The following is a 72,089-nucleotide window of genomic DNA, read 5'->3' on the forward strand; positions in this document are numbered from 1 at the left end:
AAACTGGAGATTTGAAGTTGTAATTGAAAATCAGAAATACATATTACATTTCCAATTGAAGGTGGAATCTGTAAACTCAGTTCATGAATGCTTAAAATCTTAGAACTTCATTAAGTTGTGATGACTACAGTGAGACAGTCAAGGTTGAGAAAGAGAAGCTAAGCCTTCTCTCCCCAGCAAGACAGCTGCCAGATGACGCTGTGCTCTGAGCTTTTTCCCTTGGCCTCCGTCCTGCTTGTCTCCTGCATGTGGAGCAGGAAAACTTAAAAGGCTGTTAGGATTTGGGGGGCTCAGATACCCAATGGCAAAAATTTTCTCCAATCCCACAAAGAAAACAGCCTGGTTTTTTTTGGAAAATTTAAGGGAAGATTTATGGACCTTCAGGTTTATAAAACCATCTGGCACTTCATAGTTTGCAGGCTGACTGCTTTGAGAGTTCAAAGTTTGGACTGACCACACCACTACTGCTACCACTCCCTCCTCCTTCTTTAATAGTTCAATTTAGTTTCTACATTGGTACCTAAGAGGCTAGTCATTTAAACTTATTGAACAACTTGTAAAAATTAGTAGGATTAGAAGAATGTATCTGTTGCTTTTTAAAGGCATTTTAACTGTTTGTCCCTTGCTGCATTTAGGAGTCCAGTTGGTGACCTCTGAGTTTCCACTTAGCTTAGCTTCCTTATGGAAGCACTGCATAATTTGGGTTTTGTTTGAGCAGTTGGTGACTTTTGACCCCTCTCAATAACGTATTTAGACTGAGGAGGACTGAAAGAAGGTTCAAGATGGGATATTTCCAACCTCTGCCAAGCTAGAGTAGTCTTCCTCTCAGCATAGCAGACCCGTATATAGAAATGGTTTTCAGTCTCTATAGAGTGTTCTGGTGGAGCAACTCAGATCAAAGGCTTGCTATTTGAAAAATGCACATTCACATTGGAGAACAAAAAGGAAATGGTATGCAAGTCAATAATATCACTTCAAAGTATCTCAACTGTATTCTCAATTTCAAATGAAAACGGAGAACATGAGAACAGGGTGTATATGTTTTCTCTGTCTAATTCTGTTTGTAACTGAGATGAAATCTCAACTATCCCTTTACTGCTAGTGACGGGTCCCCAAGGACTCTGCGTTTAGGGCAATCTGCTTATTAATTGCCTGTACCTGTGATAATTTTGTACACTTAATTTACAAGGGTGACAAACTTTTATCTACCTCACTCTTTTTGAATGCAGATTAGTTACACTTTATTAAAAGAATAGCATTTTAGGGAAGAATTTAAAATGAGGAATAGATATAATGTGGATTAGGCCCTTAGATTCGTTTATTCCCAGGAAATCAGTTGTGTTCATAGGATTTGTTTCTGTTTTTGTTATAGCATTTGTTGAGTACCCATCTTATGGGTGTCTGCCATTCTTCTAGGTACAGTGTAATTGTATCTTTAGATTACACAACATTTTAGGCATAGTGCTCTTTATTTTTATCTTTGCATGTTCAACATGCTTTATGATCACATTAGAAAACTCTTCTGTGTGCATCTATGCATGCGAAAGTTTTAGAGTACTATATCGCTACTTACTTGATATATGTACCTTGCATACATTATCTGATTTGCCAGAAACTAAATATTAACCATATTGTGTTGAAAATGAACTCTCCTGACAACTCTTTCTTTCCCCATATTCTTTCCTGTAATGATGATGGTGAACTATAATATTGTGAAAGTCTATGTTCAGAATGTACAACTCAAAACATGAGACTAAGAGATTGAATCTTGAGGTCTTATCTGTTCCTTAGCTTTACCTTAACCCATTAGACATTATGTCAGCAGTTAGGCAAGGTGATATTTTTCCTTCCACAACAGTAGCTCTTATTTTGCTTCTCAACCTCTGATACATCTACTTATTTGCATCCTCTTTCCAACACAGTGCTAACAAGTCAAAATTCATATGTAGACTGAGATGAAAACAGAATGGTGGATCTTACATGATACTACAGAGTCATTTGTTTGGAAAACGGGGAGACTCCTGATTGAGCAGATAGGATACACAGATATTTGTCTAAACTGGTTCTGGATCTGACTGATCTGTGACTGAATCTTTATCACCAGACCTGCGTTTCATTTCTACTTAAACTCCGAAAGTGCTTCAGAGATTTTGATCAGGTTCTTTTGAATTTACTTTTAGTTACTCCCCTTAGCAGAGAAGGCAATGGCAACTCACTCCAGTACTCTTGCCTGGAAAATCCCATGGGGAGAGGACTCTGGTGGGCTGCAGTCAATGGGGTCGCAAAGAGTCGGACAGGAGTGAGCGATTTCACTTTCACTTTTCACTTTCATGCATTGGAGAAGGAAATGACAGCCCACTCCAGTGTTCTTGCCTGGAGAATCCCAGGGACGGCAGAGCCTGGTGGGCTACCATCTGTAGGGAGGCACAGAGTTGGACACGACTGAAGCGACTTAGCACCAGCAGCAGCAGCAATCCCCTTAAACTCAGTTTATAAACCAAGGGGAGGCTCCCAACACTTAGCAGAATGAAATTGCACCCCTAAAATGACTACTTCTTGTATTGCTCAGTGACTGAGTGGTGTACGAAATCAGGCTGACATGGGCTGTTTTCTCGCCTTCTCTTTTGTAGTCAGTAGAAAAATAAAGGGCGCTGGGTGCCTAACCTACGAAAGATGTCCTTTTCATTACAGGGGACTGGAATGCAAAAGTAGGAAGTCAAGAAACACCTGGAGTAACAGGCAAATTTAGCCTTGGAGTACAGAAGGAAGCAGGGCAAAAGCTAACAGAGTTCTGCCAAGGGAACCCACTGGTCATAGCAAACACCCTCTTCCAACAACACAAGAGAAGACTCTACACATGGACATCACCAGATGGTTGAGACTGAAATAAAATTGATAATATTCTTTGCAGCCAAAGATGGAGAAGCTCTGTACAGTTAGCAAAACCAAGATCAGGAGCTGACTGTGACTCAGATCATGAACTCCTTATTGACAAATTTAGACTTTAATTGAAGAAAGTAGGGAAAAGCACTAGACCATTCAGGTATGACCTAAATCAAATCCTTTATGACAATACAGTGGAAGTGAGAAACAGATTTAAGGGACTAGACCTGATAGACAGAGAGCCTCATGAACTATGGATGAAGGTACATGACATTGTACAGGAGACAGGGATAAAGACCATCACCAAGAAAAAGAAACAAAAAAGCAAAATTGCTGTCTGAGGAGGCCCGAATGTGAAGTCAAGTGAGCCTTAGGAAGCATCACTATGAACAAAGCTAGTGGAGGTGATGGAATTCCAGTTGAGCTATTTCAGATCCTGAATGATGATGCTGTGAAAGTGCTGCACTCAATATGCCAGCAAATTTGGAAAAGACAGCAGTGGCCACAGTACTATAAAAGGTCAGTTTTGATTCAGGGTCAAAGAAGGGCAATGCCAAAGAATGCTAAAACTACAACACAATTGCACTTATCTCACACTCTAGTAAAGTAATGCTTAAAATTCTCCATGTCAGGCTTCAGCAGTACGTGAAAAGTGAACTTCCAGATGTTCAAGCTGGTTTTAGGAAAGGCAGAGGAACCAGAGATCAAATTGCCAACATCTGCTGGATCATTGGAAAAGCAAGAGAGTTCCAGAAAAACATCTGTTTCTGCTTTATTAACTATGCCAAAGCCTTTGACTTGTAGATCACAATAAACTATAGAAAATTCTGAAAGAGATGGGAATACCAGACCACCTGAGCTACCTCTTGAGAAACCTGTATGCAGGTCTGGAAGCAACAGTTAGAACTGGACATGGAACAACTGACTGGTTCCAAATGGGAAAAGGACTATATTAAGGCTGTATATTGTCACCCTGCTTATTTAGCTTATATGCAGAGTATATCATGAGAAACGCTGGAAGCTGGAATCAAGCTGGAAGCAGAAGCTGGAATCAAGAATACCGAGAGAAAAATCAATAACCTCAGATATGGAGATGATACCTACCTTATGGCAGAAAGTGAAGAAGCACTAAAGAGCCTCTTGTTGAAAATGAAAGAGGAGAGTGAAAAAGTTGGCCTAAGGCTCAACATTCAGAAAACTAAGATCATGGCATCTGGTCCCATCATCTGATGGCAAATAGATGGGGAAACACTAGAAACAGTGGCTGACTATATTTTCCGGGGCTCCAAGATTGCTGCAGATGGTGATTGCAGCCATGAAATAAAAGACGCTTACTCCTTGGAAGGAAAGTTATGACCAACATAGACAGCACATTAAAAAGCAGAAACATTACTTTGCCAACAAAGGTCCATCTAGTCAAGGCTATGGTTTTTCCAGTGGTCATGTATGGATGTGAGAGTTGGACAATCAAGAAAGCTGAGTGCTGAAGTATTGATGCTTTTGAACTGCGGTGTTGGAGAGGACTCTTGAGAGTCCCTTGGACTGCAAGGACACCAACCAGTCCATCCTAAAGGAGATCAGTCCTGGGTGTTCATTAGAAGGACTGATGTTGAAGCTGAAACTCCAATACTTTGACCATCTCATTTGAGGAGGTGACTTATTTGAAAAGACCATGATGCGGGAAAGTTGAAGGCAGGAGGAGAAGGGGACAACAGAGGATGAGATGGTTGAATGGCATCTTCCCACTGTCTTGGGTCTCTCCTAGATCTGACCCTTTCCTGGGCTTCAGCTTCACTCCTGCCCTGTCCTCTCCTCTCTCCAGGCCAGCTACACCAGATCTGATCAGTTCCCTGAACATACCATGATCCTGCACCATCTTCCTTGCCTTGCTTTGCTTTGCCTAGAATGTTTTTTCCTTAGTTTGTTCAGCTTCCTCCCATGTATCTTTTAGATTTTTAGCTTCTGCACCAGTTCCTTGGACAGTGGCTCCTAACCCTTTCGACTAGGAGCTGAGCTCCCTTGCTCTCTGATCCCACAGTGTGAGTCCTTCCTGTTTCCACAGCTCTTCATGTTTGTGATTACTTGTTCAAATACCTATCTTTTCCACTAGTATATAATATTAATGAAATCAGTGACCTCACCTGTTCCATTTATCAAAGGATTTCCTTTATGTAATGTAGAATCTGGTGCTGGGGAGGCATTCAGTAAGCCGTTGTCAAATACATAAAGATTTTATAGAAAACAGAAAACTGGAGAGGTTGAATCTCCTGTTCTTAGTCATACAAGTTATACCTCTGGTCACACCTGGATTAGAACCCACGTGTGTTTATCAAGAGTCTAGCTTTCCCTCCATTTGACTGCTACCTTCGGGAAGGTTGGTGTGACTGGAAAGGTTCATTTATACTTTTGCTGTTTTCTGCCCTTGGAACAGTATTTTGGATCCAGTTTTATATAATGGACGGTTTTAAGATCTTTGTGATAGTAGAACATATATGTTAAAAGAATATTTTGAAAATTATAGATTCCTGCTTAGTGATATTTCTACATGTTTCTGAAAGTTATATAATGCAGAACGTTCATGTGAAAAATATCATTAACTACTTTTAATTTTCATCTTGAATTTTATGTTAAAATTTAAAGTATTTTTTGCTTTGTTTTCATTTATTTATTTTATCATTTTCTAAGGGCTTCCCTGGTGGCTCAGTTGTTAAAGAATCCACTTGCAATGAAGGAGAGCTGAGTTCGATCCCTGGGTTGGGAAGATATCCTGCAGGAGGGCATGCAACCCACTTCCGTTTTCTAGCCTGGAGAATTCCAGTGATGGAGGAGCCTGATGGGCTACAGGCCATGAAGTCACAAGGAGTCACACAAGACTGAGTGAATAAGACACACATACCACTACCAAATACTTATTCATTATAAGAATTGTGTAGGGTGTGGAGGTACCCTATGTTTATATATCAGGATTATGCAGATACTTTTAATGTATTGGTGTTGGTCTAACCATAAAGAAATCTTGCTATTTGTGATAGTATGAATGAATCTTGAGCTCATTCAGTTCTGTTCAGTCATTCAATCGTGTCTGACTCTTTGAGACCACATGAATCGCAGCATGCCAGGCCTCTCTGTCCATCACTAACTCCCGGAGTTTACTCAAACTCATGCCCATCGAGTTGGTGATGCCATCCAGCCATCTCATCCTCTGTCATCCCCTTCTCCTCCTGCTCCCAATCCCTCCCAGCATCAGGGTCTTTTCCAATGAATCAACACTTCACATGAGGGAGCCAAAGTATTGGAGTTTCAGCTTCAGCATCAGTCCTTCCAATGAACACCCAGGACTGAGCTCCTTTAAGATGGACTGGTTGGATCTCCTTGCAGTCCAAGGGACTCTCAGGAATCTTCAGCAACACCACAGTTCAAAATCATCTATTTTTCGGTGCTCAGCTTTCTTCACAGTCCAAATCTCACATCCTTGCATAACCACTGGAAAAACCATAGCCTTGGCTACACGAACTTTTGTTAGTAAAGTAATATCTCTGCTTTTTAATATGCTATCTAGTTTGGTCATAACTTTCCTTCCAAGGAGTAAGGGTCTTTTAATTTCATGGCTGCAATCACCATCTGCAGTGATTTAGGAGCCCCCAAAAATATAGTCTGACACTGCTTCCAATGTTTCCCCATCTATTTCCCATGAAGTGATGGGACCACATGCCATGATGTTAGTTTTCTGAATGTTGAACTTTAAGTCAAGTGTTTCACTCTCTTCTTGCACTTTTATCAAGAGGCTGTTTAGTTTCTCTTCACTTTCTCCCATAAGGGAGGTATCATCTGCATATCTCAGGTTATTGATATTTCCTGAGCTCAATATGCTGTATGAAATAAGTCCAAGAAAGGCAAATGCTGTATGATCACACTTAAATGTGGAATCAAACAGCAACCACAAGGAACAAAACATAAATACCGAGAACAGTTTTGGTGGTTTGGGTGGGCAACCAACATGGGTGAAGTGGGTTAAAAGGTATAAATTTACAGTTACATATAAATCCTGGGGGTATAAAACAGAGCATGATGACTCTAGTTAATAATAGTGTATCGCACACTTGAAAGTTGCAAAGAGAGTAGATCTTAAAAGTTTTCACCACTAGAAAGGAATCGTAACGATGTGTGATGGTGGATATTAATTAGATTTACTATGGTGATTATTTTCTATCTGAACCACCAGGGAAACCACTATTTGCAGTATATACAAATAGCAAATCATTCTGCTGTACATATAAAACTTATATGGAAATACAAAAAACCTCGAATAGCCAAAATAATCTTGAGAAAGAAGAATGGAACTGGAGGAATCAACCTGCCTGACTTCAGACTCTACTACAAAGCCACAGTCATCAAGACAGTACGGTACTGGCACAAAGACAGAAATATAGATCAATGGAACAGAATAGAAAGCCCAAAGATAAATCCACAAACCTATGGACACCTTATCTTTGACAAAGGAGGCAAGGATATACAATGGAAAAAAGACAATCTCTTTAACAAGTGGTGCTGGGAAAACTGGTCAACCACTTGTAAAAGAATGAAACTGGAACACTTTCTAACACCATACACAAAAATAAACTCAAAATGGATGAAAGATCTAAATGTAAGACCAGAAACTATAAAACTCCTAGAGGAGAACATAGGCAAAACACTCTCCCTCATAAATCACAGCAAGATCTTCTATGACCCACCTCCCAGAATATTGGAAATAAAAGCAAAAATAAACAAATGGGACCTAATGAAAATTAAAAGCTTTTGCACAACAAAGGAAACTATAAGTAAGGTGAAAAGACAGCCCTCAGATTGGGAGAAAATAATAGCAAATGGGGAAACAGACAAAGGATTAATCTCAAAAATATACAAGCAACGCCTGAAGCTCAATTCCAGAAAAATAAATGACCCAATCAAAAAATGGGCCAAAGAACTAAACAGACATTTCTCCAAAGAAGACATACAGATGGCTAACAAACACATGAAAAGATGCTCAACATCACTCATTATCAGAGAAATGCAAATCAAAACCACAATGAGGTACCATTACACGCCAGTCAGGATGGCTGCTATCCAAAAGTCTACAAGCAATAAATGCTGGAGAGGGTGTGGAGAAAAGGGAACCCTCTTACACTGTTGGTGGGAATGCAAACTAGTACAGCCACTATGGAAAACAGTGTGGAGATTTCTTAAAAAACTGGAGATAGAACTACCATATGATCCAGCAATACCACTTCTGGGCATACACACTGAGGAATCCAGATCTGAAAGAGACACGTGCACCCCAATGTTCATCGCAGCACTGTTTATAATAGCCAGGACATGGAAGCAGCCTAGATGCCCATCAGCAGATGAATGGATAAGGAAGCTGTGGTACATATACACCATGGAATATTACTCAGCCGTTAAAAACAATTCATTTGAATCAGTTCTAATGAGATGGATGAAACTGGAGCCCATTATACAGAGTGAAGTAAGCCAGAAAGATAAAGAACATTACAGTATACTAACACATATATATATGGAATTTAGAAAGATGGTAACGATGGCCCTATATGCAGGGCAGAAGAAGAGACGCAGAAGTACAGAACAGACTTTTGAACTCTGTGGGAGAAGGTGAGGGTGGGATGTTTCGAAAGAACAGCATGTATATTATCTGTGGTGAAACAGACCACCAGCCCAGGTGGGATGCATGAGTCAAGTGTTCGGGTCTGGTGCACTGGGAAGACCCAGAGGAATCGGGTGGAGAGGGAGGTGGGATGGGGGACCGGGATGGGGAATAGGTGTAACTCTATGACTCATTCATATCAATGTATGACAAAACCCACTGAAAAATAAAAAAATTTTAAAAATTAAAAAAAAAAAAAACTTATATGATGCCCTATGTCAATTATATTAATATCTCCATCTAAAAAATACACCATGAAAAAACAGGAGAGAGAGATTTTGATCATATGCATTTCTATGTTCCTTATGGTCTTATTTCACCTATAATAATTGACCTGGAAACTATGCCCATGTAGCCCTGAATAACATGATGACTTGAGACATTTTACTGACAAGAGGAGAGAAAAGAAAACATAAGTTTTAATATTCATGCAATAAGCATTTGACCTTAGAACACAGAAAATAAGACTTCCCAGATTTTACTGATAAATCCTCTGCCCTTTGTCCCAGTGGTGAAAACTGAAAGTGAAAACTGCTCAGTCATCTCTGACTCTTTTTAACTCCATGGGGTGTATTCTCCAGGCCAGAATACTGGAGTGGGAAGCTGTTCCCTTCTCCAGGGAATCTTCCCCACCCAGGGATCTAACCCAGGATCCCACATTGCTGGCGGATACTTTACCAGCTGAGCCACAAGGGAATATGCCAAGCAATGAGGAAATGCTTAGTTTTCCACTCTTATTTAGTCAGGGTAAAGCAATCTTGGAATATGCTTGTGTAGTCTGTGATGTGTTTCCTTATTTATATTATTTATTAATTTTTTGCATTTTAATATATGTGGTATAATAAAAGAGATATGGTTACCTTATAGATGTGTACAAATCCATGTAGTAATATGGTAATATGTTGCATTTTTACCAAAGAAGATAATTATTTTGGAATTCTGCCTTTCATACAAAGTAAAATTCCTATGTCTCACTGTAAGAAATAATATCTGAACGATATTGAAGACATATATATCTATATAGTTGGTTGTGAGTGAAGTTAAAAATGGAGTTTGTAAATATCCATTATCTCATCTATGTTGTATTTGACTATCATTCTTAATTGGACAGTATTATTATACATTATTAGTGAAATGAAATGAAACATATGAAATGAATGAGCTATATTTAAAGATGCAACTACTTTACAAGTGATGCATTTGTAGCCCTATTTATTATGTGTTTTCTGATATGAGCAAAATATAAATAGAGATGTAGTGTTCTGAGGTGATTTAAATTTACGAGGGATAAAGGAAATAGAATTTTTGATTGATAGGAATACATTAAATATATTGATTTTACTTCTGAATTTTCCTTATGTATAGACTTCATAATAGGGCTTCAACTACATAAAAGGGAACCATTAAATAAGTTAGAGTTAGAAATCATTTCAAAATTGAATGATTTAATTATGGTTTATTAGGGTCTCATCCTTTTTTTTGTTCCCAAGTTGGGTAGCATCTTGGATAGATTTACATTGCATTTTTATAAACAGTGATATATATTCATTTCTTAAAATAATTTTTTTCACATCATCTGAAATGGCCAAGGAAAGAAATAGTAAGCAATTGTGAAGCATTAAAATCCACAAAATTTAGACACTGCATTGGTTTTCTTTAATTTAAAATCTGATATATTATACAGTTTCTCTAATAAAAATTCTATTTGCTTTATGCCAGTTCTATTTTTATATAATCGTAATGGTTTTTGCCATAGAATGGCAACTGTCCCGTGTTCATCGCTCAGGCCAGGTGCAAATGATACTTGCTATTGCACTGGACATTGGGACTAAGGTCCAGGGGGGCAAGTAGCAAAATGGTGTCAAGCAAACAGAAAGGGAACAATTAAAGAGGAAATTACACGAATTATACCACTATCAACTGTTTGTTCACCATGAGGGGTGAGTAGGGTGTGGAGCTAACCAACATTATCCTCAGGATTATGCAAGTACTCTTAGTGTATCAGTTATGGACTTACCATGAAGAAATCTTGCTCTCTGTGATAGCATGGATGAACCTTGAGGGCATTATGCTATGAGAAGTAAGTCAGATAAAGACAAATGCTATCTGAGCTCCCTTAAATGAGGAATCAAAAACCAATAGCCACAAAGAACAAAACATAAATCCAGAGAACAGTTTGGTGGTTTCCAGAGGCAGGGTTTGGGTGGGGGAGCCTGAATGGGTGAAGTGGATACAGATTTCCCGTTATAAACAAGTCACAGGGATATAATACAGAGTGTGGTGACTATAGTTAGTAATAGTGTATTGTATACTTGAAAGTTGCTAAGATGGTAGATCTCGAAGTAATCACCACAAGAAAAATTTGAAGCAGTGTGTGATGATGCATCACACAAGTAAATTAACACTAGAATAATTGTGGTCATAATTTTGCACTCTATACAAATATCAAACCATTGTGTTGCATATCTAAAATGTGTATGGTGTTATATGTCAATTAAAAAATAACCTACATCTTGGGGAAAAAGAAGAGATAGACTTTGACCATGTGTTTTTCTATAGCCCTTCGTATTCCTATTTCTCCTTTTTTAACTGACATAAGAGTCTAGGAGGATATAGCCCTGAATAACTTGATGACTTGTGAAATTGTCCTGACATTGGGGGGGAAAGAAAGAGAGTCTAGGTTGTAATACTTACTCAACAGGCATTTGACCCTGGATAACAGAAAATAAGATTCCCCAGACTTTCCTGATAAACGCTCTGCCTTTTGCCACACTGGGGATCAAGAGTAAAAAGTTACCTTGAATGTTAAGTATAAAAACTCAATATTGTTCAAGGATCCCTTTCTCTGAAGAATTTGTATTTATAGGTGAGTTTTTGAAATTATTCACATTTGCAAAATATTTAACTGATTTTGAGTTTACTACTTTAATCCTTTACATTTATAAAAATTTAATACTATCCTGAAACATAGCCTAATGCCTTTTGGCATGAGAAATGAAATACCAATTTATAAATAACCAATTTATAAATAAATAATGTATTTTGAGAATTAGTTCAAACTACATTTATTAAGTATTATAAAGGGTTATTTTTTGAATTTTATCTTGCTGGTCCCAAATTTTTCATGAGAAAGAGATAAAGATGTGAATAAATAATTAGTCCGTTTTATTCATTTCTTTGGTGAATGTAAATAAAGCTTAACAGAGTAACCCAAAGGAGAGAAGAGCTGATTTGTCTGGAAAAGTTATAAGAATTTTCAAAAAGGAAGTGAAATAGCATATGTAAGAGCTCCCCAGGGGTAGATGGAGATGGGACTCCAGGTTGGAGAAGAGCTCTAGAAAGAAAGACATTTAAAATCCAAAGAACACCACAAGTGTGAGGAAAGTTGATGAATTCTATCGACTCTCTCCTATCTGTGGGAGGGCCAGACAGAAACAGCAGAAGATCCCTGCCTGTGACTCACATGCCTCACTTGCTCCCTGCGTTGTATCCTTCCTATGAGTGGACTTCTGGGCAGACACATGGACACCTGAGTCTAGGAGCGAACCCTCCACCCCTGTCTGTCCTGGAGACACGCCTCCTCACATGACCTCGGGAGAGAGCACTGGGTTCTATAGGTAAGATCCCCTGCAGAAGCAAATGGCAACCTAATCCAAAACTTTTTTCTGGAAAATCCCATGGACAGAGGAGCCTGGTGGACTATAGACCAAGAGGTCCCAAAAGTTTCAGACATACTTAGCAACTAAACAGCCACAGCAATTAGAAACTGGTAGTAAGAACAAATCAAAGAATTGTGATGACATTGGGCCTTTTATTTGTGCTGTGATTAGCCTTTATTACAACTCACATTACTGAAGTTATTCTATATGTGTAATGTAAGACCGCCTATTTTTCATAAATATTAAATTTCATAACCATACGTGAGGCCTTGTTCCTCTTGTTGTCAACCCCATGGACTGCAGCACACCAGGATTTCCTGTCCTTCATTATCTCCTGGAGTTTGCTCAAACTCATGTGCATCATGTCGGTGATAGCATCCAACCATTTCATCCTCTGTCACCCCTTCTGCTCCTCCCCTCAATCTTTCCCAGCTTTAGGGACTTTTACAATGAGTCAGCTCTTCGAATGGGGTGGCCAAAATATTAGACCTTTGACATTAGTACTTTGAATATTCAAGGTTGATTTCCTTTAGAATTAACAGGTTTCATCTCCTTTAATCCAAGGACTTTCAAGAGTACTTCCAGCACCCCTGTTCAAAAACATCAGCTCTTCAGTGCTCAGACTTCCTTATGTTACAACACTCATATCCTTACATGACAACTGGAAAAATCATACCTTTGAAAATATAGTCACTGTCTGACAAAGTGATTGCTCTGCTTTTTAGTATGCTGTCTATTTTTTTCATAGATTTTCTTACAAAAAGAAAGCATCTTTTAATTCCATGGCTACAGTTATCATCTACACTGATTATGGAGTCCAAGAAAATAAAATATGTGAGGCCTATCAAATATCTAACTCAAACTTTTCATCAAGATAACTGATGTTATAGAATTACATAGCCTTAGGATAACCACATTTTGACTGTTTTTAACCAATTGCCATGTTTCTCTGTGATTGCCTTTCTTTCAGGTTGGTATAAAAAAAAAATTGAAATTTTATTCCAATCTGAAAGAAAGGCAACCCCAAAGAATGCTCAAACTACTGCACAAAAGCACTTGTCTCACACACAAGTAAAGTAATGTTCAAAATTCTTCAAGTCAGGCTTCAGCAATACGTGAACCGTGAAATTCCAGATGTTCAAACTGGTTTTAGAAAAGACAGAGGAACCACAGATCAAATTGCCAACATCTGCTGGATCATCGAAAAAGCAAGAGAGTTCCAGAATAACATCTATTTCTGCTTTATTGACTATGCCAAAGTCTTTGACTGTGTGGATCACAATAAACTGTGGAAAATTCTAAAAGAGATGGGAATACCAGACCACCTGACCTGCCTCTTGAGAAACCTATATGCAGATCAGGAAGCAACAGTTAGAACTGGACATGGAAAAACAGACTGGTTCCAAATAGGAAAAGGAGTACATTAAGGCTGTATATTGTCACCCTGCTTATTTAACTTATATGCAGAGTACATCATGAGAAACGCTGGGCTGGAAGAAGCACAAGCTGGAATCAAGATTGCCGGGAGTAGTATCAATAATCTCAGATGTGCAGATGACACCACCCTTATGGCAGAAAGTGTAGACGAACTAAAAAGCCTCTTGATGAAAGTGAAAGAGGAGAGTGAAAAAGTTGGTCAAAAGCTTAACATTCAGAAAACTGAGATCATGGCATCTGGTTCCATGACTTCATGGGAAATAGATGGGGAAACAGTAGAAACAGAGTCAGACTTTATCTCTTGGGATCCAAAATCACTGCAGATGGTGACTGCAGCCATGAAATTAAAAGACCCTTACTCCTTGGTAGGAAAGTTATGACCAAACTAGATAGCATATTAAATGCAGAGACATTACTTTGCCACCAAAGGTTCGTCTAGTCAAGGCTATGGTTTTTTCTGTGGTCATGTATGAATGTAAGAGTTGGATGGTAAAGAAAGCTGAGTGCCGAAAAATTGATGCTTTTGAACACTGGTGTTGGTGAAGACTCTTAAGAGTCCCTTGGACTGTAAGGAGATCCAGCCAGTTCATCCTAAAGGAGATCATTCCTAGCTGTTCATTGGAAGGACTGATGTTGAAGGTGAAACTCTATACTTTGGCCACCTCATGCGAAGAGTTGACTCATTGGAAAAGGCCCTGATGCTGGGAGGGACTGGGGGTAGGAGGAGAAGGGGATGACAGAGAATGAGATGGCTGGATGTCATCACCAACTTGATGGACATGAGTTTGAGTAAATGCTGGGAGGTGATGATAGACAAGGAGGCCTGGCATGCTGTGATCCATGGGGTCGCAAAGAGTCGGACATGACTGAGTGACTGAACTTAACTGAACTGAACCATGTTTCTTTAATGATTCTGATTTATATCTCAAAGTTGTATTCTTTATCACAAAGCATGACTCATATTTACACTGAGTCTGCTATGTTCACTAAGAAATCGTGTGGCTAGTGACACAGTAGGAGAAAAAAATAGAAACAAAATTAGGTGTTTAAAGTTGAAATTGGAGAAAAAGAAGAGAACCAAAAATAAATGTAAAAAGGTGCACTGAATAAAGTTCTGGGTGGTAGGAAAGAGTGGCCATCTGGGTCTTTAAGAACAGTAGCCAAATGGGGACACTTTACATTAAGACAGGGTACTCATTTGTCCATAAAGTTTCTACTTCACTGTGGACAGGAAGATATTCAGTTCAGTTCAGTTCAGTTCAGTCACTTAGTCATATCCGACTACGCTTCCTGGGGACAGTGGGTATTAACAAATTAAAATTAGAGCTTACATTGATCCAAGAATTTTAGTGAAGAAGATGACAGATTGGGTGTGGTAGGAAAAAAGTCACTTTTCTCAGCAAAAGAAATCTTAACTTGGGGGCATATTCTGCAGTAATCAAGGTAATTAAAAAGCAGGCAGCTGTCCCATCTTTGAAAAACAAATGCACAGTTGCCTGTTTGTAAAGTTTACAGGTAGTGAGAAGAACATCTGTATTTAATATTTCTTTAAAATCAAGATTGTAACTGCTGTTTCCAAGGCCATCCACTTGAATGGTGGGAGACACAGTATTATTATAAAAGTGACTCTAGATGCAAATGGTAATTCCATGGCTTAGAGTCACCTGTTGGCTTCCTGGAAGGAGTATGAACTACCTTTTTTGGAGGAACTTTTCTCACAGACAAGAGTAGAACTGAAAAGGAAGTGGTCAGGAGGCCATTAATATTTTCACACTAAGAACACCTTGGGTTGATTAGAACAGGTCTGTGTTGCTCCTCCATCACTTGGTCATTTGTATTGCTGTTGCTGGTATCCTATTTTGGATACCGTTGCCTACAGAGACCTCACTCAGTCTATAATGAAGGCCTGTGGGCTGAAACACTTCTGTCTTGCCACCAGAGCTTAGACTCCATCCTTTTCCCTGTCCTCAGTTGATGCAGGGAGTGGGCTCTTTCACACTGAACATTGAGGACCACATCTCACCAACCAGCATTCCTCAGAAAAGTTAAAATTCCTTTCTCCCTCTGTGTATTGAACTCCCTTCACTTAGACTTCAGATTACATTTCTAATCTGTCCATTCCATTTTCAGGAACCTTGTTCCAATTGATCCATCAATTATCAACACCACTGGTCACATGCGAAGTTAATGAAAGCTTCATCCGAAATTAAAAAAATCATTAAAATACTTGTTCACTCAGACTGTGGTAACACACCAGAGTATTCTGGGGTACTTGAAGTTTCACATGTCATATGCTCATGGGGAGAGTTTTAATGGAAAAAATTTTCAGACTCTCAACATTCATATGAATTCTTTTCTAAATTTTTCTCTCTGAGAAACCATTAGTATGTGAAGGCTTAAATACTGGTCTTCTTTCCTCCTCCCATTTCAGAATTGCCCTGGTCCAGTTTTATAAAGAAAGGCATGCCTTTCCCTATCTGTAATCTTATTACTGTGTTATGCCCCAGGGGGTATAGATTTCTGAGATGGCAGACAAAAAGACCATATGAAATGTTCTTGTCACCTAAGCCTTCTTTGATCATGGCTTCATGAGGTTATGGTAAGTCTTCATGTCTTTCTGTCCTTTATTTATTTCTGTTAAATGGATAGCAAGAAGAGTTAATATTGTAACTTTCTTATTTCATATATACTGTGGAACAGAAAGACAGGACTGGACAATATTGATTCAACAATCTTCTTTGGATATGCATTTGAATGTGAACATTTACTCCAAGTGGAAATGGTGTTGGAAATTTCCCGATTGTCTGTCTAGTGCTTAACAATCGGTGCTCCCAATGAAGGGGGCCTGAAGTTCAATCCCTGCTCACAGATCTAGATTCCACATTCCACAAGAGAGGTGGAAGATCTGGCTGTGCTACAACTAAGACACAAGGCAAGCAAGTAAATAAAAATGCTAAAAAAAGAAATGTTGGTATCTTGGCAACATAGTGGCTTTAAGTATGAACCTTGTGCTCCTGTAGCCTTTGTATATACTCCCACTCCACCACTCACTAGCTCTGAATCTTTAAGCAAGCCTTATTTTACTTCTCTCCATAATTCCATTCAAACTAGTGTCCACCTCATGGAGTTGCAAAAGAATTAATGAAGATAATGCAGGAAAAGCATTTCAGAGAAAGACCAGAAGAAGATAAACGCCTGACCAATGTTTGTCACCTCACATTTTCTTAATGTGATGTTACAACAGGGGAGTCTCCTCAGGCAACACCAGCCACCCAGCTGTGCAGTGAAGGGCTCCGCCTCATCCAAGGGGAAGTCTGGACTTTGCACTTGTTTCCTGGTAGCTCCTCTCTAAACCCTAGGGTTGTTTTCTCTGAGAAAAGGTGACTAAAGGTGTCAAAGATTGACACTGAGACAAGTGCTTTTGTTTTTGTGAGGATCTTGGGGCAGCTTGATATGGATGCAAACTATCTGATTTAGAGTAAAAAGTTTGGGCCACCTGAACAATGTGACTCAGGATGGGGGTTTTGGTCATGCAGTATCAGCTGCACCTCTAGAGTGGTTTGAAGCTGAGATCAACTGTGTGGACAGTCAGTCATGCCTACGAGGTGAGGCCCCAGTAAAACCACTGGACACAGAGACTGGAGTGCGCTCCCGTGTCTGCAGTGCTCACTGCTGGCACATCGGTGCTGGGAACACAGAGCTGCCCAGGACACCCTGGGAAGGGGAAACCAAAAGTCCCATGCTCACACTGTCTTTGACCCTGCCCTATATGCCTTTTTCCCTGGGCAGTTTTTATCTGTATCTTTCAAACTCTGTAATCTCCTGGGTATATACCAGGAGAAATCTATAGTTCCTTAGTCCTAGGCTTCCTATCAGTACCACAGAGTATTCAGTGGCATGAGGCACTGGGTTACCTTAGACAAGTCAGTCTCCTCGTTGGGTACCATGGCCTGATGCTTGTGTTCTCCCAAAATTCATATGCTGAAAACCTAATCCCCAAAGTGACGACTTTAGATGGTGGACCATTTGAAATAATTAGGTCATGAGGGAAGAGCCCACATGAATGAGATTAGGGCTCTTGTGAAAGAGGCCTGAAATACTTGCTCATCCCTTCTATTTAGGGATATGTCCTGGAAGAGGCCCTCACTCACTCAACCATGCTGGCACCCTGATCTTGGACTTCTAGCCTCCAGAACACTGATAGATAACGTGGTTTATAAACCACCCAGCCTCTGGCATTTTGTAACAGCAGCCTGCATACACTAAAGCACTGAACATGATTAAATGGGAAAAAAGAAAACTCTCAATCATGTTTTCCCTTCCAAGATCATGAATTTGGAACAGGTAGCATGGATGTTCAATTCTTGTGGCACAAGGTAACATACTCCATAGAACTGTACATATCTTTAAAATTGTAGTTCTTTGGCATGGTCACCTGGGAGGATATTTCCTTGGATGTAATTAACATGTAAACAAATAGATGGTGGCTTTTATGGGGTCAGTTGAGGGTGTTAAGAGCAAAGACAGAGGTTTCCCAAAGTAAAAGCAATTCAGCCTGAAGACAAGACCATTACTGGAACCCCAATCACCAGCCTGTCAGCCTAAAGATGAAGCAACTGGACCCTAAGGGCTGTCACTGGGCTCTCATCAGAATCCTAACATAACTGCTCTTTGACTTAGAAAACTTATCTTCACTTCTCTAGGCCTTGCTTTTCTCAACTAAACAAGGAAATTAGAGTAGAAAAATCCTTTACATTTCCAAAGATTATGCAAATCTCAGTATAAAGCATGATCCCAAACTGAGGTTTCATTCTTTTTCTTGAAAAGAAAATTATCGATTAGCTATGCAGCTTCCATGTTTGGATCTCTTCTACTTCTCATTATCTGCTCTATCTCACAATGTATTTCTCTAACTTAGCTTTAAGAAAAATTCCTTGATAGAAAACATTACTTGATTGTTTTGGAATACTACATTTATCTTCAGTCTTTCTTTAAAAAGCTGGAGTTTTAGTTAAGCATACTACTGAGAGAAACTGTTTCTAAATGTCAGTATGTCACCTTGAGGAGTTTTGCTATGTGTAATTTCTCAGTCGTGTCCAACGCTTTATGACCCCATGGTCTGACGACCCCATGAACTGCGACCCACCAGGATCCTTTGTCCATGGGGATCTCCAGGCAAGAATTCTAGACTGATTTGACATGCCCTCTTCCAGGGATCTTCCTGACCAGGGATGGAATCCAACTTTCCTATAGTGCAGGCGGACTCTTTACTACCTGAGCCAACAGCTCCCAAGAAAATGAGTCTTCACGTTTCCAGAAGATGCATTATTTGTCTACTTTTGTTTCCTGCAACAGTGTTTTTTATTGTTTTTCCTAATTAATATACTGGTCCCTTTTCTATTCACCTGAACGCTATCTTAATGCAAGTGTTTCCTCAAAGGAAAAAAAAAATAACACAAAAGGAAGTTTTATCTGTAATAGCAGTTAAGATTTTGTCCAGTTGTCAGTATATCCAAAATACCAGAGGCTGAGTACTTTGCTTTTAATTGTGATATTTACCTCAAAAGGAACAAATAAGCTGGTCTATAAAAAATACCAGTTTCGGCCATGGCTGATATTCAGGAAATGGTAACTTCAGGGTAGCTGGTGCAGCCTTTATAGATCCAAGGAAACTGAATTAAAGCAGTGGGAATTGGTGTTGTTCAGATAAGTAACTATAAGATAGAGTGTGGTCAGTGTGATAAAAATGGTGAGAATGATATTAGGGAGCAATAAGGAGAACGATGGTACTTTCATCTAGGAATAGAAGGTAACACTTCATTAAAGAGGTGAATTTTTTTTGTACATTCAAAGAGAGATTAGGTGTTTGTGTAGAATGCAAGAGTATTTGATTTGTAGATATTCCTTTATGTATTTTCATCTGTCATGATCAGAGAGTACAGCTAAGTAACTGAACTCCTCTAACGAAGTTAAGAATCTTATGGTCAAAAGGAGACTCAAGGGCAGGTTCAGGGAACTGTCTCTCAGTCAGTTCAGTTGCTTAGTCGTGTCCGACTCTTTGCGACCCAAGAACCACAGCACGCCAGGCCTCCCTGTCCATTACCAACTCCCGGAGATTACTCATGCTCATGACTATTGAGTCGGTGATGCCATCCAACCATCTCATCCTCTGTTGCCCCCTTCACCTCCTGCCCCCAGTCCCTCCCAGCATCAGGGTCTTTTCCAATGAGTCAACTCTTTGCATGAGGTGGCCAAATTATTGGAGTTTCAGCTTCAGCATCAGTCCTTCCAATGAACACCCAGGACTGATCTCCGTTAGGAGGGACTGCTGGGATCCCCTTGACTTCCAAGGGACTCTCAAGAGTCTTCTCCAACACCACAGATCAAAAGCATCAATTTTTCAGCGCTCAGCTTTCTTCACAGTCTGACACTCACAACTGTACATGACCAATGGAAACCATAGACTTGACTAGATGGACATTTTTTGGCAAATTAATGTCTCTGATTTTTAATATGCTATGTAGGTTGGTGATAACTTTCCTTCCAAGGAGTAAGCATCTTTTAATTTCATGACTGCAATCACCATCTACAGTGATTCTGGAGTCCCCCAAAATAAAGTCTGACACTGTTTCCACTGTTTCCCCATCTATTTTCCATGAAGTGATGGGACCAGATGCCATGATCTCAGTTTTCTGAATGTTGAGTTTTAAACCAACTTTTTCACTCTCACTTTCACTTTTATCAAGAGGGTTTTTTAGTTCCTCTTCACCTTCTGCCATAAGGGTGGTGTCATCTGCATATCTGAGGTTACTGATACTTCCCCCAGCAATCTTGATTCCAGCTTGTGCTTCTTCCAGCCCAGCGTTTCTCATGATGTACTCTGCATATAAGTTAAATAAGCAGGGTGACAATATACAGCCTTGACGTACTTCTTTTCCTATTTGGAACAAGTCTGTTGATCCATGGTCAGTTCTAACTGTTGCTTCCTTACCTGCATATAGGTTTCTCAAGAGGCAGGTCAGGTGGTCTGGTAATTCCATCTCTTTCAGAATTTTTCCCAGTTTATAGTGATCCACACAGTGAAAGGCTTTGGCATAGTCAATAAAGCAGAAATAGATGTTTTTCTGGAACTCTCTTGCTTTTTCGAAGATCCAGCAGATCTTGACATTTTTGATCTGTGGTTCCTCTGCCTTTTCTAAAACCAGCTTGAACATCTGGGAGTTCACAGTTCACATATTGATGAAGCCAGGCTTGGAGAATTTTGAGCATTAGTTTACTAGCGTGTGAGATGAGTGCAATTGTGTGGTAGTTTGAGCATTCTTTGGCATTACCTTTCCTTGGGATTGGAATGAAAATTGACCATTTCCAGTCCTGTGGCCACTGCTGAGTTTCCCAAATTTGCTGACATATTGCGTGCAGCACTTTCACAACACTGTGTCTAGTTCTGTCCTATTCAGCCTTTAGTCAGGGACACGATTACCACATTATCTTAGGACAGGAAACTGTGAGGGCGAGTGTGTGTGAAGTAAAAGGCTGAGCATCCATTGCTTTCCACCTAATAGGGTGATAATGAAAAGCAAATGCATCCACAGTTCTGTGAAAGTGAAAGTCGGTCTGTCGTGTCTCACTCTTAGTTACCCCATGGACTATTCAGTCCATGGAATTCTCCAGGCCAGAATACTGGAGTGGGTAGCCTTTCCCTTCTCCAGGGAATCCTCCCAACCCAGGGATCAAACCTAGGCCACCCACATTGCAGGCAGATTTTTTACCAGCTGAGCCACAAGGGAAGCCCCCACAGTTCTAGTTCTGTAATTATGTCCAAATATCATGTATGAGGTTTTGGTTGGGAAGAAAAGACCTCAATGATTTTAGTTCACCGTATGCTGTGAGCATCAAAACTTCATTGACATTTCATTCTGCATAAATAAAAGTGCTTCACTTTACAAACACCTAACAAAGTCCTGTTGGATGCAAAGAATGGACTATAGTGAAGAGCATACATGTGGACTTTGTAAATTAGGACTTAAATTTTAATAGAAAAGAAGAAATGAGGTGAATTTGAAAGTTAAATGTTGCACCACAACTGGGACACTTTCGATAGGCAATAGCACAGGAATTCCATATGTCCACATAACAAGGAGACCTGAGTTTGGTCAGAGTCAGGAAATGCTGTTTTGAGGAAGTGGTTTTTACTGTGATCTGAAAGATGCTGAGGAGGTAATCAGGTAAGACAGAGAGGGTATTCCAGGGAGAAGGCATTTGTAAAGAGCTTTAGCCACGTGTGAGAATATAAAAGAGAAGAATAAAAATGCCAGGATTGAACCTTCAATGAATATAATTTACTTGGTAAAACTGATGCTAAATGGACAGTGAATGCAAGGTGGAATATAATCAGTTCTGTGAAAAAGATAAGATCAAGTTTTGCAGAGCACAGGAGATATTTCCATTTGCTGGGTAATTCGGTAAAGATTCACTTAAACTTAGGAAACCTAATTTTTTATGCTACTTTTGCACTCAGTTTTATAAGCTTAGATAAGTGACTTAATCATTCTTGGATTTACTTATATATATACTTAATATGGGAGGATTGCCTAGATAATTTCCAAGGTTACTTCCTTCTCAGAATATCCAATGAATCCCACTGGTTATTATCTGGAATAAAGAAAAAGAAAAAAGCCCTTTTACAAATCAAGTGTAATGTCTGAAATACCTACAAAATTATATAAAAAGCATTGAAATTCTTGCTATTTTTCTCTTTTCAGTTTTTTAAAAATATATTTTCCTGATAAAATGCAAGATATTTATGTGTTAGTATGCTGTAATATTCTTTATTTTTCTGGCTTACTTCACACTGTATAATGGGCTCCAGTATCATCCATTTCATTAGAACTGATTCAAATGGATTCTTTTTAATGGCTGAGGAATATTTCATGGTGTATATGTACCACAGCTTCCTTATCCATTCATCTGCTGATGGAATTTAGAAAGATGGTAATGATAACCCTATATGCAAAACAGAAAAAGAGACACAGATGTACAGAACAGACTTTTGGACTCTGTGGGAGAAGGCGAGGGTGGGATGTTTCGAGAGAACAGCATGTATATTATCTATGGTGAAACAGATCACCAGCCCAGGTGGGATGCATGAGACAAGTGCTCGGACCTGGTGCACTGGGAAGACCCAGAGGGATCGGGTAGAGAGGGAGGTGGGAGGGGGGATCGGGATGGGGAACACTTGTAAATCCATGGCTGATTCATGTCAATGTATGACTAAACCCACTACAATATTGTAAAGTAATTAGGCTCAACTATTAAAAGTAAATGAAAAAAAAAGCAAGATATTTAAACTATACAGGACAATTTAAATAGGTATACTTATTAATGGATTTCCTCATTGATTTAATTAACATATCTATTAATATCTCCTCACATATGTACTTTTCAAGATCATATTGGTGAGGACATTTAAGTTTTCCTCTCTTACATGTGTGCTAAGTGACTTCAGTCATGTCCAACTCTTTGTGACCCCATGGACTATATAGCCTCCAGACTCCTCTGTCCATGGGGATTCTCCAGGAAAGAATGTTAAGGTGGGTTGCCATGCCCTCCTCCAGGGGATCTCCCTGACCCAGGGATTCCACTCTTTTTGCCTTTATGTAATGTCCTTGTATTCCTTTGTCTATGGAAATTTGCTTTGCTCTCAAGTTGATTTTATCTAATATTAACATACATTTTTATCCTTTTATTTTCCAAATAGCCATGCCATTATTGAGTTTCTTGGACTTTCCTGGTGGCTCAGGCAGTAAGGAATCCACTTGCCTTGTGAAGACCTGGATTCAGTCCTTGGGTTGGAAGATCCCCTGGCGGAGGACATGGAGATCTGGATTCTGGCGTGGAGAATTCCATGGACAGAGAACCCGAGGGTTACAGTCCATGGGGTCACAAAGAGTCAGACACAACTTGGCAACTAAACCACTACCTGCTGTTCCTTCACATTTATTCTTTGGGAGGAACAGCCCCACTCAGGCTGCCTTCTGATGCCAGGTTGGAGGTCAGGACTGCTGGACCTGGGTTGTCTTCTCTTAGGTGCTGCTCGTTGCTCTTCCATTCTTCAGGCCCTAAACTAGTTCCCCTTCTTCTTGTCAAATATACAATGTCTCTTCTTTTGTCCAGAACAAACAGAGGAGGGGGGACAAAGAGATCAAGTCCATCTTGTCTGACCAGAAGCCCAAGAAGTGTTTTATAACCTAGGGCAGAGATTTCATGGAGGGAAGTTGAGGAAGAAAGTGGAAAGGAGTCCACAGTAGGATGGAGATGAAAGTCATAGAGTCCCTTTCTTTGGAAGTCATCAGAAGCTGAGAAAGTATTTCTTCTAGGTGATATATATATATACAGCTCTGAGTGAGTACACTTTCAGTTTCAGCAAACTGTAAGTCTTCTGTATTTTTTCATTAATTCCCTTTACAAATGCATATATATAATAATATCCATATAACATTTTATTCATTCTTCTAGGCCATTGCTCCACCTTTATTATGACACGAGATTTAAACCCTGAAAAAAGATATCTATTGTAGAGTTTGGATTATTTACCAGTAGATGAATTGATGGAATAACAAAAGAACTAAAGATGATTACTTAATTGAGCTCCCAAAATTTGACATATGTATATGAAGAGAGTTATTCACATATAATTTTATTCTTGGCTCCTGTGGTATTCTGAGAACTTTGATTGAAGCTATACGTAAAAGAAATTACTTTATTATGATAGTTAAACAACTCATATCATTATGTCTGTTCATTTAGAATCCATTAATCCAGTGGCCATAAAAATGAGTGGCCTCATCCCCTGGGGAAGAAAATGTTACCAATTCTGTATTTATTTATTTTTATCTCACTGTCATTTAGTTTATATTTTGTGTATATTTTTTAAATGTCACAAATATATTAGAATAGCAATGCAAGTAGAATGTTTTTGCATAATAAAATTAAGTCACTGACAGTGTGTTGAAAAATGGAAAATAATTTGGAGGTTAGTTCTTCAGGAAACTGAAACTTATCGAAATTTACTGCATAAAATGTTACTTAATTTGGGGTCGTTTACCAAAAATTTTTTATGAAACCAGTTCAACTGAAGAGAGGCAGAATGTTCAGAACATCCATGTTTGCATGAGTTTGCACAGAGCTTCAGAGACGGAAACATTTTTGAATTTGGGTAGAAGACCAGGAGACCTGACTGGACAGGGGAAAACTTGAATCTTGAATGTAAGAAAGTATGTTTGCTCCCCTTAGTGTGGTCTAAGTTGCTTTTCTTTAAATCACCTCCCTTTCTTCACCATTATTCCCAAAACCCCATCCTCTGCTTTACTATTTCTTTTCCCATAGTACAGATCACCTGTTAACATACCATATAATGTACTCAGATTCATGTTTATTGCAGATTATCTGTCTTCCCCCAGCTGGAAAACCTGTTCCATGAGGATAAGTGTCTGCCTTTGTTTATTGATGTAAACTAAGCACCTGTAAGAGTTTCTGAGACAAGGAGGAATTAAGTCAACGATCACTTGGTTAAATGACCAATAGTAGAGTACTGGGCAGGCCTATCTGTTTCAAACTTTTGTGATTTTGATTTGCTATTGTAGATAAACTGTTACAGTTAATGGTACAAGATTAAGACACGTTTCTGTTTCTTTTATGAGCATAAAAATTAACTACATTTGAAGATAAGGTTTTAGACGAAACATGATAGCCAAAAAGCACATTTGAAAAAAAAATTATATTAGTTTATTTGTTTTCTTTATCCAAAGTAGACTTATATTCCTTTTCAAAAACTTTAATTTACATATTTGTGGGTACATATATATAAATAAATTTCCATCTAGTCAAAGCTATGGTTTTTCCAGTAGTCAGGATGGATGTGAGAGCTGGACCAAAGGAAACTGAGCACAGAGGAATTGATGCTTTTGAACTGCAGTGTTGGAGAAGACTCTTGAGAGTCCCTTGGACTGCAAGGAGATCAAATCAGTCAATACTAAAGGAAATCAGCCCTGAATATTCATTGAAAGGATTAATACTTAAGCTGAAGTTCCAGTACTTTGGCAACCTGATGGAAAGAATTGACTCATTGGAAAAGACCTTGATGCTGGGAAAGATTGATGGCAGGAGGTGAAGACGGATGAGATGGTTGGATGGTATCATCTTATCGATGGACATGAGTTTGAGCAAGTTACAGGTGATGGTGGAGGACAGGGGAGCCTGATGTGCTGTAGTCAGTTCATGGGTCTCAAAGAGTTGGATATGACTGATTGAACTTAACTGAAGATATGCAAATGTGTTATGTATGTAACATAATGATTATATGATCATTATACCTAGGTCACATTGACAAATATGCTATTTTAGTTTCGGGTATCATTATACATAGATAATATTGACATATAATGTCATTTTGGTTTCAGGTGTACAACATAACTATTTGATATACATTGCAAAATGATCACCACAAAAAGTCTGGTGAACACCCATCATTAGAAATAGTTACAATTATTTTATGTGTTGAAAATTTTTACTATCTCTTTGCAGAAGCGCTTGGCTGCGATGGACCACGCAGAAGCGTGGTGGTGAGGAGCTACCCCTCGCCAAGGTCAGGGGCAGCTACCGTGAGTGCCAGCTTGCAAAGGCGCAGGAGCAGCCGAGCGGAGCTACCCCACGTCGGAGGTTAGGGGCAGCGTCTGCACAGGGCAGAGGAGGGCAGAGGAGCCTCTCCACGTTCAAGGTCGGGAGGGGCGGCCACGAGGAGATAGCCCTCGTCCAAGGTAAGGAGCAGCGGCTGCACTTTGCTGGAGCAGCCGTGAAGAGATACCTCACGTCCAAGGTAAGAGAAACCCAAGTAAGACGGTAGGTGTTGCGAGTGGGCATCAAAGGGCAGACACACTGAAGCCATAATCACAGGAATCTAGCCAATCTGATCACAGTACCACAGCCTTGTCTAACTCAATGTAACTAAGCCATGCCGTCTGGGGCCACCCAAGAGGGCCGGGTCATGGTGGAGAGGTCTGACAGAATGTGGTCCACTGGAGAAGGGAATAGCAAACCACTTCAGTATTCTTGCATTGAGAACCCCATGAACAGTAAGAAAAGGCAAAATGATAGGTTACTGAAGGAGGAATTTCCCAGGGCAGTAGGAGCCCAATATGCTACTGGAGATCAGTGGAGAAAAAATTCCATAAAGAATGACGGGAAGGAGCAAAAGCAAAACCAACACCCAGCTGTGGATGTGACTGGTGATAGAAGCAATGTCCGATGCTGTAAAGAGCAATATTGCATAGGAACCTGGAATGTAAGGTCCGTGAATCAAGCAAATTGGAAGTGGTCAATCAGGAGATGGCAAGAGTAAATGTAGACATTCTAGGAATCGGTGAACTAAAATGGACTGGAATGGGTGAAATTAACTCAGATGACCATTATATCTACTAGTGTGGGCAGGAATCCCTTAGAAGAAATGCAGTAGCCATCTTGCTCAACAAAAGAGTTTGAAATGCAGTACTTGGATGCAATACAAAAATAACAGAATGATCTCTGTTTGTTTCCAAGGCAAACCATTCATTATCACGGTAACCCAAGCCTATGCCCTAACCAATAACGCTGAAGAAGCTGAAGTTGAACAGTTCTATGAAGACCTACAAGACCTTTTAGAACTAATACCCAAAAAGATGTCCTTTTCATTCTAGGGTACTGGAATGCAAAAGTAGGAAGTCAAAAAACACCTGGAGTGTGAGGCAAATTTGGCCTTAGAGTACAAATGAAGCAGGACAAAGGCTAATAGAGTTCTGCCAAGAGAACACACTGGACATAGCAAACACCCTCTTCCATCAACACAAGAAAAGACTCTACACATGGATATCACCAGATGGTCAAGACCGAAATCAGATTGATTATATTCTTTGCAGCCAAACATGGAGAAGCTCTACATAGTCAGCAAAAACAAGACCAGGAGCTGACTGTGACTCAGATCATGAACTCCTTATTGCCAAATTCAGAATTAAACTGACAAAAGTAGGAAAAACCACTAGACCATTCAGGTGTGACCTAAATCAAATACTTTATGACAATACAGTGGAAATGAGAAATAGATTTAAGGGACTAGATCTGATAGACAGAGTGCCTGATGAACTATGGATGGAGGTTCATGACATTCTACAGGAGACAGGGTTCAAAACCATCCTCATGGAAAAGAAGTGCAAAAAGGCAAAATGGTTGTCTGAGGAGGCCTTACAAATAGCTGTGAGAAGAAGAGAAGTGAAAAGTAATGGAGAAAAGGAAAGATATTCCCATTTGAATGCAGAGTTCCAAAGAATAGCAAGGAGAGACAAGAAAACCTTCCTCAGTGATTAATGCAACAAAATCGAGGAAACAACAGAATGGTAAAGAATAGAGATCTCTTCAAGAAAATTGCAGATACCAAGGGACTATTTTGTGTAAAAATGGGATCGATAAAGGACAGAAATTGTATGAACCTAACAATAGCAGAAGATATTAAGAAGAGGTGGCAAGATAACACAGAAGAACTGTACAAAGAAGAGTTTCACGACCCAGATAATCACAATGGTGTGGTCACTCACCTAGAGCCAGACATCCTGAATGTGAATTCAAGTGAGCCTTAAAAGGTATCTCTAGGAACAAAACTAGTGGATGTGATGGAATTCCATTTGAGCTCTTTCAAATTCTGAAAGATGATGCTGTGAAAGTGCTGCATGCAATCTATCAGCAAATTTGGAAAACTCAGCATTGGCCATAGGACTGGAAAAGTTCAGTATTCATTCCAATCCCAAAGAAAGGCAATCCTGAAAAATGCTCAAATTACCACACTATTGCACTCATCTCATACGCTAGTAAAGTAATGCTCAAAATTCTCCAAGCCAAGCTTCAGCAAAACATGATCCGTGAACTTCCAGATGTCCAAGCTGGTTTTAGGAAAGGCAGAGGAACCAGAGATCAAATTGCCAACATCCGCTGGATCATCAAAATAGCAAGAGAGTTCCCGAAAAACATCTATTTCTGCTTTATTGACTATGCCAAAGGCTTCGGCTGTGTGGATCACAATAAACTGACGTAAATTCTGAAAGAGATGGGAATACCAGACCACCTGACCTGCCTCTTGAAAAACCTATATGCAGGTCAGGAAGCAAAGTGAGAACTGGACATGAAATAACAGACTGGTACCAAATAGGAAAAGGAGTATGTCAAGGCTGTATATTATCACCCTGCTTATTTAACTTATTTTTAACTTATGTCTATTTCTATGGGAAATGGATGGGGAAAAAGTGGAAACAGTGTCAGACTAGACTTTTTGGGGCTCCAAAATCACTGCAGATGATGATTGCAGCCATGAAATTAAAAGATGCCTACTCCATGGAAGGAAAGTTATGACCAACATAGATAGCATATTAAACAGCAGAGACATTACTTTGCCAACAATAGTCCGTCTGGTCAAGGCTATGGTTTTTCCAGTGGTCATGTATGGATGTCAGAAATGGAAGAAAGTTGAGTGCCGAAAAATTGATACTTTTGAACTGTGGTGTTGGAGAAGACTCTTGAGAGTCCCTTGAACTGCAAGGACATCCAACCAGTTCATCCTAAAGGATATCAGTCCTGGGAGTCGGTGATGGACAGGGAGGCCAGGCGTGGTGCCATTCATGGGGTCGCAAAGAGTCAGACACGACTGAGCGACTAAACTGAATTGACCTGAAGGCATTTTGGAAAGAGGCTAGGAAGGAGTCTTTCCATTAAATTTTCCAGGCATTAGAAAGTTTTCAGTTTGAAGAGTCCATCAACACAAATATATCTCAAGAGTGAACACTGTTTAATTATTTATTTGATTAGTGATTAGCTGGCCATCTGCTGAGAGTAAGGCAATGAAGGGTTAGTAAACAAGGGAGGATTCAGGCAAAAGGAATGAGGAACTCTTGGAGAAAGTGGACACATGAATAAGGGGACCATTACCTCTATTTTGGTTAGGTTTTAGGTTTTGTTTAGGCTGGCTCTGTAAAGGTATGGGTTGTTTCCAATTTATTTCCATTCATCATCTATGCTTTACAATCTATGTCTTATTTAAGTGTTAAAAGTGACTAATGACTACTGCTTGTTATCACTGGGTAGTTCGTGATTTGGTTCTGGTATTCCACAGGGTCTAGCAGAGTTTCTGTAGAGTACTTATTTCTATCATTTGCTGCAGAACCTTAACATGTTCTGGTGATTTCTGGTACTAAGTTGATGAAATACAGGAAAATAAAAATCAGAGGCTTTGGATAAAACCTTAATTTATCTCCTCCCTTCTCTCTGACTTTTCAGTCATTTATTGACTCAACTAGTCCCATATTGTTGGATGCCTTTTCTGACTCCTGTCTGCCTCATTCCTTGCCTGTGGCTAGGTCTATTTCTTTTCCTGTATCTCTCACATCCTTTGCGTCTTATCACTTGGCAGAGCCCTCTTTGATTTTTCGTGTCATGATATTCCCAGCTCTTTCTGGTCTTTCTTTCTCTCTACCAGCCCCAACACCCACAACTTCTCAACCCACATTAAAGTTTCTCTTTTCTAATTCTGAACATACTACTCTCTTAGACTAAATGTTCTTGCTTTCCTGTTGTTTTGTAGAATAAAGACAAACTCTCCATTTTGGCATATATGATTCTCCCTAATGCATGAAAATCCATACAAGCATTTTTCCATTCTAACCCTACAATAATATATGTAGCATATCATGGGAGCATAATCATGACAGATACAGCATGTATGGTTATCAATGAACATTTCTTGTGTTTTTGTCAAACTTAATTATTCGCTGATACCTTATAATGCTATACATATTACTCTCTCAGTTGCCTTGATCTAGGATGTCGGAGATCCTTACTTCAAAAGATGACCCTAAATGAATTGACAGATATACTGTTTTCCTATTTTTGTACAATATCCCATCAACCTTTCAAAACTCCATCAAAACTCCATCATTTTCGTCACTCCTATGACACACTCAGATGGCTCCTAGCTTTACTTCAATCTACTGTAGCACTGTGTTCACATCACATCTTATTCTTCTTCAATCTACCATGTAATATAGCAATTTGTGTGTTTATATCACTCCCTCCTTCTCCACAACTTGAAGGCCTGCTTCTGGAAAATAGAGATTTTTTTAAAGTTCAGTTTAAGTCCTCACTGTATCCATGACATGTGATTTACTAATCTATAAGGTCAGTGAACTTCAAAGGTTCTTCATTTGTTTGTTTCCATTTGGTAACCTGAGAATTCAGTCTTCTTGGTAGCATGACCAGAACCATGAACAATTGTCTAATTCTTTGATTCTCATAATTTGACCCAGAATAATTGGCTGTGATTCTTAAGTAATCTCTTAATGATCTTCTTCATAATGCCAGCTTCTGCTATTTGTGACTAATTTTAATAGGAGCTTCATTCTTTCAATTATAGGGGTGGATTTTCATTTGATTTTCTATTAAATGAATATAAGAAATGTTAAAAAATTGCCATTTTAGATTTTGACTTCTCTAAAGAGTCTGTGTTTATTTTTTAAGAGAAGACCCATTTCTCCGAGCATGCATTAAAAAGCTGTAATTTCACAGAAACTTGCAATGGGATAGATCATTATGACCATCTCAGAGCTGGATGGGATGGATGTGGATTTAGCACCTTTTGCGCATTCGGCACGCCAGGATATTGATGTAAATGTCAACTTCTCGTGAATCCCTGCGCAGGCAGTGGAACAGGTTATAAAATTCAGAATGACGCCTATCTTCATCGCTGGACATCAGGGATGAGAGTCCTGACCAGGTTATGCGAGTCTCGAGTATCTTTTTCAAGACTGGAACAATAATCTGAATACCCAAAAGATAATGGCTTCATATGAGTTTTATTAGTATTTGCTTATCTTTTTTGCTTCTAATTATCAAATGAAGATATGGGGAACACATACAAATATAAAACACTCTAGATATGGATTTTGGAGCCAGCCTATGAGAAAACTATTAGGAATCTAAAATGTAAAAACAAAACTCAGGTTTAGTTTTAACTTTCTCTTTTCTTCCTTCCCACTCTCATCCTTTGATTTGAGTAGAACAGAGAAAGAAGACAAGTGAAACTTCAATAGCAGGTGTCCTGGGATACTTTGAAGGAAGTGCTGATCTTGAAAATTCTGTACTCTAGTACTCCTAATCTTGAAAATATTTCAACCACCTGTGCCCAGGAAGAGGCACGCTTTTGGTGGAATTGTGTGCAATACAGGGAAGGCTGCACATATCAAAAATTGCAGTGAAATTCTGATTCCTTTACAGTAGACTCTATCACTATGAATTACTAGGCTCTTGCTTTATGTAGTAGCAGCCTAGCATAAAGAAGATATGAAAGTTTTTCTCACAAAATGAGATATTTCAAAACTCCTTACGCATTACAGAGATCACTTCTATCATTCATGATCAAAGCAAGAAAGCCCTCTGCAGGATGCTCACCTGTCTGAAGTGACTCTCTATGAATGCTTGAAGCATTTCTGACATTTCCTCATTCTCTGTGACTCTTGTTAGGATCGTCTGTGAGACTTCTTTCAAACTCTGCAGCTCTTTGGTGAGATGATGCAAAGGTTCATTCCAGGTGTACAGTAAGAAGAGTACCAGTTTACTAAGGTCTTCATTCTAAGCAACCATAAGAAACGGTCTGATTAAAATAATCATAAATCAGTGGTTTTGGTAACATATTATCTCTGCTCAGAGCAGCTGACCTAAAACACTTTTAGTTATACCTATGTGTATGCAGAGATTTTTTAAAGAAGTAAAAGTTGCAAAATATAAATGTAAGCTATTAGTTCACATTTCACTGAATTATTAAAAACCTAGGTTATTTTAGAAACTAATTTTTCTCATGCATTCTAATTTATAACATAAAGAATTTTCTTTTTTCCTCTGAAATTCTACCACCACTCAGTGAGTTCTTTTATGTTTGCATATTTGCATGAGAGAAATCTAATATTTTATGACAAGTTAGTATGTGCCTGCAGTATCTGACCCAGGAATGAGGCATTCTACCTGTGCCCACATCATTGTCACCCAGTGATTCTTTTGTATTAATGAATCAGATGAGTCATTTGTATTGATTTTCGATTGGTAATTTGTTTTATGATATTACAACAAAGAAACAATGAAGAAGACATGGCATTCCTAAACAGGCTTTCTTTCCTCAGTTGATCCCAACACCAGCCCCCATGCTGGTATCAGAAGAGTCTGTCTTGTTGACATGCCAGGCAGATAATGGCACAGTGTTGTCTTTAGTAACAGCATCAGTGGGATTCACAATGGAGGGTTTTCCCCGCTAGTTCACTACTACTAGTAGAATTGAGCATGAAAATCCTGGGGGCTGAAGATCTCTAGTTAATATGCTTGATTTCTTTACATCCATGAACTGTTTTAGTGGTAAAGAACATCGAACTGAATAGGATTAAGTATAGTAATGTGTTAGCAATAGTACTAAGCACATAAATTGCTTAGTAAAATGTATGACCCTGTAGTAACTCTCAATAAACTTTAAATCAAGGATATTGAAAAATCCCATGTCTTCTTGCTCTTTGACCTTTTTTTTGATCATCCTCATTATTAATGAGCTTAACAGAGCAAAAGAATGCTGATATCATTAAGAAGGTTGTAGAGAGAGAAGATAGAATTTTAAGGAGGGATGCATGTGAAAATACTTTAAATAATGTTAGGACGAGGGAAAATGCAAGAAATCAGAAAGGAGAGATTATAATGGTCAACATTTAGAGCTGCCATAAATGATTGAGACTTGATATGTAAACAGTTTTGTCCTCAGAACAGAGGCAATTGTTGCAGCCATGAGAAGCAAAGCAATGTTTTATAGGCCACTGTGGCGGGGGGGTGGACTTGCAAATTAAGAATAAAAGGTGACAGAGGAATGATTGACAATGATGAATGAAGGAGGTGTCAGAGAAGTAGAAGCAGAATCAGGAGAGCCTTGAAAGGCAGACGCGGTGGCTCAGTGGTGCAGAATAGGACTCCGTGTATGAGTCACTAGTAACAGGGAGTACTCAAGCCTGGGGTATGTTTCTTACATATTCATGAATTTTGCAATCATATTTTACACATGGAAATTCCCATCATTTCCTGTTTTCTTTTTTTTTAATTTATTTTTATTAGTTGGAGGCTAATATGGAATATTACTCAGCCATTTCCTGTTTTCATACAGAATAATAGCTGCAACCCTGTGTCGAATGCATTGGTTGAACTAAAGTTGTGTGCATGGACAATTTATAGATCTGTTCTTGTTTTTGCTGCTACAGATCTTTAGTTATCCCTTGATTTCACTCACGCTTCATCAACTGCATAATGTAATTTCTCTTCAATGGCTTACGGCTCCTCCACCTTCTTCTGCATGTACAGGTACCATGACCTCTAATAGCCTGAAGCCTGGTAACCTACATGCTGTCTAATTGATCTGGTGAAAAACCCAGGTGAAAGACTCACGTTCAACTGCTGGGCTTCTTCTCTTTCTTCAGGAGCATGGAGGGGATTGGTGTGGCAGCTGTTGGTGGCCTTGATATGGTACTGTTTGCCCTGGGCATATTTTTCATCCTAAAAGTGATCAGGCAATTAGTTAGGGTTGTTGGGCATTGAGTAGATGAACCCATTACAAGAACATTTATATGTTTGAGAGACGTGTAATTTTTTTAACAGGGGGTATCACAAAATTTGAAAATCATTCCTTTCCTGCTTTTTCTAGACATTGTCTCTATAAAAATGATTTTACATCTAACTCTTCTAAGTTTAACCTTTTCCCTTCTATGTTTATTATTATCCTTTTTTTTTTTTTTTTTTAGTGTTTGAACCAAATATAGTGCATATATACCAATAGTTGGTGCTTCCAAGGGACAGTAGTGATAAAGAACATTCCTGCTAATGCAGGAGATATTAATGTTAAATGAGCTCTTAGGGAACAACACTCATCCAATAGGTTTAGTGTCTCCATGAGGCGAAACACCAGAGAATTTTCTCTTCTTTCTCTGTGTCTGTGTGTCCTTTCCTCTGTCTGTCTTGCCCACCCCCCACCCTGTGTGAGGACGCACAGAGAAGCCATCCTGGGAAGAAAGAATTCTTACCAGAACCTCACCTTGCTGGTGCCCTAATCTGGGACTTCTAGCCCCCAGAACTGTGAGGAAATAAATTTCTGGTGTTTATTCCACTGAGTCTATTGTATTCTCTTATGGCATTCCTGACTGACAAATACAAATTCATTTATTTTAGACATTTTTAAAAAAGAAAATGAATGAAAGGAAATTGAAAAAATTATTGCACTTCTAAGGAATCTTTGAGATTTCACAAAACTGACCCTTTTTTCGATTTCACCATCTTATGAGCTGATGACTTCTTTGACCTAGAGAGTATGTTATTGCAGCCTTCTTGTTTAAAGGATAGTATAGGCCAGTCACTTATGTGAAGTTTCCTTTCGAGAGCCTGGTGGGCTACAGTCCATGGGGTCACAAGTGACGGACATGATTTAGCAACTAAACCACCACCACCACAGTACTTACAAACTCTTTGAACATTATTGCGGACAGGTTATGAAAGTAGTGGGACAGCCAGGCAGCATCGATAAACAGGTCTGTAAGGGATCTCAGGGGGGTGTCAGGACTGCAAGTCGGGCATGTGTTTCCTTGGCACAGGAGCAGATTTGACATGACCAGCAGCAGGAGCAGGCAGGACCCTGCTAAAATAAAAACATGAGCCATTCTGATGATCTAGTCACCTGAGGTTATCAAATCCATCCTGTGGAGGGAAGCCTTCTCTTTCCCTGTTACTCTGAGCAGGAGTTGGAGCTGTGGTAGCTGGGGTGGGGAAGAAGGAGCGCCTTCTGTGTAATTTAGATGGATGATGACATTTGCACAGACAGATAGTTGGAGAAGTAGGTTACTCCCTGCATTTTTGTATTGCTCCCTGAAGTACTTCTGTGCTCTGCAAACATTTGGAACTTAATTCTGAGCCAGAGTGTTTAGGTCATTCTTTCAAAACAGTTTAATTTTGGGACTCTGCAGACTCTGAGCCGCAAGGTCCTCTATGAGTTTGTAATTTTTTCACTGTACGTCACTAATCCTTGAATTTTAGGCACTGAAATGACAAGAAGTGTACAGTTGATCTGTGTGGTTCACCATCACGCTGGGGTAAGAGTAAACACATGACTGACTGACAGCTACTATTGAGTACAGAGAGAATACTAAGAGAAAAAGGACACTGTACCTTGGATGTGCTAACTCACCTTCGTAACCCCATGCATGTCTTTGATATTTTCCCAAAAGCTTTAAAACATCTTAAATTTTATGTTTCACTGTAACCCTGTAAGATAACCTCCATCTTCACTATGATCTTCAAGTTATGTTAATGAAGATGCAATGCCTTGGAGAGGGCAAGTAATTTTCCCTGGTCCCATTATTAGCAGAAGAGGTGACTGGGCACCAATGCAGTCATCTGTTCACTTCCTGATGTCACATCACACATGCCTGTGGGCTCTCGGTCTGCATGTGTGTAACCAGGACCACATCAGGAGCTGTGATGACTCTGCTTGCAGAGAAAAATATTTTGTCTTTGACTGCAAAGCAGCAGTGACCCTAGAACATTGGTTTTATCCACTTGTTCTGATCTGTCTATAAAGCACTCACTGTTAAAGTATTTGAGAATTATCAGTGTGGGGACCTGGTTCTCCTTGCTTCTAGGCACCTTGACAACTCTTCTACTTTTATGCATCCTTAATATTCTCGTTATGTTTGTTTCTTCGAGAAAATAGCAAATAAATCTCCAAATGGTAATACAAGAATATTACCTCTCAGCACCCAGGATCCCGTCACTGGCTCTGCGGACACGGTCTGGCCTTTCCTGACTGTGTTGTTTTAGGGAGAAAATCCATCTGTCTGGTCGGGAGCACATCCTGACAGCCATGGGGCTGAGTTTTTTGTTGTTTTTTTTTTGTTGTTATTTTTTAATTTTTTTTATTATTTGGAGGCTAATTACTTCACAACATTTCAGTGGGTTTTGTCATACATTGATATGAATCAGCCATAGAGTTACACGTATTCCCCATCCCGATCCCCCCACCCACCTCCCGCTCCACCCAATTCCTCTGGGTCTTCCAGTGCACCAGGCCCGAGCACTTGTGGCTGAGTTTTTGAATCATCGTCAAGAATCTCCTCTTTGATAATAGAACCAGATCTTCATGTTTCCATATGTATTGCAATATTTCAGAAATTATTCCTAGCCCTACCTTTGGCCAACAGAAGCATAAAATCATAGACTCCTGGAAGCATGATTTTAATATTACTTTTCCTGTCTGTCCTTTGTACGTAAGCAGAATTTAAGGCTGAAGTAAGCAAGCATTCAGTATGGACAAGAGAACAGATAAAATAAATTTTGTCCTCCTGAATGAGATCTGAACATGATTCTTTTTCCAATTTACCACAAGAGTGATAATTTAATTAAGGATAAGATATCAGCATTTACTAGGTTTTCTCTGCTCTTAGTTTAAATGGGCATTGTATCTAAGAATAAAGTGGTTATTTGAAATTAGGTATTGAAAATCAAATAAGTGGTTCTCAAAAACAAGACATATAAGTTGCAGAAATTTGGGACTATCTCTCTTATCAACTTAAGGGCTTATTATGACAGGCTAGGAGAATAAGAGCTTATATAATATAGACATGTTTGTGTGCATATTTTTCTGTGCATGTATATATGTGTTATGTATAATTATATGCTTAATTCCTTCATGGAACTTTCGACCTTATAAAATTCAAATTTATAAGAGACAGTAAATATAGCAGAATATCCTAATTCCTAAGGTAATTGATCATTTATTGGTAGATGACTAAGTATATGATTTTTTTTTCTGTTAAAGTGTTATTTGTGTGTTTGCTTTGGTAGCACATATATTAAAAAACTGGAATAATACTGAGAAGATTAGCATGGCCCCTGCCCAAGGATGACAGGCCAGTTTGTGAAGCCTTCCATGATTTTCTGTAACAATTTCAACGGGTTGGATGGGAAAGAAGCTGGGAAGGAGGTTCAAGAGTGAGGGGACATAGGTAAAACTGTGGCTGATTCATGTTGATGTTTGACCAAAAGCAATACAGTTTTGTAAAGCAATTAGCCTTCAATTAAACATCAATAAATTTAAGTATAAAAATGTTTTGGGGGATCATATAACAGGTTCAGATGTACGTTGTATGCCTAAAGAGACTCTGACTGGAAACTGATGGTGTCAGTTATCATTGATTAGTGATTCATTAACTTTGTAGTTGAACGAGAAAAGCCAACTAACAAACACTATTGTCTGTGACTCAGTGTCACAGCAAGCTATAGTCCTGGTCTGCATTTGCTTTTAGGTGGTATAGTGCCCCAACTTTGAAACTGAGGCTGTTCCCAGAAGCGCACAGTCATGAGTCCTGCCCAGGGTTTTTATTTCTGATGCTTGAGGATTCTGTTCGCTGGTCCACTAGGTGAGAAACTTTCTCTCCTGAGCATTCTCTGGTTCTATCATGTGCACAAGTCTTTCTATTTTGGTGTCTAATTTGATTCTCTTATTCTTTTGACCAGACTGCCAAGTCTCTTTACGATTGACTTTTCAGACCCTTTTGTGCTTTGATTTTTCTGATGCTCATTAGTGCATCTGCTTCCATGTCTACATTTCTGAGTGGTTTTCAGTATCTACATATAACCTACCATATTTGCTTAGTGTCTGGAATTTGGTGTTTAGCATCAGCATATTTTTATGAACTGGATTTTCCTTCTGGTACAGTTTCTGGTATACAGCTTAAGCTGGTGGGCTCCCACCTGGCTTGTTTGTGTTGTCTCCAAAAAATTAGAGAACTCTGCTTTCTTTCTAGGCAATACTGCCCCTTCTTTTGATACCATTGCTAATTTTCTGTGATTTCACTGCCTCATAAGCTTTGTCTTTCTCAATCTACTGTAACTCGAGTACAAAGTGTCTCTATGTTGGTATTACTAGTTTATTTCATTTTGTTAATTTTAATTGGAGGCTAATTACTTTACAATATTGTAGTGGTTTTCCATACATTGACAGGAATCCGCCATGGGTGTACATGTGTTCCCCTTCCTGACCCCCCTCCCACCTTCTCCCCATCTCATCCTTCTGGGGCATCCCAGTGCACCAGCCCCAAGCACCCTGTATCATGCATCGAACCTGGACTAGCGATTCGTGTCACATGTAATAATATACATGTTTCAGTCCCATTCTCCCAAGTCAACCCACCCTTGCCCTCTCCCACAGAATCCAAAAGACTGTTCTATACATCTTCATGTCTTTTTCTGTCTGTGTCACATACAGGGTTATCCTTAACATCTTTATAAAGTCCATATATATGCATTAGTATACTGTATTAGTGTTTCCCTTTCTGGCTTACTTCACTCTGTATAAGAGGTTCCATTTCATCCACCTCATTAGAACTGATTCAAATGTATACTTTTTCATGGCTGAGTAATATTCCATTGTGTATATGTACCTCAGCTTTCTCATACATTCATCTGCTGATGGGCACCTACGTTGATTCCATGGGCTGGCTATCATAAATAGTGCTGTGATGAACATTGGGGTACACATGTCTCTTTCTATTCTGGTTTCCTCAGTGTGTATGCCTAGCAGTGGGATTGCTCAGTCATATGGCAGTTCTATTTCAAATGTTTTAAGGAATCTCCACCCTGTTCTGCATAGTGGCTGTATTATTATTTCAAATAAATATCAACCTAGTATACCAGAGAATTAAAGGGAATAAAATTACAATAGTATTAGTAATAAAGCATTCCCCCCAATTATAATCCAGTAATGCTCCCAGTTTTATATTTTATTATTTTTTCATGCTCCCAGTTTTAAATGACACCATCCATGTATTATTGAGGTCCCCTACTCATTTGCCCCTACTAGTTGTTTCAATTTTGAAAAAGTAGAAAGCAATGGAGTGGAAAATTCTGAAAATCACCTTGGATTTTTGATGCCTCAAGGTTAAGTATGTAATTATTAGTTTTTTATAGTTACTGGGGCTATTCATAGCACATATGACTCATTGTAGGGTGATTGCTATTGAGTAAAGGATGCATACTGTGAAGTGCAATCACCAAACAGGAGCTTGGAAATAAAGAAAGCAATGTCAGGAAGACACAGGCTTCTGTTTTGGAAGGAATAACTAACAGTGTCTGTCATCTACAGTCTAATCTTCAGATTTTTCAAAAAACTTATTCTTCCTTGCCCATTTAATAATTTGAGTTGTTTGATTTTTTCTGCTACTGAGTTGCATGCCTCTCTTATATATACCTGGATATGAAGCCCTTACGAAATATGTGATTTGCAATTTTTTTTCATTCAATAGGTTGCCATTATATTTTGTTGATGACTTCTTTTACTATGCAGAAGATTTTGAGTTTAATGTGGTCTCACTATTTATTTTTGCAGCTCTTGCATTTGCTTTTGATGAGTGACTTGTTTGAGATACTTGTATTCCAGAATGCAATCCTTTATCAGTTGTTTTATTTGCTATTATCTTCTCCCATTCTTACCAAAAGACACAAGCTGGCTGAATGGATACAAAAACAAGACCCATATATATGCTGTCTACAAGAGGCACACTTCCGTCCTAGAGACTCATACAGACTGAAAGTGAGGATGGAAAAAGATATTCCATGCAAATGGAAATCCAAAGAAAACCAGATTGGCAATTTTCATATCAGAAAAAATAGACCTGAAAATAAAATCTATTATAAGGTATAAAGAAGGACACTACAAAATGATCAAGGGATCAGTCCAAGAAAAAGACAAAGCAATTTTAAATATTTATGTACCCAACATAGGAGCACTTCAATACATAAGGTGGACACTAACTGACATAAAACGGGAAATTGACAGTAACACAATAATAGTAGGGCATGTTAACACCCCACCTCTACCAATGGATAGATCATCAAAACAGAAAATAAATAAGGAGACATAAGCCTAAAGGGAACTATTGAAGCAAACAGACCCAGTAGATATCTTCAGCACATTCCATCCAAATGCAGAATACACTTTCTTCTCAGGTGAACGTGGAACATTTTTCTCATCTTGGGTCACAAATCAAACCTCAGTAAATTTAAGGAAATTGGAATTTTATCAAGCATTTTCTCTGAACACAACACTGTAAGACTAGATAACGACTATAGGAAAAAAAAAAAAAAAACAAAAAACAAACAAAAAAAACAAACCCAACAAATTTAAAGACCAAAAACACATGGAGATTAAACAAAACATTTCTAAAAATGAACATGTTACTGAAGAAATAAAGGAAATTGAAACAGTCCTAGAAAGAAAGAACAATGAAAACACGATGATCTAAAGCCTATACAATTCAACATAAGCAGTTCTAAGAGGGAAATTTAAAGTAATACAAATCCTACCACAAGAAACACATTGAAACGACCTCCTAACTTTACATATTTTTAATACTTTTTAAATTTCTCTTATCAATGTCTTAAAGGTTTTGTATAACATCTTTCAACACCTTGCTTAAGCTTATTTCTAAGTGTTTTATCTTTTTGTGATGAGATAGTAAGTGGGATTGTTTTCTATTATTCCACTTTCTGAGAGTTCATTGTTGATATACAGCTAGGCAGCTGAGTTTCGTATATCAGAATGTAGTAAACCTAATGTATGCTACATCTTTAAAGAATAGACATTTTCCCACAAGTAAGACATATAGATGATCAAGAGGTGTATGACAAGATGCTCAGCATCACTAATAATCAAAGGAAATGCAGATCAATAGCACAAGAGTTATCACCTCATACCTGTTTGAATGGCTAGTACCAAAAAAGTAAGAAATGGCAAATGTTATTGAGGATGTAGAGAAAAAGGGACCCTTATGGCAGAAAATGAAGAGGAACTAAAAAGTCTCTTAATGAAAGTGAAAGAGGAGAGTGAAAAAGTTGGCTTAAACTTAACATTCAGAAAACTAAGATCATGGCATCTGGCCCCATCACTTCATGGGAAATAGATGGGGAGATAGTGGAAACAGTGTCAGACTTTATTTTGGGGGGCTCCAAAATCACTGCAGATGGTGATTGCAGCCATGAAATTAAAAGACGTTTATTCCTTGGAAGGAAAGTTATGACCAACCTAGATAGCCTATTAAAAAGCAGAGACACTACTTTGCCAACAAAGGTCCATCTGGTCAAGGCTATGGTTTTTCCAGCGGTCAAGTATGGATGTGAGAGTTGGACTGTGAAGAAAGCTGAGCACAAACGAATTGATGCTTTTGAACTGTGGTGTTGGAGAAGACTCTTGAGACTCCCTTGGACTGCAAGGAGGTCCAACCAGTCCATCTTAAAGGAGCTCAGTCTTGGGTGTTCATTGGAAGGACTGATGCTGAATCTGAAACTCCAGTACTTTGGCCACCTCATGCAATTGGTTGACTCTTTGGAAAAGATGCTGATGCTGGGAGGGATTGGGGGCAGGAGGAGAAGGGGACGAAAGAGGATGAGATGATTGGATGGCATCACTGACTCGATGAGCATGAGTTTGAGTAAACTCTGAGAATTTGTGTTGGACATGGTGGCCTGGCGTGCTGCGATTCATGGGGTCACAATGAGTTGGACACGACTGAGTGACTGAACTGAACTGATGAACTCCTGATAGGGATGTATTCCACTACAACTTCCATGGAAAAATATTGTGGTGGCTCCTCAAGAAATTTAAAAGAGAACTGTTATGTGATCCATTATCCCACTTCTGGATATATAGTCAAAGGAAATGAAATCATTGTCTCAAAGAGAGATCTGTATTCCCAAGTTCATTGCAGCATTATTCACAATAGCCTTGGTATAGGAACAAACTGAGTATGTTTCAACAGGTGAATGGATTAAAACAATGCGATGTGACCTATATAGGTAAATATTATTTAGCCATTAGAAAAAGAAAGAAGTCCTTCCATTTGTGGCAGCTTGGATGAAACTGGAGGATATTACGCTAAGTGAACTAAATCAGAGAAAGAAAAATACCATGTGATCTTAATTATAAGGAATCTCAGGGAAAAAAAAAAAAAAAAGGATGGAACTCGGAGTAGAAAAATGATTGCCAAAGAATGGAGGGTAGGACAAATAGGGAGAGATTTTTAAAGGTTACATATTCTCATGTATAAAAAGTTAATGCATTCTGAGGTTCTAATTTAGAGCCCATCAATGATAGGCTCTGTCATCAGAAGAGGATGCGGAAGGAACCATACCGAGCAAACCTCTAGAAACCAATGCTGCCTCAGTCCCTAGAATATCCCAATCCGGACTCTGGATTTTGTACAGTGGACCACGCAGAAGCGTGGCCGTGAGGAGCAACCCCTCGCCCAAGGTCAGGGGTGGTGACCGAGAGCACCAGGCTGAAACAGCATAGGAGCGGCCCAGAGGAGCTACCCCAGGTCCGAGGTCAGAGGCAGAGGCCAAGGGGAACTATCCCACTTCCGAGGTCAGGGAAAGCGGCTGAGAGGACCTACCCCACGCCCGAGGCCATGGGCTGCCGCCGAGAGGAGCAACCCCATGGCCAAGGAGAGGCGGCTGGGCCGAGAGGAAGTAACCCAGGTTCAAAGTCAGAAGGGGCGGCCAAGAGGAGATACCCCTGGTCCAAGGTAAGGAGTAGTGAATGCACTTTGCTGGAGCAGCCGTAAAGAGATATCCCACGTCCAAGGTAAGAGAAACCCAAGTAAGATGGTAGGTGTTGCGAGAGGGCCTCAGAGGGCAGGCACACTGAAGCCATAATCACAGAAATCTAGCCAATCTGATCACAGGACCACACTCTTCTCTAACTCATGAAACTAAGCCATGCCGTGTGGGGCCATCCAAGATGAAAGGGTCGTGGTGAAGAGGTCTGAAAGGGTGTGGTCGACTAGAGAAGGGAATGGCACTCCTCTTCAGTATTCTTGCCTTGAGAACCCCATGAACAATATGAAAAGGCAAAATAATAGGATGCTGAAAGAGGACCTCCCCAGGTCAGAAGGTGCCTAATATGCTACTGGAGATCAGTGGAGAAAAAACTCCAGAAAGAATGAAGGGATGGAGCCAAAGCAAAAACAACACCCAGTTGTGGATGGTACTGGTGATAGAAGCAAGGTCTGATGCTGTAAAGAGCAATATTGCATAGGAACCCGGAATGTTAGGTCCATGAATCAGGCAAATTGGAAGTAAGTGGTCAAACAGGAGATAGCAAAGGTGAATGTTGAAATTCTAGGATTCAGTGAACTAAAATGGACTGGAATGGGTGAAATTAACTCAGATGACCATTATATCTACTACTGTGGGCAGGAATCCCTTAGAAGAAATGCAGTAGCCATCTTGTCATCAAAAGAGTCTGAAATGGAGTACTTGGAGGTAATCTCTTAAATGACAGAATGATCTCTGTTCGTTTCCAAGGAAAACCATTCAATATCACGATAATCCAAGCCTATGCTCTAACCAGTAACACTGAAGTAGCTGAAGTTGAACATTACTATGAAGACTTACAAGACCTTTTAGGACTAACACCCAAGACAGATGTCCTTCTCATTATAGGGGACTGGAATGTAAAAGTAGGAAGTCAAAAAATACCTGGAGTAACAGGCAAATTTGGCCTTGAGTACAGAATGAAGCAGGCCAAAGGCTAATAGAGTTTTGCCAAGAGAACACACTGGTCATAGCAAACACCCTCTTCCAACAACACAAGACAAGACTCTACACGTGGACCTCACCAGATGGTTGAGACCGAAATCAGATTGATTATGTTCTTTGCAGCCAAAGATGGAGAAGCTCTCTGCAGTCAGCAAAACAAGACCAGAAGCTGACTGTGACTCAGATCATGAACTCCTTATTGTCAAATTCAGACTGAAACTGAAGAAAGTAGGGAAAATCACTAGACCACTCAGGTATGACCTAAATCAAATCCCTTATGACTATACAGTAGACATGAGTAATACATTTAAGAAACTAGATCTGATAGAGTGCTGATGAACTATGGATGGAGATTCATGACATTGTAAAAGAGACAGGGATCAAGACCATCCTCAAGGAAAAGAAATGCAAAAAGGCAAAATGGTTCTTTGAAGAGGTCTTACAAATAGCTGTGAAGAAAACCACAAAGCAAAGGAGAAAAGGAAAGATATTCCCATTTGAATGCAGAGTTCCAAAAAATAGCAAGGAGAGATAAGAAAATCTTCCTTAGTGATCAATGCAAAGAAATAGAGGGAAACAGAATGGGAAAGACTAGAGCTCACTTCAACAAAATGCGAGATAACAAGGGAATATTTCATGCAAAGGTGAGTTTGATAAAGGACAGAAATGGTATAGACTAAAAGGAAGCAGAAAATACAAAGAAGAGGTGGCAAGAGTACACAGAAGAACTGTACAAAAAAGATCTTCATGGCCCAGATAATCATGATGGTGTGGTCACTCACCTAGATCCAGACATCCTGGAATGTGAAGTCAAGTGGGCCTTAGAAGGCATCACTAGGAACAAAGCTAGTGGATGTGATGGAATTCCAGTTGAGCTATTTCAAATCCTGAAAGAGGGTGCTATGAAATTGCTTCACTCAATATGCCAGCACATTTGGAAAAATCATGAGTGGCCACAGGACTTGAAAAGGTCAGTTTTCATTCCAATACCCAAAGAAAGGCAAACTCAAGGAATGCGCGAACTACCAACAAATGCACTCATCTCACATGCTAGTAATGCTCAAAATTCTGAAAGTCGGGCTTCAGCAATACGTGAACCGCGAACTTCCAGATGTTCAAGCTAGTTTTAGAAAAGGCAGAGGAACCAGAGATCAAATTGCTGACATCTGCTGGAACATCCAAAAAGCAAGAGAGTTCCAGAAAAACATCTATTTCTGCTTTATTGACTATGCCAAAGCCTTTCACTGTGTGGATCACAATAAACTGTGGAAAATTCTGAAAGAGATGGGCATACCAGATCACTTGACTTGCCTCCTGAGAAACCTTTATGCAGGTCAGGAAGCAACATTAGAAATGGACATGTAACAATAGACTGGTTCCAAATAGGAAAAGGAGTACATCAAGGCTGTATATTGTCATCCTGCTTATTTAACTTATATGCAGAATATATCATGAGAAACTCTGGGCTGGAAGAAGCACAATCTGGAATCAAGATTGCTGGGAGAAATATCGGCAACCTCAGATATACAGATGACACCACCATTATGGCAGAAATTGAAGAGGAACTAAAAACCTTCTTGATGAAAATGAAAGAAGAGAGTGAAAATGTTGGCTTAAAGCTCAACATTCAGAAAACTAAGATCATGGTATCTGGTCCCATCACTTCATGGCAAATAGATGGGGAAACAGTGGAAACAGTGTCAGACTTTATTTTTGGGGCTCCAAAATCACTACAGATGCTAATTACAGCCATGAAATTAAAAGACACTTACTCCTTGAAAGGAAAGTTATGACCAACCTACATAGCATATTAAAAAGCAAAGACATCACTTTGCCAACAAAGGACTGTCCTGTCAAGTCTATGGTTTTTCAGTGGCCATGTATGGATGTGAGAGTTGGACGGTAAGGAAAACTGAGTGCCGAAAAATTGATGCGTTTGAACTGTGGTGCTGGCAAGTCTCTTGAGAGTCCCTTGGACTGCCAGGAGATCCAAACAGTCCATCCTAAAGGAGATCAGTCCTGGGTGTTCATTGGAAGAAATGATGCTGAAACTGAAACTCCAATACTTTGGCCACCTCATGTAAAGAGTTGACTCATTGAAAAAGACCCTGATGCTTGGAGGGATTGGGGGCAGGAGCAGAAGGGGACGACAGAGGATGTGATGGCTGGATGGTATCAACCGACTGGACAATGAGGAGGAATACCAGGATCCATACAGAACTCAGTAGGACAAATGAAAGAAGGGACAAGGAGGAAGGGGAAAGAAGCAGGGGAGCAAATGGGACAAGCCTGCACCTGGGGCTGACGGAGCTGATGTGCAAGGGAGAGATCCCCGTGACCATGGCCATCCACTGGAATGGGGGCGTCTTTTGCAGCTGTTGGGGAGTGAAATAACTAACCTGTGACCGTATGAACGGAGTGAGAACCACATAGACAAGCCATGCTGCTGCCTTTCATACCTCGGACAGGGTTGTAAGTCCACTGGTGTCCACGGAAGCTGGGAGCTAGAGCCATGGGGATTGTGGAATGATCCAAGGGTGAGGACTCCTGTTGGCCGTGGGGAATCAGCCTCAGCCGGGTGGGATGGGGTGGGATGGTGGAAATCTGCTGCATTGAATGCTTCTTAAGGAAACCCATGAGGCCTTAAATGCCTGTGGAGTAGAGCTATCTCTTTCTCCATGCTGGTACCTGTAGGTTGAGCAATAGAGAAGACTTCAGTGAGGGTGGTCCTTGAGTGCCTGAAGCACTTAGCAATGGAGAATTTTTAATGTCTATATACCATACCCTACCCTATTCTCTGTCTAAATTGTGATTTTTAGAATCGCAATATTTTTATGAACTTAAATTTCTTCTGGTAGAGTTTCTGGTTTACAAATTAAGCTAATTCCTCACATCTGGCTCATTCTTGGTGTTTCAAGAAACTTTGAGAACCTTTCTTCCTCTCAAGGCAATACTGCCCCTTATTTTACTACCATCTCTGACTTCCCATACTTTCACTTCTTGCCTACTATATTCTATGTCTTTCTCTATTCACTATCACTATAGTGGTATTTGTCCTTATGTTGGAATTAATATTTATAATAAAGTATTATCCTGATGCAGTAGAGAATCAAAAGAACTACAGTTACAACACTAGTAATAAATTGCCTCCAAATTATAATCCATTAATGCTCCCATTTGAAACTGATTTTCTCTATATATATCATTGAGGTCTCTTAACTTATTTACCTTACTTAGTGGCTCAATTTTGAAATGAAATATAGAAAACAATGGAGTGGTAAACTCTGGGATTACCTTGCTTTTATATGTCTCATAGTAGATATGCAAATATTAGTTGTTGTTTTTTTTTTTTCCACAGTGTGGCAGTTCTTAGTACATATTATAGCTCAGTGTGGGGTGATTTCTATTGACTGAAGAATGTACACTGTGGACTGTAATTGTCAAACAAATGAGTGGAGATGAATAAAGTAATACCAAGAAGGCACAAGCTTTTGTTGCTCTAGAAGGAAAACCTTGCTGTGTCTCTCATCTACAGTCTAATGTTCTGATTTATTGAAACTCTTAATTTTCTTAAGCTCCATTAAAAATTTGGATTATTTGGTGTTTTTTGCCCTTGAGTTGTAAGCCTCATGTATTTTTGGATATTAAGCTCTTATCAAATATATGGGGGCAGGAGGAGAAGGGGGCGACAGAGGATGAGATGGCTGGATGGCATCACCGACTGGATGGACATGAGTTTGAGTAAACTCTAAGAGTTGGTGATGGACAGGTAGGCATGGCATGCTGCAAATCATGGGGTCGCAAAGAGTCGGACATGACAAGCAACTGAACTGAACTGAACTGAAATATATGATTTGGACATACCTTCTGTCAATCTGTAAATTGCCATTTGATTTTGTTGATGTTCCTTTGTTTGAAGTTTAATATGGTGTCACTTATTTGTTTTTGCAGTGGTTGCCTTGTTGCCTTGGTTTAAGGTGTGAAACCCAAAAGCTCATTGCAAAGACAGAAGGCAAGAAGATTGCCTCAATGTTTTCTTCTAGGGGTTTAATTGCTTCAAGTCTTATGTTCAACTTTTTAATCCCTGTTTAGTTAATTTTTGTGTATGGTAAAAGCCAGGGGCACAGATTCATTTTTCCATAGCATTATCCAGTTTTCCCAGTGCAATATTTGAAAGCTTCTCCTTTTCCCACTTGATAGTCTTGGCTCCTTTCTCATAAGCTAACTGACAATATATGGGTGTGTGTTCCTCTCTTGCTTCTCTGTTCTGCTCTGTTGATCTGTGTGTCTGCTTTTGTGCCAGAAGCAAATCATTCTGCTTTGATTACTATAGCTTTCTAATACAATTTCAAATCAGCAACCCTAGTCTCAAACATTGTCCTTCTTTCCCAGGATCACTTTGACTCTTTGGTATTTTGTGATTTAATACAGCAGAATAGACCAAGAAGAGATGGAAAAAGTACACAGAAGAACTACACACACACAAAAAAAATCTTAATGACCCAGATAATCACAATGGTGTATTTTCTTAATCATAGCCAGATGTTCTGGATTGTGAAGTCAAGTGGGTCTTAAGAAGCACTGCTGCCCATAAAGCTAGTGGAGGTTATAGAATGCCAGCAAAGCTACTTCAAATCCTAACAGATGATGCTAGTAAAGTGCTCCACTCAGTATGTCAGAAAATTTGGAAAAGCCAGCAGGAAGAGGTCAATCCTCATCCTAGTTCCCAAGAAGGGCAGTACTAAAGAATGTTCAAGCCACTGAACAGTTGTACTCATCTCCCATGCTGGTAAGGTTATATTCAATTTTCCCGGCTAGGCTTCAGCATTATGTGAACATAGAAATTCCAGATGTTTAAGCTCAGTTTAGCAAAGGCAGAGGAACCAGAGATCAAATTGCCAACATTTGCTGGAACATAGATAAAGCAAGGGAATTCCAGAAAAGCATCTGCTTCATTGGCCTCACCAAACTGTGTGGACCACAACAAAATGGAAAACTCTTCAGGAGATGGGAATAGCAGATCAATATTACCTGTCTTCTGAGAAACCTGTATGCAGTTCAAAAAGCAACAGCTAGAAGCAGACCAGGATCAATAAACTGGTTCTAAATTGGTGAAGGAGTCCGTCAACACGGTATATTGTCACCCTGCTGATTTTGCTTATATGCAGAGCATATGCAAAATGCTGGACTAGATGAATCCTAAAGGCTGGAATCAAGATTGCTGGGAGAAATATCAGCAACCCTAGATATGTGAATGATGCCACTCTAATGGCAGAAATGGAAGAGAAACTAAAGAGCCTCTTGATGGGGTGAAAGAGGAGAGTGAAAAAGCTGGCTTAAAACTCCATATCAAAAAATCGAAGATCATGACATCTGGTTCCATCACTTCCATGGCAAATAGAAGGGGAAAAGAGGGAAGCAGTGACAGATTTCCTCTTCTTGGCCTCTAAAATCACCGTGGATTGTGACTGCAGCCATGAAATTAGAAGACAATTCCTTCTTGGCAGGAAAGCTATGACAAAACTAGACAGTGTGTTAAAAGCAAAAACATCACTTTGCCGACAGAAGTCTGTATAGTCGAGGTTATACTCTTTCCAGTAGTCATGTATGCTGGACAGACAATAAAGAAGGAAGAGTACTGAAAAATTATGTTTATGAACTGTGGTGCTGTAGAAGACTCTTGAGAGTCCCTTGGATAGCAAGGAGATCAAACCAGTCCACCTTAAAGGAAATCAACCTTGAATACTCTTCGGAAGGACTGATGCTGAAGCTGAAGCTTCAATACTTTGGCCACCTAATGTGAATAGCTGACTCACTGGAAAAGACCCTGATGCTGGGAAAGATTGAAGGCAGAAGAAAAAGAGGCTGACAGTGTATGAGATGGTTGGCTGGCATCACCAATTCAATGGGTATGAACTTGGGCAAATTCTAGGAGATGGTAAGGGACAGGGAAGTCTGGCATACTGCAGTCCCTGGAGTCACAAAGAGTCAGACATGACCTGGCAACTGAAAAACAGCAACAACATTATTATACAAGTTGTAGAATTTTTTTTTTCTGTTTTGTGAAAAGTGCCACGGAATTTTGAAAAGGACTGCAGTGACTATGTAGATAGTTTTGGGTAGTATGGATGTATTAACAATATTAGTTCTTCCAGTCAATGAATATGAAATATGTTTCATTTTGTGTCTTATAAACATTTCTTTCATGCGTCTCTTGAATGTTTTCCTACACAGATCTTTCAACACCTTGCTTAAATTTATTTCTATGCATTTTTTAATGCAATTGTAAATGGGATTATTTGTATTTCTATAATGTGTTTTTGTGTATGGATAGGTAACTGAGTTTTATATATTCAAATACAGTATACAAAATGCATGCTATTTTTTAAGGGAGTAGACATTTCCCCCACCTCAATAAGACATACATATAACGCCCAAGATTTATATGATAAGATGCTCAACTTCACTATCAGGGAAGTGCAAATCCAAAGTACAACATATACCAGATCATTCCTGTTTAAATGGCTTTCACCAAAAAGTAAGAAATAAGTGTGATTGAGGATGTGTAGAAAATGGGGGTCTTAATGCATTATTGGTAGGAATGTATATTGGTGCAACTTCCATGGAATACCTTCTGGAAGTTTCTCATGAAATTTCAAAAAGAACTGCTATGTGGCCATTAATTCCACTTCTGGATATATATTCATTTCTGAATATATATTGAATATATATTCATTTCTGAATATGTATTGAAAGGAAATGAAATTATTATCTCAAAGAAAAATCTGTACTCCCGTATCCATTGCATCTATATTCACAGTAGCCTAGAAACAAACTATTACAGGAACAATCTAAGTATCTGTCAGCAGGTGATGAGATTAAAACAATGTGACGTGATATATATATGTGAATCTTATTTGGTGATTATGGAAAAAAGAAATTCTTCCATATGTGGCAGCATGGATGAAATTGGAGGGCCTTACGCTAAGTGCAATAAGAGAAAGACGGATACTGTATGATGTCAATTGTAAGGAATTTAAAAAAAAAAAATGGAACTCAGAAACAGAGTAGGAAAGTAATTGCCAAGGTCTGGAGGGTGGGGGAAATAGGGACGGGTTTGTAAAAAGCTATGCATTTTAACATATAAAAATTATAAGGTCTGAGGATCTAATGTATAGCATGATGGATATAACTGATAAAATTGTGTTGTATAATTGATGCTGTCTAAGAGAGTGGAACTTGCCTGTGTTCTCTTCAAAAAGTAAAAGGTAAACATGTCAGATGATAGGTATGTTACTTAAGTTAATAGAAAGGGAAAATCTTTTCTAATACATATGTAAATGAGGGTCAGCACTGTGGCAGAGGGTAGGTGGAAATGGCAAGTATACTGGAGTGGGTTGCCATTTCCTCCTCCAGAGAAGCTTCCCAACTTAGGGATTGAACCATCGTCTGTGTCTCCCTCATTGCAGGCAGATTCTTTAGTTGCTGAGTCATCAGGGAAGTCCTAACAAAACTACCATATGTCCTAATAATTCTACTATTGAGCATATACCCTGAGAAAACCATAATTCAAACAGACACATGTACCTCAAAATTCATTGCAAAAATGTTTACATTAGCCAGGACATGGAAGCAATCCAGATGTGCACTGAGAGAGGAATGGATAAAGAAGTTGTGGTACATCTATGCAAGAGAATTTTAATTTACCTTAAAGAGAACTGAATTTGGGTCACGAGCTGAGGTGGATGAACCTACAGCCTTTTATGGAGAGTGAAATAAGTCAGAAAGAGAAAACCAAATGTTGTATATTAATGAGTATATATGGAATCTAGAAAAATGGCACTGATTAACCTGTTTTCAGGGCAGGAAGAGAGACACAGACGGAGAACATGTTTGTGAATACAATGCGGGAAGGAGAGGGCAAGTTGAATTGAGAGAACAACATTGAAACACAGTACATTACCATACATAAAATATTAACAGATAGCTAGTAGGCAGTGGCTGTATGACACAGGAAGATTACCCCGCGCTGTGTGACCACATGGAATAGTGGGATGGGGTGCCTGGCGGGGTTTCAAGAGGGAGAGGATATATGTACATTTATGGCTGATTCACATAGTTGTAGAGCAGAAACCAACACATTGTAAAGAAATTATACTCCAGTGAAAAGTAAATTCAAAAAATAATATATCCATCTGTAAAATTCTTATATTATATACTTTAAATATCTTACAGTTTTATTTGCTAGTTCTGTCTCAAACAATACTCTGCTTGCTAGTCACTATTCATGACATTTGATTTATATATGTTGGTGTCTACAAAGGAAAACGAATAACGTTGTACTATCTACTGAGAAAGGCAAAATGGAGAGTTTTTCGATACTTATATATCACTTAAGCAAAAGGATTAATAATTAAGTAGTTATCCGTGGATGAATAGCCCCTCAGCCTCTGGCCTCACTTTTAACTTGACCCTGCTTCTCCTCTTTCTAGTGCTTTGGTAGGTCCCTTATCTTTGAGGGCAAATTTAACCTTTCAGCCTCCATACAAATGTTATAACTGGATGCTTAGTCCCCAGAGGTGACAAAGTCCCTTATCACTTGATGCTTCTTGTGTGAAATAAAAGCCTCCCCCTGTATCATTTGTGTTTTAAGGAGATCCTAAAGGCTGCGGTAGCACTGTTGGAGTGGTTTTGTTTTCCAGGCTGGACTCCTCTTGTCAGGACTAGATTGGTGGTATATGAAATTCAAGCTGCTTGAACATCTGTGGCTGTCTTAATCTTGTATACATATGCCCATCACACACACATACACACACACACACATTGCCCACATAATAAATGACTGGCATGCAAAGGAAAGTCATGTTCCCATTTTCTAGTAACTGAAGATAAAAAATTTAGCCTTATCTTGCTGCCCTAATTCTCTTCTCTTCAGAGTAATATGTGAATGAAAACAGTGAAAATCCCACACAAAACCTTCAAACAATAGGAGAATTTTATAATCCCTCCGTCATTTTCTTGAAATAAACGTATTCAAATAAATATAAATACATAGATATCAATATATTCATGTAGATATACATAAATGGTAGCTGAAGATTCTTCTAACAAGGATGTCAGTAACTTTGGTGTGGAAGGTCTGTGACAGTGTTTATGATGACCAGTCCCTGAAATGTTAGACATTTTTCATGTGGCTGAAATATATTTTTTTTCTGGACACTTCAGATCATACAGCCTTTTTGGGGCTACATGCAAAAACCGAGAAACTTGCTCTTGTTTTCCTATCACCACCTCAGATTTTTGAACTTCTGGGGGAGTCTTATAAACAGAAGTCTCATCTGAAATGGCTTCTGTTAAAATGATGATGTGTTGCATTTGAAAAAATATTTTTATTATTTGTTACCATAACAATGGAATTTTCAACTACTTTTCCATTCTGTAGGAAGTTTTCCATTTTTAAATCTGAGGGTTTGTGTTAAAGTTATAGGAACTTTGCATAACAATCTTTAAAACTTAATGCTTTCATCAAATTTTGGAAATAGAAAATAGGATTGGGGTAACCTGATTTCTCTCAGCCCTTTTGGTTACAGAGTGGGATCCACATCAGATGGTGACCATTCTGCTCCTTATACAATTCTTGGGAAGTCAGTCCACAGTTTCCTTTAATGATCCATCCACCCCAGGACTCAACACCCAGACTGTTGAAATTTCTTGTTATATATGCCTTGAATCTTGAAGTCATTCCATGTTTTGTTTTCCATTCTCTATGGAATTTAAAACCTCTCTAGTCTAATAATTCCTAATACACTTTGATGTGATTATTGCATGACCTTGAACATAAATTTCTAAAGGTAAACCATCTTAAGCATTTAGCATTTCTCATGTCTTCCTTTGTACACTAACTGTTGTATATTTGGGCATATGAATAAATAATCATGATTGAGATTGTTTCAAAGCTTCATAATTTACAAAGCAATTTTTATATCCATGCTGGTCTTAGTCTCATTGTGATAAACAAGGAGACAAGGACTTCATGCACTTAGGGAAGAAAGAGATCTGGGAAGGAAGTTAAGGTGATGTGTAATGAATGGTTGAATAGAGCAGGAAATGGATGTAAGAACATGAAATAATGGGATACTTACGTATTTCATTGGCCAAACTATGTAAGATAGATGCATCAGCCAAGAACAGTTGCCCTTTTCTGATTCACTAGTTTTTGAAGCAAAATCAAAGCCTCATATTTTTGCAGACTCTTGCCTGATTGAATCCCATCCTGACAAAGTTGGCACACACATGCTCCGCACACAGGTGTGTACACAGACCTTGACAAGTGAAATGAGCCGATTTGCATTGTGGCTACCAATCACTCTTTGGTCTGCCCCTCTTTCCCTCCAATTTTCTGTCCTCTTCCTGCATGTTCTTCTGGGTAGGATGTGGGAAATGGGTAGCTCACACACACACGTTAAAAGTTGTAGGGATAAAGTTGACTCTGTTACAAATTAAAGGTACACTGCTGGTTCAGCCGTAAAGAACCCAGCTGCCAATGCAGGGGACTCGGGATCGATTTCCTGAGTGGTGAAGATCCCCTGAACAAGGAAATGGCAACCCACTCCAGTATTCATGCCAGGGAAATCCCACGGACAGAGGAGCCTGGTTGGTGACCGTCCATGGGGTTGCAAAAAGAATCAGGCACAAATCAGTGACTAAATAACAAAATCAGGGAAGTCTTTCCCCATCATTCCCTCTTTCTGGCCACTGATGAATATGGTTTAAAAACTGGCGATTTGGAGTTCTAATTGAAAATCAGAAATACATATTACTTTTCCAATTGAAGGCGGGATCTGTAAACTCATTCCATGAATGCTTAAAATCTTAGAACTTCATTAAGTTGTAATGACTACAGTGAGACAGTCAAGGTTGAGAAAGAGAAGCTCAGCCTTCTCTCCCCAGCAAGACAGCTGCCAGATGACGCTGTGCTCTGAGCTTGTTCTCTTGGCCTCTGTCCTGCTTGTCACCTGCATGCAGAGCAGGAAAACTTAAAAAGCTATTAGGATTTGGGGGGCTCAGATACTCAATGGCAAAAATTTTCCCCAATCCCACAAAAAAAAAGCTTTTTTTTTTTTTTTTTTTTGGAAAATTTAACGGAAGATTTATGGACTTTCAGGATTATAAAACCATCTGTTGCTTCATAGTTTGCAGGCTTGTTGCTTTGAGAGTTCAAAGTTTGGACTGACCACACCACTACTGCTACCACTCCCTCCTCCTTCTTTAATAGTTCAATTTAGTTTCTACTTTGATACGCAAGAGGCTAGTCATTTAAACTTATTGGACAACTTGTAAAAATCAGTAGGATTAGAAGAATGCATCTGTTGCTTTTTAAAGGCATTTTTAACTGTTTGTCCTTTGCTGCATTTAGGAGTCCAGTTGGTGACCTCTGAGTTTCCACTTAGCTTAGCTTCCTTATGGAAGCACTGCATAATTTGGGTTTTGTTTGAGCAGTTGGTGACTTTTGACCCCTCTCAGTAACATGTTTAGGATGAGGAGGACTGAAAGAAGGTTCAAGATGGGATATTTCCAACCTCTGCCAAGCTAGAGTAGTCTTCCTCTCAGCATAGCAAACCCGTATATAGAAATGATTTCCAGTCTCTATAGAGTGTTCTGGTGGAGCAACTCATATCAAAGGCTTGCTATTTGAAAAATGCACATTCACATTGGAGAACAAAAAGGAAATGGTATGCAAGTCAATAATATCACTTCAAAGTATCTCAAGTGTATTCTCAATTTCAAATGAAAATAGAGAACATGAGAAGAGGGTGTAGGTTTTCTCTGCCTAATTCTGTTTGTCACTGAGAAGAAGTTTCGACTATCCCTTTACTGATAGTGACGGGTCCCCAAGGACTCTGGGTGTAGGGCAATCTGCTTATTAATTACCTGTACCTGTGTTAATCTTATACACTTAATTTATAAGGGTGACAAACTTTTATCTACCTCACTCTTTTTGAATGTAGATTAGTTACACTTTATTAAAAGAATAGCATTTTAGGGAAGAATTTAAAATCAGAAACAGATAATGTGGATTAGCCCCTTAGATTCATTTATTCCCAGGAAATCAGTTGTGTTCATAGGATCTGTTTCTGTTTTTTTTTTTTTTTTTTTAATGCTTTATTTTATTTTATTTTATTTATTTATTTTTTTTTTTATTATTTGGAGGCTAATTACTTCACAACATTTCAGTGGGTTTTGTCATACATTGACATGAATCAGCCATAGAGTTACACGTATTCCCCATCCCGATCCCCCCTCCCACCTCGCTCTCCAACCGATTCCTCTGAGTCTTCCCAGTGCACCAGGCCCGAGCACTTGTCTCATGCATCCCACCTGGACTGGTGATCTGTTTCACTATAGATAATATACATGCTGTTCTTTCGAAACATCCCACCCTCACCTTCTCCCACAGAGTTCAAAAGTCTGTTCTGTACTTCTGTGTCTCTTTTTCTGTTTTGCATATAGGGTTATTGTTACCATCTTTCTAAATTCCATATATATATGTGTTAGTATACTGTAATGTTCTTTATCTTTCTGGCTTACTTCACTCTGTATAATGGGCTCCAGTTTCATCCATCTCATTAGAACTGATTCAAATGAATTCTTTTTAACGGCTGAGTAATATTCCATGGTGTATATGTACCACAGCTTCCTCATCCATTCGTCTGCTGATGGGCATCTAGGTTGCTTCCATGTCCTGGCTAATATAAACAGTGCTGCGATGAACATTGGGGGGTGCAGGTGTCTCTTTCAGATCTGGTTTCCTCAGTGTGTATGCCCAGAAGTGGTATTGCTGGGTCATATGGCAGTTCTATTTCCAATTTTTTAAGAAATCTCCACACTGTTTTCCATAGTGGCTGTACTAGTTTGCATTCCCACCAACAGTGTAAGAGGGTTCCCTTTTCTCCACACCCTCTCCAGCATTTATTGCTTGTAGACTTTTGAATAGCGGCCATCCTGACTGGCGTGTAATGGTACCTCATTGTGGTTTTGATTTGCATTTCTCTGATAATGAGTGATGTTGAGCATCTTTCCATGTGTTTGTTAGCCATTTGTATGTCTTCTTTGGAGAAATGTCTGTTTAGTTCTTTGGCCCATTTTTTGATTGGGTCATTTATTTTTCTGGAATTGAGCTTCAGGAGTTGCTTGTATATTTTTGAGATTAATCCTTTATCTGTTGCTTCATTTGCTATTATTTTCTCCCAATCGGAGGGCTGTCTTTTCACCTTACTTATAGTTTCCTTTGTAGTGCAAAAACTTTTAAGTTTCATTAGATCCCATTTTTTAATTTTTGGTTTTATTTCCAATATTCTGGGAGGTGGGTCATAGAGGATCTTGCTGTGATTTATGTGGGAGAGTTTATTGCCTATATTCTCCTCTAGGAGTTTTATAGTTTCTGGTCTTACATTTAGATTTTTAATCCATTTTGAGTTTATTTTTGCAACACCACATTTTAAAAGCATCAGTTCTTCAGCACTCAGCATTCTTCACCGTCCAACGCTCACATCCATACATGACCACTGGAAAAACCATAGCCTTGACAAGACAGAACTTTGTTGGCAAAGTAATGTCTCTGCTTTTTAACATGCTATCTAGGTTGGTCATAACTTTCCTTCCAAGGAGTAAGTGTCTTTTAATTTCATGGCTGCAATGTCTATAGTTAGGGAAGTAACACAGGCTTCTTCTGCTGTGGGATGGCTCTCCTGTGCCCTGCCCACCAGAGAGGTCTGTGTGTGGCCATCTCCATCTATGCGGACCTTGTGTGTGGGTCAACCGCAGTTCTATAGCACCCCTGCCAAGAACTTTGTCTTGGGCACTGGAGGTGCAAACTACAGAGTCACAAGATTTCATTCTATCCCAAAGGGTTCATCAGAAAGGTATAATCCATAGGAGTCAAAACAGGCAGCCTGGAAAAGAACACAAACCATGACCAAAATCATGGTCTTGAACATCTACATAAATTTAAGAGAAAAATCTCACCAAATTGTTTGATATATATTCTCAAATAACACTTTTTATTGGCTGCCAGCATGTAAAGGTGGAGCATTCATAATCTGGAGGTCACAGTGTAGACTCTTTCCTCGTACAAAGTCTCCTGTCACATTTCTTTCCATTTGCATTGGTGAACTGCAGTCTTTGCACCCAGTGGTAGAGTGCAAAGATGAGGGATTTGACCCAGAAAAAAATTCAACCTCACATCACTTAGAAGAAGTGTGAATTGTTATTTCATTCTATAGATAGCCGTTTTCTTCTATTTTGAGTTTAATCTATGCACTAGGCAGTTTAAGAGATGCTTAATGTAGTCTACATTGTCACATACATGTTTTTATTCACATGATGATACATGACAGGGATGATTCTCTCATTATTTTATAGCTAGCAACTTCTTTCTCTCCTGCTTTGCTTATCCCTCCTACATATTAGAATTTGTTGTAAGTTTTAAACATTCTTTTAGTTAAATCTTTTAAAGATTTATTTTCTTTCCAGACCTTCTATCACAAACTCATCAATCTCCTGGGTGGTCCCCAGTCCCTGAATTAATATCCCTGGAAACCCCTTCTGCTCCCTCTAATACTGACTCTGTTCTTCAGAGGTACTTTGCTTTAAAAATACAAGGATAATTGTGTCTCTGCTACCTAAACACTTGCATGGATACCGCTTTTCCCTAGAAGATAGCCCACTTTTCTTCCCACTGTCCTGGGTCTCTCCTAGATCTGGCCCTTGCCTGGGCTTCAGCTTCACTCCTGCCCTGTCCTCACCTCTCTCCAGTCCAGGTACACCAGATCTGGTCAGTTCCTTGAACATACCATGATCCTGCACCATCTTCCTTGCCTTGTTTTGCTTTGCCTAGAACGTTTTTTCCTTAGTTTGTTCAGCTTCCCCCCACGTATCTTTTAGATTTTTAGTTTATGCACCAGTTCCTTGGACAGTGACTCCTAACCCTTTCGAATAGGATCAGAGTTCCCTTGCTCTCTGCTCCCACAGTGTGAGTCTTTCCTGTTTCCACAGCTCTTCATGTTTGCGATTACTTGTTCAAGTATCTATCTTTTCCACTAGAATAAATATTAATGAAATCTGTGATCTCACCTGTCCAATTTATCAAAGGATTTTCTTCCTGTGATGTAGACTCTGGTGCTGGGGAGGCATTCAGTACTGTTGTCAAATGCATAAAGATTTTAACGAAAACAGAGAACTGGAGAGGTTGAATCTCCTGTCCTGAGTCATACAAGTTATACCTCTGGCCACACCTGGATTAGAACCCACGTGTGTTTATCCAGAGAGTCCAGCTTTCCTCCATTTGACTGCTACCTTCGGGAAGGGCTGGTGTGACTAGAAAGGTTCATTTATACTTTTGCTGTTTTCTGCCCTTGGAATAGTGTTTTGGATCCAGTTTTATATAGTGGACAGTTTTAAGATCTTTGTGATGATAGAACATATACTTTAAAAGAGTATTTTGAAAGTTATAGATTCCTGCTTAGTGATATTTCTACATGTTTCTGAAAGTTATATAACCCAGAACGTTCATGTGAAAAATATCATTAACTACTTCTAATTTTCATCTTGAATTTTTTATTAAAATTAAAGTAAATATTTTTTTGCTTTGTTTTTATTTATTTATTCATTTATTTTTTCATCTTCTAAGGGCTTCCCTGGTGGCTCAGTTGTTAAAGAATCCACTTGCAATGAAGGAGAGCTGAGTTCGATCCCTGGGGTGGGAAGATATCCTGCAGGAGGGCATGGCAACCCACTTCCGTTTTCTTGCCTGGAGAATTCCAGGGATGGAGGAGCCTGATGGGCTACAGGCCTTGAAGTCACAATGAGTCGCCCATGACTGAGTGAATAAGACACACACACCACTACCAAATACTTACTCACTATAAGAGTGTGTAGGGTGTGGAGGTACCCCAAGTTTATACATCAGGATTATGCAGATACTTTTAATGTATTGGTGTTGGACTAACCATAAAGAAATCTTGCTATTTGTTATAATATGAATGAATTTTGAACTCATTCAGTTCAGTTCAGTCATTCAATCGTGTCCGACTCTTTGAGACCACATGAATCCCAGCATGCCATGCCTCTCTGTCCATCACCAACTCCCGGAGTTTACTCAAACTCATGCCCATTGAGTCGGTGATGCCATCCAATCATCTCATCCTCTGTCGTCCCCTTCTCCTCCTGCCCCCAATCCCTCCCAACATCAGGGTCTTTTCCAATGAATCAACACTTCACACGAGGGAGCCAAAGTATTGGAGTTTCAGCTTCAGCATCAGTCCTTCCAATGTACACCCAGGACTGAGTTCCTTTAGGATGGACTGGTTGGATCTCCTTGCAGTTCAAGGGACTCTCAGAAGTCTTCGCCAACACCACAGTTCAAAAGCATCAATTTTTCGGTGCTCAGCTTTCTTCACAGTCCAAATCTCACATCCTTGCATAACCACTGGAGAAACCATAACCTTGACTAGACGGACTTTTGTTAGTAAAGTAATGTCTCTGCTTTTTAATATACTATCTAATTTGGTCACAACTTTCCTTCCAAGGAGTAAGGGTCTTTTAATTTCATGGCTGCAACCACCATCTGCAGTGATTTTGGAGCCCCCCAAAATATAGTCTGACACTGCTTCCAATGTTTCCCCAACTGTTTCCCATGAAGTGATGGAACCAATGCCATGATCTTAGTTTTCTGAATGTTGAGCTTTATGCCAATTTTTTCACTCTCTTCTTTCACTTTTATCAAGAGACTTTCTAGTTCCTCTTCACTTTCTCCCATAAGGGTGGAGTCATCTGCATATCTCAGGTTATTGATATTTCCTGAGCTTGTTATGATATATAAAATAAGACCAAGAAAGAAAAATGTTGTATGATCACACTTAAATGTGGAATCAAACAGCAACCACGAGAAACAAAACATAAATACCGAGAACAGTTTGGTGGTTTGGGTGGGCAGCCAACATGGGTGAAGTGGGTTAAAAGGTACAAATTTACAGTTATATGTAAGTCATGGGGATATAACACAGAGCGTGGTGATTCTAGTTAATAATAGTGTATCGCACACTTGAAAGTTGCAAAGAGAGTAGATCTTAGAAGTTCTCACCACTAGAAAGGAATCATAACAATGTGTGATGATGGATATTAACTAGATTTACTATGGTGATTATTTTCCATCTGAACCACCAGGGAAGCCCCTAATTTGCAGTATATACAAATAGCAAATCATTGTGCTGTACATATAAAACTTGTATGCTGCTATATGTCAATTATATAAATATCTCAATCTAGAAAATACACCATGAAAAACAGGAGAGAGAGACTTTGATCATATGCATTTCTGTTCCTTATGGTCTTATTTCACCTATATTAATTGACCTAAGAATCTATGCCCACGTAGCCCTGAGTAACATGATGACGTGAGAAATTTTACTGACAAGAAGAGAGAAAAGAAAGAGAGTCTAAGTTTTAATATTCATGCAACAGGCATTTGACCTTAGAAAGCAGAAAATAAGACTTCCCAGATTTTGCTGATAAATCCTCTGCCCTTTGTCCCAGTGGTGAAAACTGAAAGTGAAAACTGCTCAGTCATCTCTGACTCTTTTTAACTCCATGGGGTGTATTCTCCAGGCCAGAATACTGGAGTGGGTAGCTGTTCCCTTCTCCAGGGAATCTTCCCCACCCAGGGATCTAACCCAGGATCCCACATTGCTGGTGGATACTTTACCAGCTGAGTCACAAGGGAATATGCCAAGCAATGGGGAAATGCTTAGTTTGCCACTCTTATTTAATCAGGGTAAAGCAATCTAGGAATATGCTTGTGTATTTTGTGGTGTGTTTCCTTACTTATATTAATTAATTTTTTTGCATTTTAATATATGTGGTATAATATGAGATGTGTACAAATCCATGTAGTAATATGGTAATATGTTGCATTTTGCAACATCTTGCAATTATCTTCTTTGCAACATTTGTTGCAAAGAAGATAATTATTTTGGAATTCCGCCTTTCATACAAAGTAAAATTCCTATGTCTCACTGTAAGAAATAATTTTTGAAGGATATTGAAGACATATATATCTATATAGTTGGTTGTGAGTGAAGTTAAAAATGGAGTTTGTAAATATCCATTATCTCATCTATGTTGTATTTGACTATCATTCTAAATTGGACAATATCATTATATATTATTAGTGAAATGAAATGAAACGTGTGAAATGAATGAGCTATATTTAAAGATGCAACTACTTTACAAGTGATGCATTTGCAGCCCTATTTTATTATGTGTTTTCTGATATGAGCAAAATATAAATAGAGATGGAGTGTTCTGAGGTGATTTAAATTTACGAGGGATAAAGGAAATGGAATTTTTGATTGATAGGACTACATTAAATATATTGGTTTTACTTCTGAATTTTCTCTATGTATAGACTTCATAATTGGGCTTCAACTACATAAAAGGGAACCATTAAATAAGTTAGAGTTAGAAATCATTTCAAAATTGAATGATTTAATTATGGTTTATTAGTGTCTCATCCTTTTTTTTGTCCATGTTGGATAGCATCTTGGATAGATTTACATTGTATTTTTATAAACAGTGGTATGTATTCATTTCTTAAAATAATTTTTTTCACATCATCTGAAATGGCCAGGGAAAGAAATAGTAAGCAATTGTGAAGCATTAAACTCCACAAAATTTAGTCAATGCATTGTTTTTTTTTTTAATTTAAAATCCGATATATTATACAGTTTCTCCAATAAAAATTCTATTTGCTTTACGCCAGTTCTATTTTTATATAATCGTAATGGTTTTTGCCATAGAATGGCAACTGTCCCGTGTTCACCTGTCAGGCCAGGTGCAAATGATGCTTGCTATTGCACTGGACATTGGGACTCAGGTCCGGGGGGCAGATAGCAAAATGGTGTCAAGCAAACAGACCGGGAACAATTAAAGACTAAATTACACGAATCATACCACTATCAACTGTTTGTTCACCATGAGGGGTGAGTAGGGTGTGGAACTAACCAACACTATCCTCAGGATTATGCAAGTACTCTTAATGTATTAGTTATGGACTGACCATGAAGAAATCTTGCTCTCTGTGATAGCATGGATGAACCTTGAGGGCATTATGCTATGCGAAATAAGTCAGACAAAGACAAATGCTATATGAGCTCCCTTAAATGAGGAATCAAAAACCAATAACCACAAAGAACAAAATATAAATCCAGACAACAGTTTGGTGGTTTCCAGAGGCAGGGTTTGGGTGGGGGAGCCTGAATGGGTGAAGTGGATACAGATTTCCCGTTATAAACAAGTCACAGGGTTATAATACAGAATGTGGTGACTATAGTTAATAATAGTGTATTGTATACTTGAAAGTTGCTAAGAGAGTAGATCTCGAAGTAATCACCACAAGAAAAATTTGAAGCAGTGTGTGATGATGCATCACACAAGTAAATTAACACTAGAATAATTGTGGTCATAATTTTGCACTCTATACAAATATCAAACCATTGTGTTGCATATCTAAAATGTGTATGGTGTTATATGTCAACTAAAAAATAACCTACATCTTGGGGAAAAAGTAGAGATAAACTTTGACCATGTGTTTTCCTATAGCCCTTCATATTCCTATTTCTCCTTTATTAACTGACATAAGAGTCTAGGAGGATATAGCCCTGAATAACTTGATGACTTGTGAAATTGTCCTGACATTGGGGGGGAAAGAAAGAGAGTCTAGGTTGTAATACTTACTCAACAGGCATTTGACCCTGGATAACAGAAAATAAGATTCCCCAGACTTTCCTGATAAATGCTCTGCCTTTTGCCACAATGGGGATCAAGAGTAAAAAGATACTTTAAAGGTTAAGTATAAAAACTCAATATTTTTCAAGGATCCCTTTCTCTGAAGAATTTGTATTTATAGGTGAGCTTTTGAAATTATTCACATTTGCAAAATATTTAACTGATTTTGAGTTTACTACTTTACTCCTTTACATTTATAAAAATGTAATACTATCCTGAAACATAGCCTAATGCCTTTTGGCATGAGAAATGAAATACCAATTTATAAATAACCAACTTATAAATAAATAATGTATTTTGAGAACTAGTTCAAACTACATTTATTAAATATTATGAAGGGTTATTGTTTGAATTTAATCTTGCTGGTCCCAAATTTTTCATGAGAAAGAGATAAATATGTGAATAAATAATTAGTCTGGTTTATTCATTTCTTTGGTGAATGTAAATAAAGCTTAACAGAGTAACCCAAAGGAGAAGAGCTGATTTGTCTGGAAAAGTTACAAGAATTTTCCAAAAGGAAGTGAAATAGCATATGTAGGAGCTTCCCAAGAGTAGTTGGGGATGGGACTCCAGGTTGGAGAGCTTATAAAAAGAAAGACATTTAAAATTCAAAGAGCACCACAGGTGTGGGGAAAGATGATGAATTCTATCGACTCTCTCCTGTATTTGTGGTGGGGGGAGTGGGCAGACAGAAACAGCAGAAGATCCCTTCCTGTGACTCACATGCCTCACTTGCTCCCTGCGGTTGTATCCTTCCTATGAGTGGACTTCTGGGCAGACACATGGACACCTGAGTCTAGGAGTGAACCCTCCACTCCTGTCTGTCCTGGAGACACGCCTCCTCACATGACCTCGGGAGAGAGCACTGGGTTCTATAGGTAAGATCCCCTGCAGAAGCAAATGGCAACCTAATCCAAAACTTTTTTCTGGAAAATCCCATGGACAGAGGAGCCTGGTGGACTATAGCCCAAGAGGTCCCAAAAGTTTCAGACATACTTAGCAACTAAACAGCCACAGCAATTAGAAACTGGTAGTAAGAACAAATCAAAGAATTATGATGACATTGGACCTTTTATTTGTGCTGTGATTAGCCTTTATTACAACTCACATTACTGAAGTTATTCTATATATGTAATGTAAGACAGCCTATATTTCATAAATATTAAACTTCATAACCATACGTGAGACCTTGTTCTTCTTGTTATCGACCCCATGGACTGCAGCACACCAGGGTTTCCTGTCCTTTATTATCTCCTGGAATTTGCTCAAACTCATGTGCATCATGTCGGTGATAACATCTAACCATTTCATCCTCTGTCACCTCTTCTCCTCCCCTCAATCTTTCCCAGCATTAGGGTCTTTTACAATGAGTCAGCTCTTCGAATGGGTGGCCAAAATATTAGACCTTTGACATTAGTACTTTGAATATTCAAGGTTGATTTCCTTTAGAATTGACTGATTTCTTCTCCTTATATCCAAGGACTCTCAAGAGTACTTCCAGCATCCCTGTTCGAAAACATCAGTTCTTCAGTGCTCAGACTTCTTTATGTTACAACACTCATATCCTTACATGACAACTGGAAAAATCATACCTTTGAATATATAGTCATTGTCTGACAAAGTGATTACTCTGATTTTTAGTATGCTGTCTATTTTTTTCATAGCCTTTCTTCCAAAGAGAAAGCATCTTTAATTCCATAGCTACAGTCATCATCTACACTGATTAAAGATCCCAAGAAAATAAAACTTGTGAGGCCTATCAAATACCTAACTCAAACTTTTCATCAAGATAAATGTGGTTACAGAATTATATAGCCTTAGGATAACAACATTTTGACTTTTTTTTTTTTTTTACCAATTACCATGTTTCTCTGTGATTGCCTTTCTTTTGGACTGGAATTAAAAAAAAATTGAAATTTTATTCCAATCTGAAAGAAAGGCAATCCCAAAAAATGCTCAAACTACTGCACAAATGCACTCATCTCACATGCTAGTAAAGTAATGCTCAAAATTCTTCAAGCCAGGCTTCAGCAATACGTGAACCGTGAGCTTAAAAATGTTCAAACTGGTTTTAGAAAAGGCAGAGGAACCACAGATCAAATTGCCAATATCCGCTGGATCGTCAAAAAAGCAAGAGAGTTTTATATAAACATCTATTTCTGCTTAATTGACTATGCCAAAGTCTTTGACTGTGTGGATTACAATAAACTGTGGAAAATTCAAAAAGAGATGGGAATACCAGACCACCTAAACTGCCTCTTGAGAAACCTATAGGCAGGTCAGGAAGCAACAGTTAGAACTAGACATGGAAAAACAGACTGGTTCCAAATAGGAAAAGGAGTATGTTAAGGCTGTATACTGTCACCCTGCTTATTTAACTTATATGCAGAGCACATCATGAGAAACGCTGGGCTGGAAGAAGCACAAGTTGGAATCAAGATTGCTGGGAGAAATATCAATAATCTCAGATATGCAGATGACACCACACTGATGGCATAAAGTGAAGAGGAACTAAAAAGCCTATTAGTAAAAGTGAAAGAGGAGAGTGAAAAAGTTGGCCTAAAGCTCAGTATTCAGAAAACTAAGATCATGGCATTGGTCCCATCGCTTCATGGGAAATAGATGGGGAAACAGTGGAAACAGTGTCAGACTTTATTTCTTGGGCTCCAAAATCACTGCAGATGGTGACTGCAGCCATGAAATTAAAAGACCCTTACTCCTTGGAAGGAAAGTTATGACCAACCTAGATGGCATATTAAATGCAGACACGTTACTTTGCCAACAAAGGTCCATCTAGTCAAGGCTATGGTTTTTCCTGTGGTCATGTATGGATCTGAGAGTTGGACAATAAAGAACTCTGAGTACTGAAGAATTGATGCTTTTGAACTGTGGTGTTAGAGAAGACTCTTGAGAGTCCCTTGGACTGCAAAGAGGTCCAACCAGTCCATCTTAAAGGAGCTCAGTCCTGGGTGTTCCTTGGAAGGACTGATGTTGAAGCTGAAACTCTAATACTTTGACCATCCCATGCGAAGAGTTGACTCATTGGAAAAGACTCTGCTGCTGGGAGGGATTGGGGACAAGAGGAGAAGGGGACGACAGAGGATGAGATGGCTGGATGACATCACTGACTGGTTGGGCATGAGTTTGAGTAAACGCTGGGAGTTGGTGATAGACAAGGAGGCCTGGCATGCTGTGATTCATGGGGTCACAAAGAGTCGGACGTGACTGAGTGACTGAACTTAACTGAACTGAACAATGTTTCTTTAATGATTCTGATTTATATCTCACAGTTTAATTCTTTATCACAGAGCATGACTGAAATTTACACTGAATCTGATATGTTCACTAAGAAATCCTGTTACTAGAGACACAATAGGGGAATAAAATTAAAACAAAAATTAGATGCTTAAAGTTGAAATTGGAGAAAAAGAAGAAAACTGAAAACAAATGTAAAAATGTGCACTGAATAAAATTCTGGCTGGTAGGAAAGAATGACCATCTCGGTCTTTAAGAACAGTAGCCAAATGGGGACACTTTATATTAAGATAGGGTACTCATTTGTCCATAAAGTTTCTACTTCCTGTGGACAGTGGATATTCCGTTCAGTAGAGTTCAGTTCAGTCACTTAGTCATGTCCAACTCTTTGCCATGATTCCTGGGGACAGTGGGTATTAACAAATTAAAAATTAGAACTTACATTGCTAAGAGAATTTTAGTGAAGAAGATGACAGATAGGATGTGGTAGGAAAAGTCACTTTCCTCAGCAAAAGAAATTTTAACCTTAGGGCATATTCTACAGTAATCAAGGTAATTAAAAAGCAGGCAGCTATCCCATCTTTGAAAAACAATTTCACAATTACCTGTTTCTAAAGTTTTCAGGCAGTACAAGAGAAGAACATCTATATTTAATATTTCTTTAAAATCACGATTGTGACTGCTGTCTCCAAGGCCACCCACTTGAATGGTGGGAGACACAATATTGTTATAAAAGTGACTCTAGATGCAAATGGTAAATCCATGCCTTAGAGTCCCCATGTGGCTTCCTGGAGGAGTGTGAACTATCCTTCTTGGAGGAACTTTTCTCTCAGACAAAAGTAGAACTAAAAAGTAGAACTAAGTGGTCAGGAGGTCATTAATATTTTCACACTAAGAACACGTTGGGTTGATTAGAACAGGTCTGTGTTGCTCCTCCATCACTTGTTCATTTGTATTGCTGTTGCTGGTATCCTATTTTGGATACCGTTGCCTACAGAGAGCTCACTCAGTCTATAATGAAGGTCTGTGGGCTGAAACACTTCTGTCTTGCCACCAGAGCTTAGACTCCATCCTTTTCCCTGTCCTCAGTTTATGCAGGAAGTGGACTCTTTCACATAGAACCTGAGGACCACATCTCACCAACCAGCATTCCTTGAAAAGTCAAAATTACTTTGTCCCTCTGTGTATCGATCTCTTCACTTAGACTTCAGATTACATTACTCTTCTGTCCACTCCATTTTCAGGAACCCCATTCCAATTGATTCATCAATTATGAACACCACTGGTCACATGGGAATTTAAAGAAAACTTCACCCGAAATTAAGAAAATCATTAAAATAGTGGTTCATTCAGACCGTGGTAACACACCAGGGTATTCTGTGGTACTTGAAGTTTTACATGTCATATGCTGATGGGGAGAGTTTTAATGGAAACAATTTTCAGATTCTCAACAGTCATATGAATTCTTTTCTAAATTTCTCTCTTTGAGAAAGCATTAGTATGTGAAGGCTTAAATACTGGTCTTCTTTCCTCCTCCCATTTCAGAATTGCCCTTCTCCAGTTTTATAAAGAAAGGGATGCCTTTTCCTATCTGGAATCTTATTAATGTGTGATGCCCCTGGGTGTAGAGATTTCTGGGATGCCAGGCAAGAAGACCATATGAAATGCTCTTGTCACCTAAGCCTTCTTTGATCATGGCATCATGAGATTATGATAAGTCTTCATGTCTTCTGTCTTTTATTTATTTCTGTTAAATGGATAGCAAGAAGAGTTAATATTGGAACTTCCTTATTTCACATATACTGTGGAACAAAAAGACAGAACTGGACAATATTGACTCAACAATCTTCTCTGGATATGCGCTTGCATGTGAATATTTACTCCAAATGGAAACGGTGTTGGAAATTTCCCGACTGTCCAGAGCTTAAGAATCTGTGCTCCCATTGAAGGGGGCCTGGGGTTCAATCCCACTCACAGATCTAGATTCCACATTCCACAAGAGAGGTGGAAGATCCGGCTGTGCTACAAATAAGACACAAGGCAAGCAAGTAAATAAAAATGCTAAAAAAAGAAATGTTGGTATCTTTGCCACATAGTGGCTTTAAGTATGAACCTTGCGCTCCTGTATCCTTTGTACATACTCCCACTCCACCACTCACTAGCTCTGAATCTTTAAGCAAGCCTTATTTTACTTCTCTCCATAATTCCATTCAAACTAGTGTCCACCTCATGGAGTTGCAAAAGAATTAATGAAGGTAATGCAGGAAAAGCATTTCAGAGAAAGACCAGAAGAAGATAAACGCCTGACCAATGTTTGTCACCTCACATTTTCTTAATGTGATGTTACAACAGGGGAGTCTCCTCAGGCAAAACCAGCCACCCAGTTGTGCAGTGAAGGGCTCCGCCTCATCCAAAGGGAAGTCTGGACTTTGCACTTGTTTCCTGGTAGCTCCTCTCTAAACCCTAGGGTTGTTTTCTCTGAGAAAGGGTGACTAAAGGTGTCAAAGATTGACACTGAGAAAAGTGCCTTTGTTTTTGTGAGGGTCTTGGGACAGCCTGGTGTGGATGCAAATTAACTGATTTAGAGTAAAAAGTTTGGGCCACCTGAACAACGTGATTCAGGATGGGGGTTTTGGTCATGCAGTATCAGCTGCATCTCTAGAGAGGTTTGAAGCTGAGATCAGCTGTGTGGACAGTCGGTCATGCCTACGAGGTGAAGCCCCAGTAAAACCACTGGACACAGAGCCTGGAGTGCGCTCCCGTGTCTGCAGTGCTCACTGCTGGCACATAGGTGCTGGGAACACAGAGCTGCCCAGGACGCCCTGGGAAGGGGAAACCAAAAGTCCCATGCTCACACTATCTTTGACCCTGCCCTATATGCCTTTTTCCTGGGCAGTTTTTATCTGTATCTTCCAAACTCTGCAATCCCCTGGCTATATACCAGGAGAAATCTATAATTCCTTAGTCCTTGGCTTCCTGTCAGTACCACAGAGCATTCAGTGGCATGAGGCACTGGGTCACCTCAGACCAGTCAGTCTCCTCGTTGGGTACCATGGCCTAATGCTTGTGTTCTCCCAAAATTCATATGCTGAAAACCTAATCCCAAAGTGACTATTTTAGATGGTGGGACCATTTGAAATAATTAGGTCATGAGGGCAGAGCCCACATGTATGAGATTAGGGCTCTTGTGAAAGAGGCCTGAAATACTTGCTCATCCCTTCTATTCAGAGATATGTCCTGGAAGAGGCCCTCACTCACTCAACCATGCTGGCACCCTGATCTTTGACTTCTAGCCTCCAGAACAGTGATAGATAATGTGGTTTATAAACCACTCAGCCTCTGGCATTTTGTAACAGCAGCCTGCATGCACTAAAACACTGGACATGATTAAACAGGAATAAAGAAATTTCTCAATCTTGTTTTCTATTCCAAGTCATGAATGTGGATCAGGTAGCATGGATATTGAATTCCTGTGGCACGAGGTAACATACTCCATAGAACTGTACATTTCTTTCAAATTGTAGTTCTTTGACATGCTCACGTGGGAAGATATATCCTTGGAAGTAATTAATATTTAAACAAAAGATTGTGAATTTTACGGGATCAGTTGAGGGTGTTAAGAGCAAAGACAGAGGTTTCCCAAAGTAAAAGCAATTCAGCCTGAAGACAAGACCATTACTGAAACCCCAATCACCAGCCTGTCAGCCTAAAGATGAAGCAACTGGACCCTAAGCCCTGTCACTGGGCTCTCATCAGGATGCTAACATAACTGCTCTTTGACTTAGAAAACTTGTCTTCACTTCTCTAGGCCTTGCTTTTCTCAACTAAACAAGGAAATTAGAGTAGAAAATCCTTTACATTTCCAAAGAGTATGCAAATCTCAGTATAAAGCATGAACCCAAACTGAGGTTTTATTCTTTTTCTTTAAAAGAAAATTATTGATTAGTTTTGCAGCTTCCATGTATGGATCTCTTCTACTTCTCACTATGTGCTCTATCTCACAATGTAATTCTCTAACTTAGCTTTAAGAAAAATTCCTTTATAGAAAAAACTAATTGATTATTTTGGAATACTACATTTATCTTCGGTCTTTCTTTGGAAAAGCAGGAGTTGTAGCTAAGCATGCTAGTTAGAGAAACTGTTTCTAAATGTCAGTATGTCACCTTGAGGAATTTTGCTATGTGTAATTTCTCAATTGTGTCCAACGCTTTATGACCCCATGGTTTGAAGACCCCATGGATTGCAACCCACCAGGATCCTCTGTCCATGGGGATCTCCAGGCAAGAAAACTAGAGTGGTTTGACATGACCTCTTCCAGGGATCTTCCTAACCAGGGGTGGAATCCAGGCTTCCTATAGTGCAGGTGGACACTTTACTGTCTGAGCCAACAGCTCCCAATAAAATGAGTCTTCACGTATACAGATGATGCAGTATTTGTCTACTTTTGTTTCCTGCAACAGTGTTTTTTTGTTTTTCCAATTAATATATTGGTCCCATTTCTATTCACCTGAAAGCTATCTTAATATAAGTTTTTCCTCAAAGGAAAAAAAAAGTAACACAAAAGGAAGTTTTGTCTGTAATAGCAG

At 39.1% G+C, this 72,089-nt stretch overlaps 1 protein-coding gene and 1 non-coding gene across 2 annotated transcripts; one reads left to right on the forward strand and one right to left on the reverse strand.

Annotated features, from left to right (window-relative positions):
- Positions 1-31,374: 31,374 nt before the first annotated feature.
- LOC136151432 (placental prolactin-related protein 1-like) lies at positions 31,375-47,042 on the reverse strand. The gene is made up of 5 exons (XM_065912544.1): positions 46,866-47,042; positions 35,280-35,452; positions 34,216-34,323; positions 32,197-32,376; positions 31,375-31,566 (listed from the first exon to the last, which is right to left on the reverse strand). Exons 1-5 carry the CDS (start codon positions 47,017-47,019, stop codon positions 31,375-31,377), a joined length of 807 nt encoding a protein of 268 aa, XP_065768616.1. The 5' UTR covers positions 47,020-47,042.
- LOC136151986 (U6 spliceosomal RNA) lies at positions 37,641-37,749 on the forward strand. The gene has a single exon (XR_010660148.1). It is a non-coding gene; the product is annotated as a U6 spliceosomal RNA (small nuclear RNA).
- Positions 47,043-72,089: the final 25,047 nt, after the last annotated feature.

The sequence above is a fragment of the Muntiacus reevesi genome, chromosome 20 (assembly GCF_963930625.1).
Source record: "Muntiacus reevesi chromosome 20, mMunRee1.1, whole genome shotgun sequence".
NCBI lineage: Eukaryota > Metazoa > Chordata > Mammalia > Artiodactyla > Cervidae > Muntiacus > Muntiacus reevesi.

Excerpts from the sequence above, each read along its gene's own strand:
- LOC136151432 (XM_065912544.1), bottom strand. The coding sequence starts at position 47,019 with ATGCAGCAGATTTCCACCATCCCACCCCATCCCACCCGGCTGAGGCTG. Across the intron at positions 32,377-34,215 it reads AAGAAGCCCAGCAGTTGAAC|AATGAAGACCTTAGTAAACT; the intron begins GTGAGTCTTTCA and ends ATGGTTGCTTAG. Across the intron at positions 31,567-32,196 it reads TAGAGAGTCACTTCAGACAG|ATTATTGTTCCAGTCTTGAA; the intron begins GTGAGCATCCTG and ends TTGGGTATTCAG.